The sequence below is a fragment of the Tiliqua scincoides genome, chromosome 15 (assembly GCF_035046505.1).
Source record: "Tiliqua scincoides isolate rTilSci1 chromosome 15, rTilSci1.hap2, whole genome shotgun sequence".
NCBI classification, from domain to species: Eukaryota; Metazoa; Chordata; class Lepidosauria; order Squamata; family Scincidae; genus Tiliqua; species Tiliqua scincoides.
In genome coordinates, this window is record NC_089835.1 from 100,082 (window position 1) to 165,000 (window position 64,919).

Sequence of the window (64,919 nt, forward strand, 5' to 3'; positions counted from 1 at the left end):
TTTGGAAAAAATAATTAAACAAACTAAGAGCCAAATTGAACTTTTAGAAAAAAGAATGAATGCTGTGGTGGCTGATCTTGATAGAACAATGGTAGACGAAGAAGAGAAAAAACTTAACTCTGCTAGGTCTACAGTTTTGCATTATCTTGAACCTCCGGATAAGGACATTGAACTTTTTAGTATTGCTACGCCTTCGATCTCATCGAAGGAGGTAAAGAAAGAGGACAATTATTCGAGATAGACTTTTGAGAAGAAAGACATTTTTGAATTTGAAGATGCTGCTTTGGCTACAAGTATGGAAACCTAAAAAGATTAATGTAATATTAGAAACATGTGAAACAGACATTAGGCTATTATCAATATATTATTGATATTTTACATTAAGTAAAATGAATGTTGTTTCTATCATTATCTATATTAGTGACTAATAGAGAGTATGGTATAAGGTAAAATATAGATATGATTTTATATTTCATAACAGAGCAGTGATTTAGTAAATAATTTAGTAATTAAAGTGAATAACGTAAATTGGTATTATAATGTGGTATAATTTGGTAATATAACTTGGTGTCTTGAGTTGAATATTTAATAATATTCAAAAGAGTTTATTAATGATTATTAATGTTTTAAAATGAATAAGACTTAAGTAGAAAAAGTAATTAAGTATCTAAGTATCTGAGTATAATTAACATATTTAGTATATATTTAATATATTCAGTATATCCTGAATATATTTAGTATATTTTGAATATTTATAATATTTAGAATATTAGTAATTGAACAATTTAGTAATTGACTAGTTTAGGAAATTAGCAAAATGATAAATTGATAAATTGGTAAATTAGTAATAAATAAAAGATTATAATAATAGAAATAAAGATGAAGATGAAGGAAAATATGAAGACGATACAGATACAGATATGAAGATGATAATGAAGATGACAAGGAACAAGAATTAGTGGTAGTGAAAAATATGTATTAGAATTAGGTGAGTTGAGAAGATTAATGTATTAGATACAAGTTTTGCAAAATCCGATAGTGTTACGGTTTTTCGCGTTCGGGATGTAGAAAACCAAGAGTAGTATGTTTTATTAATAAATAAAAATATATATTCCTATATATATATATATTCCTAACCCTAACCCAACCCTAACCCTAACCCTAAGGTTCACGAACCTGTACGTGCTGCTTGCCCAGGGGCTGCACAGGGAGCAGGAGGAGCAGGACGGCCGCCGGCGAGCGCCCACCGCCCCGTGGGGGGAATTTGTCCTGAAGCGGCTCCGGAACTGTGCAATGTGGGAGGACAATCGAAGGGACGCAGAGCGGTGGCAGCAGCACTGGCAGTGGCTGAGTCGCTTCCCAAACCCCATCACATAAGAGACTTTGTTGCTGGGCCGCGAACTGTGCCAACTGCCCAGCAACAGCAGCAGAGACTGAATCGAGCATGCATCGAGACTGAACACCGGAGGAAGCTGAAGAAGTGAAGCAGGGGTTCTTAAATGTTTTGTAGGGGGGAGGGCAAAAAGGACTGGAGACAGTTGAGTTTCAAGTTTTAAAGTGTAAAAAGTGTATAAAGTAAAGTGTAAAAAGTTAAAAAGTTTTAAAAGTTTTAAAGTTGAAAGTTTTAAGTTTTAAGTTTCAGGTTTAAAGTTTGATTTGTGGGGGGCCTGTGTATGTTCTGTGGGGGGGATGGGTTTTGTGGCTTCTGTATTTAAGTTTCTGAATTTCAGTTTCTGCATTGGATGTGTTTATTTGGCCATGCAGTGCCTGTACTTTGATTTGTGGAAGGGTTTTTCAATAAACTGCCTAAACTGCCTAACCCTAACACTAAACCCTAACCCTAAGGCGTCACCTGCCTAAATATTTTTTTATGGGTGCGGAGCAGGGGGTGACCCGGTATAGTGGGCAGCCTTCTGCCTGCTTTCTCTGTGGTGGGTTTGACCACATCCGGAGGAATTGTACCTCAGAGCTCTGCTCAAAGTGCGGGGTGTGTGGTCACCGCACCGCGCTCTGTGACCATCCAGTTATGTGTAGTCTTTGTGGTACTCGGGGGCACACTTACCACTTGTGCCCCCGATCTATTATCAACATCCAGAACCCAGATTTATTTGCAAATGAACAGCAGAAGGCTGATGAGGCGGCTCAGAGAGGGGAAGCGGAGGCTTGGGCGCACAGACAGCACAGGTGGATGGAGAGAGAGGGGGATCGGGGGCCTCCCTCCTCAAGTGCATACCGGTCGGGTGGAGGGGAAGGGACCCAAAGTCGGGAAACAACTGAAGGAGATGTGTCTTTGAAATCAGGGTTCAGTGGAGAAGGGAGTAGACAAGAGGAGGAGGAGGAGCATGAAGAGGAGGCATGGACCCTTGTGCAAAAGAGTAGCAGTGAGGGGAAAAAAGGTACAAAGAAAGCAGAAACATGTGGAAAAAGGCGGAAGTGAAAGAAGAGGAGGTTCTTCTAGAGAGACACGAGGCTTAAATGTGAGTGCGGACATGCAAAGGGATGAGGAAGCGGGTGTTATTGTCAGGGATTCTCGGTATGCGGCATTGGGTGTGGTGATGGCGGAGGAGGTATTGGGAAGTATAGAGGACTCTTCCTCAGATGAGGAGGAGTGTGGAAAGAAAAGTGACGGAGGAGGAGATATACCGGCAGAGGAGCAGAGAGAGGTGCCATCGTTGTCAGTGTCCTTGCATCCGCTGCCACAGCGGAAGCAGGTGCGAAAACAGAGAAAGGTGGGGAAAAAGAGAGTGGGTCCGGAATCTCCAGACTCTCCAAAGGGTGTTGAGAGGATGGGTGGATCAAAAGACCCATGGGAGAGTTCGCTTCGGGAGAGTCCGCATAGGGAGAAACGGAAAAAGCGATGGAAAGGCCCTTTGGAAGTGCAGAGCGAACAGCTGCATACTATTGAACCGCGATTGGATCTTGAGACAGTGGTTGTGCAGGAGGAGGGTAAGAGTGGAGGTGGAGGAGGAGGTGCTGGAGGTGGAAAAGGAAATACCAATAGCAGAGAAAATAGAAAGAGAACTAGAAAGGGAAAGAGAAAAGGAAATAGAAATGGGATTGATGGGATTGAAGGGACAGGAGCACGTTGAGGATTTGGACTTTCGGGAGGGAGAGGAGGACAGCGGTTTACAAGGGATGGGTGGTCAAGAGACCATTCAATTATGGATGGCCTTATCGCCGGAAGGTGGTTTGGCGGAGGGAGGTTCGGGTGATGTGGCTGTGGACATTCTGGACCCAACCCCCCTCCCTCTGGCACAAAGGGAAGGTACAACCAGTAGGGCTACACCTCTGCATTCAGAGGGGGTAGAATGTATGGAGGAGGGTGGGGCAAAGGCTATGGAGGAGGAAGAGAAAGAGACACGGGTCTCGGTTGGCACCTCTGGAGGAAAGATGCAGGAGGAGGAGGTGCTTGTGATGTCATTGTGAGGAAAGTGGCATTTGTGGTGAAATCTTAAATACTCACGACTCATGGCTCATCATAATGCTAACAGGAGGGAGGAAGAGGAGGAGGAGAATTTAGCCTGGCGATTGGACATTACCACCTGGAATACACGAGGTTTAAGGCAAAAAGAGCGGAGGGGGGATATTTTGGCAAAAATTGCACGCCTGGGGCACGACTTGATCATCCTGCAGGAATTGCGATTCCGTGGGGAAGAAGACCGTAGCAGTGCTCAGCTCCAGTGGAGGGCAGGACCATCTTTTTGGAGTTATACGCCAGATGGCACTGGAGGGGTGGCGGTATTAGTGCAGGCGCAGAAGGGTCTCACGGTGAAGCTGTGGGTGGAGGTGACCCCGGGTCATTTGGGATTACTTAATTTCAATCTGACGGGTCTTAATGATTCCAGGGAGCCTGCAGAGCGACATTTCAGGCTCTGTGCAGTGTACGGGCCACTGTCAACAGGATTGCGTAGGGGCTTGTAGACAAAGATTAGGGATCATGCCACGACGACCTGGCGGTCGTTGGTAATCACGGGTGATTTGAATAATCGTGCCTGTGAGCAGGACCAGCAGTCCTTACAACAGTGTTCTGCGCAGCACGACAACTCACAGCGGCCACCACCACCTCTGCTTTTGACGCCGGAGGAGCGTCAGCTCCAGCGTCTGCTGGAGGATGATCTCGGGTTGGAGGACAAGGCACTTCTGGTGGAGAACGGTCTAACCTTCTTCCCGGTCCATTGTGCTCCTACCTTTCGGGTATTCCATCAAGAGCAGACGGGTGTCAGGTATACGTACTACCATTCGTGTGTGGTGAGTAGGTTGGACAGGGTGTGGGCGTCACGTTTTTGGCGGGTGAAGCAGTGTACAGTCGGTCTGACGCCCTGGTCAGACCATGGGTTTTTGGCCTGTAAGCTCTATGCAGGACGCTTGCCGTCCCAGGGACGTCCATGGTGGAGGCTCTCCCCTCAGCTCCTGCAGAAGGAGCAGGAAGTGAGGGAGTTGATAGAGGCGATTGTGGTGGCGGCAGTGAATCGGGTTCAGTCGCATCCGGAGGAGGGTATGGCACGTTGGTGGGAATCTCTGAAGGAGGAGGTGCCAGGCCCTGGTGTAAGGACTTACATGAGGGACCTTGCCATTTACCATCAGGCCCTTAATGGGTTTCTTCGGGCTCACCAGCACATTAATGAGGGCCGTCCTTGGGATCAGCGGCGGTTGATGAGGGATGGGGCCACAATACAGCTTTTCCATCAGAAGAGAAGGGATGTGCGTCGGCAACAGCAGCATTACCATTCCAAAGGATCTGTAGTGCAGGAGGGCGAGTGGGAGAGGAACAGGCGGGTCCAAATGCTGTGTAAGCAACTCGGAGGCCTCCGGGAAAGTGGAGATGGTGGGGAACAGGGACAGCTGCACTCCACGCGTAAAGGCATGTTGGAAGTGCTGCATGGTTACTATCAAAATATGTATGGCGGGAGACATCTTGATATGGCAATTGTGTCTGTGTATTTGCAGGGGGCAGTGAGTGAACATCAGTTGACAGAGGAGGAGGCCGAGAGCCTGATCTGCCCAGTAGAGGTGGAGGAGGTGCAGAAGGCTATTCAGCAAGGGAGGGACCACTCAGCCCCAGGGCCGGATGATCTGGGGTATGCTTTTTATAAGACCTATGAGCGGTACTTGGCTGTTCTGTTAACTGATTTGTTTAATCGGGTGCTCTCTGGTGTGGAGTGTTTGAGCAGAGATTTCTATGGGGCTTTGCTTACTTTTATTTATAAAGGAGGTGATCCAACGCATGTGACCAATTGGAGACCGATTGCGGTCACAGGTGCAGATTATCGCATCTTGGCTAAGGTGCTGAATGGTTGCCTGGCGAAGGTGGCAGCAAAGTTTGTCTGGGATACTCAGACCAGTGCAGTCCCAGGGAGGCGGATGGCCGATTCCTTGATCCTCCTTCGAGAGGTTTTCAAGGAGGTTCGTGTGGGGAGGTGGCGTGGAGCACTCATCCAGTTGGACCAGTCAATGGCTTTTGACCGCATCAGTTGGGACTTCTTGGCGTGTGTTTTGAGAGCCAAAGGGGTGCCCGAGGGTTTTGTGGGCTATTTAAGAACTTTGTACGAGCAAGCACACGTGACCCCGTGGGTGGACGGATGCCCAGGGAGAGAGGTCCGTTTGCAGTCAGGACTTCGCCAAGGCTGTCCGCTGAGCGCCCTCCTATATGTTTTGGCACTGGACCCCCTCTTGGTTCGTATACAGAGGGACACACGACTGCAGGGTGTACGGCTGTCTGCAGGGGGATTGATGGAGGTGGCCGCGGCAGAAGCAGCAATGCCGGTGAAGATCGTCGCCCATGCCGATGATGTGAATTTGTTGGTGCGGTTGTCAGAAGAGTGGAGGGTGGTGCAGGAGGAGTTGGTTGCATACGCAGAGGCATCGGGTGCAGTCATTAATGAAGCCAAGTTCCAAGCCTTTGTCCTCCGGCCTCGGGCGGAAAAGATCTGCCAGCGATCATTGGCGTCTCTTCGGACAGGAGGGTGGGAGGTGGCATGGAGAGGGAGCTCCTGAGGATAAGGTGCAGCATGTGGCCATTTTGGGGGTTGGCTTTTGTTTGCGGGGTTGTGGAGGGGAATTTGATTGGCTCGAGTGGGAAAGGAGGGTGGAGGACAAGTGTCAGCTGTGGCGGCCCTGGTCTTTGACCATTTACCAACGGGTTCGTTACCTGACTACGTACTGTGTTCCTATGGTTACATGTTTGGCGGCAGTCTACCCCCCACCCAAGGTCTTGGTGGATCACGTGGCTGGAGGCTTCTTCTGCTTTACGTGGGGAACAAAATTCTTTCCCCTGTCAGGTGCCACTGCATACAAGAGAGTGGAAGAGGGTGGTCTTGGGGCACGGGCTTTGGGCCCACTGTTTCTGGCCATCTTTTTGGCGGCCAATTGTGGAGGAGTTGTGCATTGGCAAGAGCAGCAAGAGCACCAGGGGAACATCAGTGGCATCAGTGGCAGTAGCAGTGCAGTATGGGCATGCTTATATGGTGTATTGAATGGCACACTGTGGGGCCATCGTTGGTGGAGAGATGAAGATACTGGCTTTCACCTCATGCCGGCCCTCAAGCAGGGATTGCCAGACTTCTGGCAGGAGGTGGCGGTTGGAGTGCAGGAGTATGGAGTGGCAGCAATCCAGTGTAAGGTCCGGGGTGCAGACACTGTGTCTTTGAAACGGACCATTTATACGTTGGCTGTGCAAGGGCTGTACGAGAAGGCTGAACTGCAGCAGCACCTTAGATGGACTTATACCTCCGAGTATCTTTTCCGGGAGGAAGCAGCCAAGGGGAATTTTGCAGATTGTTCTGTCCCTTTTAGCCTCTGGGAATTGTGCTGGCGCGCCTTTCATCAAGTGCTCCAGGTGGGAGCGACCATGCCTTGATTGGCGTCAGCACGCCAGATATGCCAGAGACCAGCTTGTACGGCCCCTCAGCCGGTTGCAGAGACCATCGAGCAATTTGTAACAGTGTGCCCCAGCAAGAGCACTGTGGAGAGCGGTGGCGGACGCATTTATCTGGCCAAGTCTGGCCACTCAACATTGGGAAACGGTGGTGTCGGGGCAGGAACCTGCAGAAGGAGCATGGAGGGGACCTCAGGCTTCGGTCGATGACAGCACGGGCAGGGTGCAGTGGGCGACAGTCCTGTGGCCAGTGGTTCGCCTTCTGAACCTTTTTGTATTGCTTGCATTGTCTATTCAGCGAGGCAAAGAGCTGGAGAGCAAGCAGCCCACTGATACTGCTGCCTGGATACGCTTTGTGGTCTCCCGAGTACATGGGGCAGCGCTTTATGAAAAGGGGAACGGAATGCCACCGATAAGTGGCGGAAACGGTGGGCTTGGTTAGACGGTGTCCCGCCGACTATAACGTAAGGGATGTACGAGAACAAAAACACATCGTAAATACACGGTACTCACCTTAGTTGAATTTAGTACTTACCTGCAGTGATGTAATGACTTTCTGTAATGTTTTCTGAAGGAATTTCTGTTGAGAGCTGGTTTTGTTCTATTTCCATGTTGAGTGATTTTAGTTTCTTTGCAAACTCTGTTGCAAATTAAAATGTAAATAGTTATGTAAATGGTTTATGGAAATATGCATGTATGTACATATTCTGGAGGAAAAATCCATTATGGGGTACAAGTCATGATGTGTATGCGCAACCTCCTGATTTTAGAAATGGGTTAAGTCAGAATGCCAGATGTAGGGGAGGGCACCAGGATGAGGTCTCTTGTTATCTGGTGTGCTCCCTGGGGCATTTGGTGGGCCGCTGTGAGACACAGGAAGCTGGACTAGATGGGCCTATGGCCTGATCCAGTGGGGCTGTTCTTATGTTCTTATGTATGTAACCTGCTATGTAACCTGCTATGTCTTTGGTAAGGTAATGTTTTTGTCTATGGTACTGTATATTATGTTTAGTATTTGTATGTTTAATGTATGATTGTGGTACTTAAGTTCTGTTACCTTTGTTAATCTTGTATCTTGTTGCTTGTTTCTTGATTGATGTTTTTCAGTTTTGTAGAATGGTGCTTCATTGCAATAAAAATCATTATTTCCTATAAAAAAAAATCATTATTTCCTAACCCTAACCCCTTTTATTGTATGCGGATGATGCAGTTCTCCTTTCACTAACTAAATCTGGTCTTCTTCAGTCCCTTACTATTTTCCAGGACTATTGTACTTCCAACGATCTGACCATTAACGCTAATAAAACCAAAATCTTAGTATTCTCTAAATCTTGGTCCCCGTCGACCTGGAGGGTCAGTCACTCTATCTATGAGCAGGTTCCCACCTTTAAATATCTTGGCCTACTCTTTCATTATCGATTAACCTGGACAGCCCATAGGAATTCAGCAATTGCTGCCTTGCATCATCACCTCAAGGCGATTACTCATTTCCACTATAGCACCAGTAATCAGTTTGTGCCTGCTGCTCTCCAGATCTTTAGAGCTAAGATCGTGGCCCAACTATTGTATGGCGTACCCATATGGGTTATGGCAGCCAACAGCTCTCTGGATCGAGTTGCAGCTGTCTTTTTTAGGAGGATTCTTGGAATCCCAAACTCCATCCAGTTAGCAACGCTGGCTCTTGAACTGGGAGTTCATCTCCCTTCAACCATAGCTTGGGCTATTACATTCAAACTCTGGCTCCGACTCCATCTGTCCCTTCCATCTGACTCCCTCCTTAATGATCTGTTAAGAGACCCTTTTTTGTCTAGCTGGTTTTTAAAAAGCGATTCCAAATTGAATTCTCTAGATCTTTCTTTGGAATCTTTAGTGGGCCTTGATGTCAACAGTGCCTATAAGTTAATTCAAACTAGGCTCTGGGAAGCTGAATTTTCCTCTCTTTTTGCTGATCTTAACCAAGTTTGTTCCCCTCTTTCTTTTGGTTTTTGCCCTTTACCAGGTTAGCCCTCCAAATATTTTGTGACCCTAATTAATCCCTTTCTTAGAAGGGCTTTTATGCTCGCACATTTCAATATTTTCCCTTCTTCGTATCATCTTGGCAGATTTTCCCGCATCCCTCGGAACTGCAGGTTATGCTCTTTCTGTCATCTCAAATCTGACACACTAGAGCATATCTTGATTCATTGCCCAGCACACTGTTCACTTCAGAAGTTGTATTTAGACCCTTTTCTACAGCGTCCTACTAGGACATTTATTGATCCCCTTTTCGTTTTGTTAGGTGACAACCAGGCTAATATTACTATAGCAGTTGCTAGTTTTTTATCTCAAATTATTAAAATATCTCCTGCCTGATTGTTGTATTTTCGTTTATATGCCAATAAAGGTATTATTGATTGATTGATTGATTGATTGATTGATTGATTGATTGATTGATTGATTGATATAAAGTCTTTAGTGATTTGTTAGTGAAACCTCTTACAGAGGTTCTTAATTTTTCTTTAACTCAACATAAGCTGAAAAAGTCCTTTTATGAAGGAGTTTTGATTTTTTTCCCCAAACAGGGTGACTTTAACGTTTCCACAAAATTGGAGACCGATAGCACTAACAAACGTTAATTTTAGAATTTTGACTAAAATTCTTAATGAATGTTTGGCAAAAGTTGCAAGTAAAATTGTAATTGGTTGTCAAACAAATGGAATTCCCGGCAGATTTATGGCAGCTTCACTGTGCTTATTCAGAGAAATATTTCAATTAGTAAATAAGGGAAAATGGAGTGGAAATTTGGCACAGTTAGACCAAGTCAAAGCTTTTGATAATGTACACCATGAATACTTATGGGAAGTCCTCTTGTGGAAAGGAATGTCTTATGAGTTTGTTAATAAGATCAAACTGTTATATGAGGGAGCAACTGTGACACCCCAACTAAATGGTTGGAGAGGAGGTCAGATCCCTCTGTTATCTGGAGTTAGGCAAGGATGCCCTTTAAGTCCTTTGTTGTATGTTTTAGCTCTAGATCCTATTTTAGCAAAGGTTCATTTACTGGGATCCAGTTACCAAAATGCCATAAATTAGGTCTGATTTCCAAAGAGTGTTCAAATCTAGAAAAATGGTACAGAATTAACAGATAGAAAACAGGATCAAGGTTATGTGGTGGTCAAACTTGTAGCTCCTGCTGACGATGTTTCTGTTCTAGTTAAAATGGGGATGAAATTAAAAGACTTATCTTGTTTAAGAGCTATGAAAAATGTTCAGGAGCAAATCTGAATATTCAAAAAAGTTTTTTAATTTCTCTTACTGCAAAAAGTGAAAACATTACAGTTATTCAAATGCAAGATGTGATTAGTTTGAATTCAGGAATCCAAGAGCCACAAAAAGTAGATTTTGTTAAACTTTTGGGGATTTATTTTTCAGTAGAGTAATGGATGGCATATTAATTGGAAAAATTGGATTGAAAAAGTAAGGGAGAAATTTAAATTATGGAAAACCAGGCTGGCTATGAGAAGGGCGGGATGGCCTGGGTGGCAGCAGAGGTGGGGCTGGTTGCAAGGGAGGTGGCTGCAGAGGGTGTACCGACCCATCACCTGAAGAGTCCTACCTGTAACCATCTGCTCCTGTACCCGTGTAAATACCTGTAAACTTGTGTAAATAGTTGTAACTCTGTATTAAACCTTGGATGGGCATTTGTGTGTTTTGTACCTGTAGGGACTTTGTTGGGGGAAGGGCAAATCGCTTGGGGGCATGCACACTTGTAACTTGGTCCTGTTTTCACTGGACCTGCAAGCCTGTACCCGTAGGAAGCCGAGTTCTCCGCATGGCGGAGCTCTGCTCGTGAGTGTGTAACGGGCACCTCCAAATAACGTGTGGTAGGAAGGCGGTTTTCACCAAACAAAAAAGGTATTTTCCTAACCCTGAACCCAAACCCAACCAGGTTAGGCTGGCCTAAGAGAACCCGAAGGGCTCCTCCCAGTAAGGGCTCTGCTCCCAGTCTGGGCTGCGCTCCCAGCAAGGGCTGCCGCCGAGCAGCGTCGTCCCCGGCGCGCCGGGGCTGCCACTGCAGCGGGGCTGGAACGACGGGCGGAGGTTCGCCGGGCTCCGGCTGAGCCCCGTGGCCGCTGCGCTCCTCCGGCGCTTCCGTGCGCTGCGCCGCGCCCGCGTCGAGTGCGAGTGCGGGCCGGGCGGGGCGGGGCGGGGCTTCCTGGGGGCGGGCTCGCCTCCCCCGCGCGCGCGCGCGCCCTCCCGCCCGCCCGCCCGCCCTCTCCGCGCATTGGCGGCGCCGGAGCTGCCGTCCTGCTGGTCGCCCTCCCGCCGCGTCGAGCAGCCAGTCCGCGGTCCGTCATGGCTCAGCCGCGCCGCCCGCCCGCCCCGGCCCTGCTGCTGCTGCTGCTGCTCCTGCCGCTCCCGCAGGCGCAGCCGATGCCCGGCGGGCGGATGCCGGTGCCCGTGTCCGACCCGGGCGTGCAGGGCGCGGCGCGCTTCGCCGTGGACGCCTTCAACCGCGCCAGCAACAGCCTCTACTACTGCCGCGCGCTGCGCGTGCTCAGCGCCCAGAGCCAGGTCAGCCCCGCAGGGACCCCGGCAGGGCGCCCTGCCCGCGGGGGCTCCTGCCTGCCACCGGGGGGGGGAGACGGCGCCGCTCACGGGCCGTGCTGCCGGGCGGCGGGCGAGGGGTCTTGGGGCTCGCGGAGGCCGGGCTCGGCGGGCCGCGCCCTGAGCCAGCAGGCGCAACCGGGAGGGGCGGGGGTCGCCCTGGGCGGCGGAAGCGTCTGCTTCGCGGCCCCTCCGCCGGCCCTGACGCGCTGCTGCCGCCGCCTTCCGAGGCTCGGTCTTGAGAAGGGGTCCGGAGCCCGCGGAGCCCAGAGGCAGGCCGGGCCCCTGGAGCCGAAGTGCCGGGACCAGAAGCCTTCTGGAGAGCGGACTCTTCTGCCGCTCCTTCGGGAGAGATCTTGGAGGGAGATCTAAAGGGAGAAGATTGGGGGGGGGGGGACACTTGAAGTTCTGGCAGGGGGTGAGGGGGCTGTTGGGGGCAGCAGGAGCCGTCGGGATGGATGGATGAAGGGGAGTTCCATCGGGGCAGGGATCTGCCCTCATCCTTTGCAGCATTCTAGGAACCCATGGCAAAGGCAGAAGGGACTGGTTGGCTGAAACGGATTAGACTTCGGGACTGGTCCCGTGGGGGTGATAGGACAGGGTCTGAATGAAATTTGGGGAGCATTTGGCCCGGGTAACATTTTAGGGCAGCACAAGGAGCATGATATCAACACATGGAATGATTTCTCTCCCCCCCCCCCCCCCCCCGCAGGTGGTGGAAGGAGTAAAGTACTACGTGACGATGGAGCTGGTGAACACACAGTGTGAAAAGAAGGGTGGGGCAGAACTGAACCAGGTGGACCTGGAGCACTGCGCTTTGCCCCCTGTGGCAGAACAGCAGGTGAGGCTAGAAGGCTTTCCACTGCCTGGGGGGCTGGTTCTTGGCAGGGATCAAGGCTGGGCTTTGTGATCCACACAGGCCCCCCTGGAGTGGATCTGGTCGTGTGAGGTGCGCCAACACGGAGCCTGCTGCCTGCCACTGGTGCACAGAGCCAACAAAACGTCGTTGGTGCGCAGCTCTGCAGTGTTTTCCTGCCCCGATTCTTGCAGCCAAATGCAGCACAAACCTGTTTCTGCTCCCTGATGGGTGTCGGCGCAGACGGAGCATTGTGCAAGCCTGGCTTCCTGTGTTTACCTGAGCAGTTGGTTTCAGGACTGCGCATGAATCATTGCAAAGAAATTAAAGTGGCAGTTGTCCTGTCAGGGTGACTGGCCGGGTGGCTGTGATCCATCCTGTTGACATCACCACACGGGACACTGAGCCATCAAGCAACTTTGCTTGTTGTGATGGTTCAGGGTGTGGAGAAATACCAGCCTGTCCTTCCTTCTGCCCCATGGATAAGGGAACAGCCTCTGTATGTACATCTGTTCATCACATATAGAGTTGGGAACAGGGAGATCATCTAGTCCAACCCCCTCCTGCTCAGCGCACACTGTCAGGACAAATGAAATGGAAGGAAGTCTGGCTTCCTGCTGTGTCCTTTGTTCTGGATTAATTTGAATGAAATTGGAAACATCATGACTGGTAGCTGTTGAGAGACCTGCTCTCTATGGATTTGCCCATCAGTTTTCCTAGAATGTGGTAAAGAATCATGCAAGAATCTGCCTTTGCCTCATCACTGCATGATCGTAATCAGCTGTCGCCTCACTTCCAGGGTTGAGTCACCTTTAGATTTTGGAGCGCCATTCTTCCTGCCAGTCCCTGTGCCCAGGCTTGCCTCCGCACTCTGCCCTCCCATTATAAATGCTGGGGAGGAAAGCGCAACGTGTCCTAAGATGGTTGGGTTCTGAGGCTTGTATGCCCCCAAACAGGTTCTGCTTGTCTTGGAAACATGGCCTGCCAAGGTTTCTGGGAGGGGACCCCATTACATGTCGCTCCTCTTGCCTTTTGAGTAGTTTTCCCCACAAGGGTCTAAAGAGGAGGGTGATGGCAACCATGGACATCTTGGCAGAACTTCCTTTTTCCTGGGCCTAGGTCTGCGGTTTTCAGACTCTCTGAGAAAGAGTAGTAAGTCCTTGCGGGGGCAGGGGGAGGCAGCGGGCGGGGAGGATCGCGATCCTGAATGCAGCTGGCTGTTCTTGCCTTCCACCTTGAAAACGCACTTAAGTCCATATTCTTTCATTTTAGCCTAGTTTGCACCCCGGTTGCATCCAACTCAGTGTTGGCATCTCTTAGTTTCAATGACTGCCATGCCCTGCTTTTGTCTACCCTTACTCCAGAAACTTATATGACTTATAGTATCCAGGCACTGGCTGCAAGTGTGGTGGCTGCTGGAACCCCACAGGTTAAAGGCAGTGGGAGGTCTTGGGCCTGCCCTTGGCTGCACCAGCCATCTGCTCAGCCTACCTGCTATGAATGGGTGGGGATCTGTGTCCTGTTCTTGCAACGCTTGGTTAGATAACAGCAACTAAGACTCACCCAAGTTCTGAAGAAGGTGATAAAGGAAGTGAAACCGGCTGACCTCTTTTCCACCCTGCTGCAAGTGGAGATGGCATAAATGCTGAAAAGATGTTTCCTAAGCTAAGCTGTCGCCTTACAGCACAGGTGGAAGAGAGAGAAGTGGGGGTGGGGGGTGTGAAACTTCAGGGTGGAACATCTCCCATCCAGCTGTAAGTCCACCAGAGTACCCAGCCCATTGTGGTGTAAACCGAAGCTGACCCCTTCCTTGAGCTTTTCCTTGGCCCTTGCTATGCCTATGGGTTGGGCACCCTGTGTCCTGCCAACTTCTTGCCAGTTGCCCCTTCCAGGCTTGTTGCTTCCTCTTAGTTATTCAAACATGTCAAAAGTCAGGGCAATGATTCAGACAGGAATGCAGCTGAATGAACTTCTGTTGTCCCTGCCTGGCTCACACATTCTTATCTCCCATGTGCTTTATAATCTTGTTTGTCAGTGCCTGGGGCACGATGACCTGCATTAGGGAATGACAGCCCTCACCTCTCAACTGGTGAGCTGCCAGTGTGAACTAGAGAAGCATCTGGACTGCAGGACTTGGAGAACCACTGCTGATCAGTGCTCAACGGCGCTGACCACAGCGGACCGAGGACCTGACTTACAGCCCAGTCGTATCCAACTTTCCAGCACTGGTGCAACCGCAATGCAGCCCCGGGATAAGGGAACAAATGTCCTCAAACCTTAAGAAGGCCTCTGTGACTGCACCCCCAACACAGGAAGCAGAGTTTCCCCCATCGGCACAGCAGCACCAGCACTGGAATATTGGATAGGATTGGGCTGTCAGTTGGCAGCAGCAGTTCGCACACAGGACCTAGAAGGGTTTTACTGAAAGGAAACTGAGCTCTTCGGAGCAGCCAGGTGTGCAGCAAAAAGGCCAGAGGAATATTGGGCCCCATCTTGAAATATCTAGCTCTGTCAGAAGGTCATGAATAAACTGTCCTCAGCGTACACACCAGTCTTCCCAGCTAGTGGAAGGAGAATGAACGTTTTTTCCAAGGTTCTTACAGAATCCTTTTTTCCTCCCTCTCTTTCCTTTGTTTCCAGAAACAAATCTGTGAGTTTCAGGTCTGGAGCCGCCCTTGGCTCAATGATATGAGACTGACGAAAATGGACTGCAAGCCTGCAAGCTGATGCTCAGATGTCACCGAGAGGCTTTCACAGGCCTGCTGGCTGACGCCGCCAAACGGACTTTGGCCACTGCAGTCCCCCGTGTCGCCCAGCTCGCCCTCTCCGCCAGGCCATCAGTTCTCTGCTCAGCCATGAGAAAGGGGCTGTCTTAGGTGGATCCAGTAGTAGGGTGTCCTCTTCCTCAGTAGTGACTTGATTGTCTTCCATTCTCTCAAAAGATCCAGTCCTGCCTTTTGCTTAGCTCATCCCTGCTAGAAATGTCAACGGGGATTAAACGTTAAACCATCTTGTCTTACTGCTTAATTAAAAGTCTTGCTACTCACCACTGAATGGCTTGTTTTTATGCTGCCTGGAGGCTTCAGTTTGAGATGTTGCTAATTCTTGGGATGTGCGAAGTGGGGATCCCTGTGGACATAAGAGAGGAAATCTTTCCAGGTGCTGGTTTATCTCTGGCCTGTGCAATGCCTGCTGAGTTATAGATTTCCATGAGTTAAACACCTGTTAGGTCTGAAAGTACCTTAAAGAACCCCGCTCTGTACATGCTCAGTGGTGTTCTCTGTTGCTTTGCATGTGCAAAGTGTATGTGTCTTTTATTCTTTGTTGTTGGCAACCTTCAGTCTCGAGAGACTCTGGTATCGCGCTCTGAAAGGTGGTTCTGGAACAGCGTCTAGTGTGGCTGAAAAGGCCGATTCGGGAGTGACAATCCCTTCCACGCTGGGAGCAAGTGCAGTCTGTCCCTGGGCTGTCTCCCTGGCTATGGGCCTTCCTTCTTTGCCTCTTTGCCTCAGACTGTTGGCCAAGTGTCTCTTCAAACTGGGAAAGGCCATGCTGCACAGCCTGCCTCCAAGCTGAGAGGCCAGAGTTTCCCACCTGTTGAGGACCACTCTCGAGTGTGCAAAAATTGAGGAGCATGATTTGCTTTAGTGATGCTTGAAGGGTCAACTGGCAGTTTGAGGAGAGTGCAAGTTGCAAGAGGAGAATGGCAGAGCTGTAGTTGGGTTGGAGCCAATGGGCTCATCACCTTAACAAGAGCATTGCGGTGGTGCACATAGGATTTTTTTTGGGGGGGGGGGGGGATTGTTGGCAGGACCAACACCCTTTCAGGGAAGAGAGCTTGTTTCTCCAAAAGGAATACTGATTGCTAAAAAGAAAACTTGAAGATAGTCAGTCTTGATGACATCACTAAGCCCGGGTTACTTTAAGCACAAGGGTTTTCTGCTGGCTGGCTGTGGACCTGAGGGCTGGTTCATGGAAGGTCGGTGCAGATGCTTTGAAGGTCGCCTCAGGTGTTCTTTGACTCTTGCCATGTTTGCAGACTTGGAACCTGCAGTCCCCTTGCAGGGCCAGCACAAACCCTCTCAGATCAGTAGCGTTGCATTAATTCTGCAGCCCTTAAACAGTGGCCGTTCTGCTGAAGTCCTTGCACTTGCCTGTGCCCTGTTTGATCTCTGTCAACCTTGATCCGTTTGCTGACACTGTTATTTCCAGGTCCTCATTATCTGCACTGTTTGTGCAGGACCTGCACACCTGAGAGGGCAAGAAGGGTCATGTGTTCTTGACAGGACTGGCAATCCTCTCCCCGGTAGAAGTGTTGCTCAGTGGGCCAAGGAACTGACGTGGAAGAGGCTCCCAGAGGTGGGAGGTTGGAGTGAGGGTTAGGAGTCTGGGACCCTATTCCTCGACCCCTTGCTGAGGGGAGGATCAGACGCAGTTGCAGAAGCATTAAGCTCAGGATTGAACCAGGTGTGAGGTCAATTGCACCTCTGCTTACAGAGTCTTGTGTGAACTTGCACCTCTTGTCACGGCTTCCTTGACTTCCCTGTCTGCTGTGTCTTTCTGTATCCTCTGCCATTGGTCCAGCCATTGTGACTTGGCTGCTTTGCTCCCACCATCCCTAAGCCATCCCCCTGTACCTCGGTGGGCCCAGACAGTTGCTTTGCCCCCACTTTATGCCCCCACTTCTTGGGGCTCAGCTCTGGACAGTTCCAAGGGCCTTGGCCTCTGCGCATTGATACCAACCCTTCATGCCTGCCTCCTTCCCCAAGAGGCAGGGCTGATGGGTAGGGTAGGAAGATGGTTTGCAAGAAGGCTGCTGGCTAGGGTGGGCAGGGGGTGGAGCAGGCCCCATTTTCTCTTGGGGACGGGAGGATGTGCTCACAGGTGCTGGAGCTAAGAAAAATGGCAGCAGCAGCACAGTGTCGGGGATGAAGGGATTTGGGCGGGTGCAGAACTCGGGCTGTAGGATGAAATGTGGAGCACTCCAGGGGCCCAAGAAGGCTCAGGGTTGATGTTCAGTTCAGTTGCCCACACGAACCGATCCTCTCCTGCTGCTGCTCCCACGGGACTGGTGCTCGGAGCACACCCTTCTAGAAAAACCTCTTGTCCCCACAAGGCCTGCCTGGCAGGAGCTGGTTCCTCCAGCCTCTTCCTGCCCCAGTGCTTTCCAAAATAACCCTAAGCAGGGGAAAGCCCTGTGCATTTCCAACCTCTTCCCTGAACTGTCACTAGCTTGGCTCCTACATTCCAGCAGACTGTGTGGCTGCCGTCAGCCTGGCTGTTGAAACGGGAACGTGTCAGTCAAACCACCTGATGACGCAGGGAGCAAATTATTTTATTTTATTGGAATGCAAAGAGTGGCTGAGAGGGGAGCAGGAAGAAGACTGGAGAAGAGGTGGAGGAGAGACTCGGGGGGGGGCTGAGCAGAGTGGAGTCAGACCATCTGGTTTGAGTGAGAGGTGTCCTGGACGGGGGTTTAGGCAACGGGAAAGTCAGCATCACCATCACCAGAGGCAGGCATGCTGGCAGTGTCATCGTCTGAGTCGGGAGTGTCATCCTCGGAGGCAGACATGGTGGGAACGTCGTCAGTGGAGTTAGAAGAGTCAGGCAAGTCAGGAGTGTCATCATCCAGCGGTGTGTCAAAGCCTTCATATCCATGGCCCCATTCCATGTCCTCAAGCAGCATCAAGGGCTGGCAGTTGCTGTTTATCACGGCATCGTGGTAGGTTCTCACATCCTGGAACACTGTGAATACGCAGTCCAGTTTCTGCACAGGTTGGGTAAGCAAATAAACCAGCAAGTTAGAACGTCTGAGATGCTGGGGACCCTCTAGCCCAGCGATGAAGCTTCCTGGGAGACTTTGGGCCAGTTACTCTCAGCCTCGCCTACCTCACAGGGTAGGGGGGAGGAACCCTATATACTGCCCCTGAGCTCCTTAGAAGGAGGGCAGGATAAAAAGGTGAAAAAGAATATTGGGCAAGGCCTGGGGCACCCAGGGGGCACCAGTGTTCATTTTCAGACCGTGTTCTCTGTCTATCCTTGTAAGTTGCAAACTCCCCTCATCTTCCATTTCGGCACAGCTTTGTGTGTCTGGCCATTGGTTGGGGGAACTCCCTGGGGCTAGAGGGAGGGGGCTGAGTAGCGCTACAGAAGGGATGATGGTCAATCTGTTAGGCCAGCAGTTCCCAAACTGCGCCATGGTGCTCAAGAGCACTGTGGCACACTCGCAGGGCTGCCACACAGCCTCTTCTTCCCGGCTTGCCAAAGCAGAGCACACCATCTATTCAGTGCAATGGCACTGCCGCCACAGAGCACCGCAGCAGCAGCAGCCGGTTTGCCTAACGCGGGTGTCCAAGCACAAGACGTTGCTATTTCTCGGGGCAGGAGCAGCATCAACTGAGAGTGCATTTTGTAGCCCGAACATTTTCTGGGTAGCAACTTCTCATCTTACCGTCTCTTGTCAAGTGTTCTGCTGCTATCTGTGGTCAGATTTGGTAGTTTTGGAATGACCCAGTTGTGGACTTGACCGTAGTTTTTCAGATATTATAGATATACAATGTATTTTTATATATATGTTAATTTTTAACTGTTTTGTAAACCACTTTGAGTTATGCATTAAGAACCTAAAAGGGATCTTAAAACTCCAAAGAAATTAGTAACTTCAGGGGACGCTCATGCTCCTAAAACAAGATTTCTTATTGCATCTGGAATGCAACAACTAAACTAACTAAAAGGACAAGACAGATCTGCCTGTGGGTCCTAGATATGTGCCCCTGCTGTGCCCGCTGCTTCTTGGCTAAAGACCTTTTGAAACAAGTTCCAAAGGCAACCCGGAGCACTTCTGCTGGTGACGTCTCTGCATCTGCTAGAGGATAAGTTCTGGAGCTCTGTGCACACCCGCCCCACCCCGGACCATCTCAGCTACATCCCTGTCAGTATCTGCAGTTAAGAGCACCTCACAAGTTCTTGGGTCGTGGTGTGGAGATGTTCTTTGGCGTAGGTGACGAAGTAACATGAAATCATCGAGGTAATTGTCGTGGGCCGTCCGTTCGTCCGCTGCGCAGTCACCTTTCTTCACGAACATCCTGAACTTGACTATGTTCCCAAAAGCTTTCTGGAAGAAAAGAACAAGAGACGTTTCCAGCACAGGCTGCGCCCGTCCTGCTCTTGTGGGGCAGCAGATTTGAAGGCCTGCTCACCAGCAGCCACGCAGAGTGGCCAGTGACGCCACTCTAGTCAGCCCACCTCTATGGCTGCACGTTCCACTTCTTCTCCCTCCCCTGTTCAAGTGAACAGCAGGTATTGCCTTGCTGGCCCTCCGGGCAACTCTCGAAGGCAACCCTTTCCCACCAATCCCTGTGATGGTCTGCAGCAGTCAAGGCAACAAGAGCCTCTTGGGCCCTGAAAGACTCACAGCTGTTTTGGAGCAACATGGGCATTCCTCCTGAGCAGGCGGATTCTCAAGAGTGAAGGATGGGGGAGGGGGGGCTGGAATGGGACCGAGGCAGAGAAGGGCCCTGAACGTGAGACGTGTTACACCCGTGTTTTCCACAAATCCCTTTCACTGACCTGGATTGTGATGCTGGAATCTTCCAGATGCCTGTAAGTGGTGCTGGCGCTGGGATCTTCATCGTCATAGTCCCTTAGCTGCATGAAGCGGAGTGCCATGTGTTTGTAGTGTCTGAAGTGAAAAGACCCCCAGCGCGCTTCCTCCTCCATGTGCCTTCTATATGAACTCGCTCTATCCTCCAGTAGTTCCTCTGAGGTCAGCTCTGGTTCCACGTCCTCGGACTCCTCGGCCTCATCCTGCCCCACCACTGCCTCTGGCTGTCCTGCTTCCACCAGACTGTCTGACTCTTCCGAAGGGGCCACTTGGTACCCCTCCTCTTCCCCGGACACCGGCTGTCCCAGAAGCAGTGCCCACGCAAGGAGCAGCCACCAGCACACCCAGGAGCTTCTCATTGTGCCCAGGAAACACAGAAGACTCAGGGACTGCCTGCCTGGAGGGGAAACACCTGCTGATAAAGGTGTGGGGATGCCACGCCCCCTGGAGACTCCACCCATATGCTGGAAGAAGCCCGCCTTCTTTCAGAAACGTACACGTGGCAGAAAGGGGAAGCAAAGACAAATCTGTCCTCTCTTCAGGGAAACATCCTTTCTGCCTCTCATGCAACCCCCTCCTCCACTATTTTTTCAATTTAAAAATACTAAACTCTTATCCAGTTTTGGTCTTCCATGCTTTCCCTGCATGGTTTTGCTCTTGCACACTGGACACCAAACACACCCAGCGCTCGCGTCTCAAGCCTGAATTGTTCCATTGTCCCTCTTGGGAATATAAGAACCTGCCCTTCTTGTCTGAATGTGCCCATTCTGTGGGATCTGTGCCCCCTTGTGGGGGGAATTAAAGGGTTGTGGGTGAGGAGAGGAGGATGCTCCTTCTGTGGCCCAAGCCCTTTTCAAAGTCATCAAGGCCAGATCAGGAGATGGTAGGCTGTGTTGCCCTGCCTGCAGCACGCCCTCCCCATTACTGACCTGGGTTAATTAACCCAGTGGACTTCAGATCTGTAACCCTGAGCCAAGTCTCTGCTTAGAAACCAGGTTTCATTCCCAGAACACCTTTTGTGCCTGTACAGTGTTGTTGTTTTTAAACTCTCTGGAGAGGCAGGCATTTTAAAAGACATACCTGGAAGCCCCAGATGTCGCCTCCATGGAAATCGCCACTGAAAGGGAAATTAGGTCGTTGTTCTGAAACTGGCACGCAGAAAAACCCACTCTTCAAGCAAAGAGTGATCCTTAGTGGCACTCAGTGTGTGGCCCTGCGTAGAATTGGCCTCTGGGTATTTAGAAACACAGCTTTGAGGCACCCAAGTGAACTCAGTGGGTTAAGTTGCATGCAGGCATTGCCGTTCAATACACTGTCAGTGGACTGCTGATTTCTGGCCTTTTTATCTTACTGTAATCAAACACAATATTCTGCCCTTTGAATTTGCTATTGTGCCTTCTGTAAAAATGGCAGTAAATACTGTAAGCTTCATGGAGCAGCAGTGCTGACCTTTTTGAATTCCTAAGAGAAGGGGGGGAACCACTTGGGTTCCTGGTGGGAAAGTGGCAAGCAGTTAGTCAGAGGGGTGGGTATCTCCTGCCAATCTGCTGGCTGAGGCAGTTGTCTCAGTCTGTCCCGTGGATGGGCCAGCCCTACCCTGAAAGATGGGAGCACAGAATGGTGCGCGAGGTTGCAGGGAGGGTCATGCGTGTACGTGTTCCTCCTCACGGGACAGAGGTAGCTGGTCAGGTTATGAGAGGTGAGGCCAAGGCAGAATTTCACCATTAACAGACGGCTTTATTGTCGTCTTCCCAATACAAATAAGGAAGCCAGATGAACTTGGCAACGCCAAACCCCAAAGGGACAGGTGTGCTTGGCCCATCGGAGCATGCAACAAAGCTGGCCTGGCTTTGGCCATTACCTGTCACTTTCTTTGGCCCTCGGGATGCTGCGTCGTGTCCCTTTTGTCTCCTGGAATCAGCCCCCTAACTTGATGTCCTCCCTCAGTGCCACCCAAGTTGCCCTTTCTGGAATGGAAGCACCACTTTATCCAGTGTGCAGAAGGAACTTAACCCATTCCTGCCCAGCCCACAGGTCTTCATTTGGTCCCTGTTGCGTATATGCAGCGTTGGGCAGAAATGGCTTAAAGCCATACAATGTGGTTGCACATGGAAGAGTGAGCCATGTGGTCCTTGCTCATGCCAAATTAGCTTTATCTCCCCCATGCTTGATCACCTCTCTCCCTGCCCCGAGCTTTGCCTGACCTTTCCCCTTGCCAAGACAAACAAGATAAGGGAAGATCAAGCACTGGGGAAACAAAACTCCATTGGGCCTGAGCAGTTGTGAGATCCTGATGAATGAGCCGTGAGCAGGCAGGCAGGATGTCAAAACAGAGTCAATTTATTTAACGAAAAAGGAATGGAACAAAAATGGGAAGGGGGCAGTGAAGACGACAACAGGCAGGTGGATGGAAAGTGCCTGGAGGCTGGATGGACACACAGAAATGGCTTGACTGAATTGGATGCAGTAACTAGTCGGGGCCAGCAGGAGGAGACAGCACAAAGCACACAAAATCCCCATAGTTGTCACACTGCTGAAGTTTGTAGGTTGGCTGGCAGCAGAAGAACCAGTGAAACAAAATGAATCCCCTGAAAGCACCTGACTGGAAAGACAGGGCTGACTGCTGGCAATTTACACTGGCCCAGGAATTCTGACCTTCCCTCCAGAGCAAGTGGGTGCGCCTTCTGGGAAAGAGCAGCTGGTTCCAACAACAGGCCTGGTGCAACCCTGCGCCGGACCGGAGGACAAGCAGTGGGGATGTGCCACCCGTCATCTGGTGCCTGAGCCATCTCAGCCAGCACAGAGTTGGAAGATACCCCCAAGAGCATCTGGTCCAACACCAAATTAGCCCTGATAGAACCAGCTTCCCGCCTCTAATCTGGTGTTGGGCAGTAGAGGCTGGTGGCCGCCTTCTCCTTTCAGAGTGAGGTAGAGTCTTGTGCAGTGTCACTCCCTTCCAGCCTCACCGCTGCCCCCTTGGAGCCTCTTGGGAGTGACCCTATGCTGTGTGGGGAGTATAGGTAGCTCTTGGCCTCGGCTGATTCCTCCCCAGGACTTGGGAAATCCTGGTAGTAGCGGATCCCACGTTGGTGGCCCACAAATCGGCCCAGGCCACTCCCCTCTTGGCACACAGCCAATTGGTAGCCCCCTGGCCGGCCAGCCTTGCGCAACTCTTTCTCCCTGTTCTTCTCTTGTGCTGAGCTCTTGTGGAGGAGACTGTCAAGCATCTTTTGGGCCGACTGGTAATCCAGGGGGGACCCTGTTGTCTTCTCCACCAAGCCGGGGCTCCAGGAGACCTCACCGTCCTCTGAGCTCTCCGAGCTGCTCATCTCCGGCACCAGTTCGAGTCGCCTACTGGCTGGTAGGTTGGAAGGGGCAGTGGGGTGCACAGCTTCAAAGGCCACAGGCTCCAGCGCAGGCAGCGGGGGGAAGGCACTGGGCCCTGATGGGGTCACCAGGGCCTCTTGCCTCAAGCAGAAGAATCGTGGGGTCGGGAGAGGGCAAACAGGCACTGCCTCTTCCCCGCTGCACTCGCTCTCTGTTGAGTTCACGTCCACGGAGAATCTTGTGGACTTCTGCTTCCAGGGCGTGAAGGCCGTGGCCCGGGGGTGGCTTTTCTCATGCCTTTTTGGCCCTTCTGGAAGGGGCACATACTCCAGCAGGGGGCTCTGCTCCCCATTGGGCACAGCTGTGTCCGACTCGGAGCTGCAGCCCAGCTTGCTGGCTTCAGTGGCCGAGTCGGACTGGCTGGGCGTGGTTTGCACATCGGAGTTGCCGTCCATGAAAGCAGGAGGGGGCGCGACATCCAGGATCTGCAGGGCGGAGAGGCTGTCGGGGGACTCGGCCTTCTTGACATGGCGCTGGGGTTTCCTGCTGGACTCGGACAGCAGCCCCGAGATCTGCAGAGGTTCAGGAAATGGAGGAAGACAATGCAACTGCCCAGGTTTACTGTGCTAGATACACAGTGTGCATCCATGGTGCAGATGTATGTTTAGCTGCCGTGGCATTTCTCAAAGAATAGGGTTGGCCTGTCCTCAATGTCAACTGAGGTGAGTGTATCAAAGACACTCCAGCCCACCAGTTTCCTGTCCCCCACACTTCCTCTTCCACTATATGTCCTTTTTTCTTTTTCTCCTCTTCCAGTTCTCTGAATTAAGAGGAGGAGCAGTGGTGGTGGGTGGCGGCCAGGACCCCAAAGCCTGGGGTGATGTGCCGGATTGAGTGGCATTTTGGCAAATCACCTCGGTCCCCGGGGGCCTTGGGCTGGCCCTTGACTGTTGGGTGACAGGCAAACCCCAAATATCCTCCAAATTGAGCAACTGGCTCAGACCTCCTCTGCCCTCTGCCCGAATACCAGTTCCTCCTCTGGAATCCTAGACTGCCCCACACCTTGGACTCCACCCCACGACCTGAAACACTCACATTCATGTTCTCCAAGGTACAAATGGTGTTTTGGGCACCAATGAGTCTCCCCAGCAGCTCCCTGATTTGCTGGTTCAAAGCTTGCCTCTCTTCAGTCATGCTCTGAGCCTGGAAACACAGAAACAGGCAGGGAAGAGGCAGAAGTGGACTGGAAAGAGAGTGCACCCCAGATGTGTCTCTCTGCAACTTATGTGATCTGCAAATGCCAGATTCAAGGGAGTGGTAACAGGATGCAGGGATCTGGTTCTCTTGGGTGCTCCCCGAGGCATCTGGTGAGCCACTGAGATGCAGGAAGCTGGACTAGATGGGCCTCTGGCCTGCTGCGGCAGGGCTCTTACGTTCTTATGTCTTTTGTGCCCCCCGAGGCATCTGGGGGGCCGCTGTGAGATGCAGGAAGCTGGACTGGATGGGCTCTGGGCTTGGTCCAGCAGGGCTCTTCTTATGCCAAACTGCCACAGATTCTAGAGGCTGACATCTAATGGGACTGGGAGGCTGGAATGTTTTGTTGGAGATCCCTAACGATCCCCTTCAGAGACGTGTGCTATTAACCCTGGGAAGACAGAACTACTCTTAAAATCGTATTTATATGTATCATAAATACAGCATCTCAATGTACGCTAAAACGCAGAGTTCCTCCCTCCCTCCCTCCCCCCTAAAAAAACCAGGCATCTCATACGATGGTCTGCAGTTTCTCTTCCAGCAGCTGGTTGGCCTGCCGTGTCCTTGAGCAGTCTTCCTGAAGCCTGGAATGCAGAGATGACAGCAAAAGTTCCCAGCCACAGTTCCATAGACCAGAGAAGTGGACTTCAACATTTTTTGTGCCGTAACACCAATAAATAAATTACTACACAAAGTGTAAGACTGGGGAGCCCACCGTTGATCCTGCCCCTCCAGGGCTCTATCTGCCCACCCCACCCCCCATCGCTGCCCATTCCTTGCCCCTGTTAGGCAGTTAGCCTGGTATTGTTGGGCACCTGCCTGGATGGATAGTGAGTCCTCCGGCCCTCCTTTGTTCCAGAAACATGCCTGAAGCAGCACGTTCTCTCTCCAGCCTCCCTTGCTTCAGCCTGCCTGTGCTGTGTCCAATGGGGTCGCCCACCTGGCCTCCCCCAGCTTACCTGTGGGCTTTCCCCATCCCATCCTGTGCCCGCCTGCCTTGCCAAGCTGGGATGTGTCCTCCCTCCCTCCCTGTTAGGTCCCCCCATGCCCGTGACGGGTGGGATAGTGCGGGGGAAGGGAATGGATCGGCACGTTCTGCTCTGCTGTCTGACAAGTGGGGTGAGCGGGCACAGCAGGGGAGTGTTTAAAGGGACCTCCAAAACACACCCACGGCCCAGCAGCAGCCCCATTTTCTTCGGCAGAGAGCAGCAAACTTTTTAAAGGGAACAACTTGAGACTGATCAAGTCACAAAAACGTTCTGGGCGACTTGGAAAGTCCAGTCCTTACGACTCGTTTTCAAGTTGAGTCAAGGGGGGCCGAGACTTGTGGCTCGAGTCAAGCCATCCCTGCCCACAGCTAAGGCCTCGCGAGCACATTGGATCCTGAGCAGGACTAGAGCAAGCTTGGGAGAAGCAGAGTCTGACGCTGTCCCCAGATGAGTACGTGGGTGGCCAGCCAGGATCTCCCGGTCCCCAAGGTGGTGTGTCAACGGTTGTCCCTTCCCTGGCTTGGTGACGTGCCAGCCTCTGCTCCTCCCAAGTTGCTGAGGTTGCTCAGTTGGGAAAGGATGAAGGGGACCAAGTGGAAGAAGGAGAGGAGAGTGCTGGGCCAGAATCTCTCCCATTTTGGTCCTGGCTTCCTTCACTAATCCAGGAAGTGAGAAGAGGAGTTGGAGGGATGGGGCTGAGTGACTGGGGATCGGTGGCCCTCCTCAACAGTCTGCTGCCAGCCTCAGCCGGCTGCATGTTTGGGTCAGCCTAGGCTCCCCTCTTTCCTTTTTTCAGAGGCCATCAGGCACAGGTGGGGCTCCACAGGTGGGGCCTGCTGGGACATGCACCGGGGCCCATTCCAATTTGTGAGGCATTTAAATTCTAGACCGGACCACCAAAGAGACTAAACCTGTGGAATTAACTCCTCCCATAAGTGGGCGGGTCTTAGGAAAGCTCCACCCTAAAGCAGAAAATAGGCTCTACACTGACAACACCTCGCACCTGCTGAATTTTTCCTTCAACGCGTTCAACTCCTCCCAGGTTTGCTGTAGGTTCCGCTGGCCTGTTTCAGATGCGGACTCCACTTCTGCCTTCTGAGCTGGGGACGTTTGCTCCGGTTCCTGAGGGGACCTGTAAGGAACAGGAGTAGGAACAAAAGTCTTACAGGAGGCAGATGTGGGAAAACGCCGGCGAAGAACCGAGGCAGCCTCTTGGAGTGAGGAGTGTGAAAGACCCACAGCATTAAGGAAGCCATACTGTCTTCACAGGTGCAAGAAAACAGCAGATACCAACACCCCTAAATATTAGGATTTCCTGATGGTACAAACGGCTCAGCAGTGGAATGGGCTGCCTCAGAACATGGTAGACTCTCCGTCACTGGGGATCTCGAGGCCGGGTGGCGTATCTAGGATGTAGCAGGTGGGGACATCTGCCCTGGGCACCGCTTGAAGGTGGGCACTGGGCACAGACTTACCCATATTCTACCGATGGTGCATTTCCACACCACTGCCAATGGTGTGTTTTTGCACCAGTTTGAGGGACCTCCAAAATGCCTGCAAAAAAATTCAAGGTGTGTCCATATACTTTGGTATTGGAAACAGAGGTGTTGCAAATATGCCGTGCTAGTAGGAAAGGGCATTTTCTGCAGTATTGTCCAGGATGCTGACATATAGATCCTTCTCTAAATCGTAGTCAGATGATGACCTCACCCAAGAAAATCTTTTTTTAAAAGCCCATAATTTTACTGAGCACGCACATTCACTTGGTGGGATGAACCTGGCTGGCTTCCCACCCCCTGACCTCCCCCTCATTGTTAGGACAGAGTCGCAATTTTGGTGCAATGGGTGCCATTTTCCCTAGATACAGCACTGCCAGGTGGCCAGCTGTTGGGGATATTGTAGCTGTGGACAGCCTGTCTTGGCAAAAGTTTGGACTCAATGCGCCCGTCCAGCTCTGTGATTCTTAGAAAAAGTGTACGGACTGAAATTTCTCCACTAGGAGGCGTTCAGAACCCAAGATAAGCTCCAACTGCCATTCATTTCAGTGGGAAACCTGTCCCGATTGGGGGGGGGGGGAATCAAGAGGTGGAAGTCACGAGGGAGCAGGTGGGACTGCAGGTGGGGTGGTGGTGGAATGGAATAGGTGGAGAGCAGAGCTGGCCCTGCTCCGACATGTTTATCCACAGCTGCAATGCTAGCCTGGCACCCGAGTGCTGCAGACTGACTGGCTACTCACGCAAGTTGCTCTGTGCTCGGCTCTGACAGCAGCTCCTGGAGAGAAGAGAGAGAAATGCACCTCAGTGCTTTTAAGGCATCTCACACTTTGTTTTTAACCAAACAGCCAGCAAGTTACTAGTCTTCCCGACTGTGATGGGAATGGAGCCGGAGAAGTGGCAGGGAGGGGAGGGGAGGGGAGGGGAGTGGCAGGCCAGCGCACGGGTTAAGGCAGTGGCGGTGAGGTTGATGACCTCTGTAGGCCAGGCTGACCCCTGAATCAGTCCTGATGGCAGAGGCAGCTTTGCACACACCAGTGCTGGCAAGTCCCGCAGCCTGCAGGGATGGCTGTGGTGTCCCCACACTGGCCTTCTTGCGACCCGGGAGAGGCATCGCCAACACCATGGGCCTTTCTAGCAGCATGATGCAAACTGCAGTCAGAAAGACTCTGTGTAACCCAGAGGTGTCCTACCCTGCGGGGCACCCTGGCCTCTCCCGCCCACCCCACACACTCACCGGCCGTTCCTGGGTGCCTGACTGCTCAGCAGCCTCGACTGTGGCCTGCTCAGCCTTCTTGGGGTGCTGTTCTTGACCCTCAGCCTCTCTTCCGGGCCCTGCCATGCTCTCGCCAGGCTTCCGTTGCCCCTTGGCGGCCTTTGCCAGCTGCTTGTGCAGACTCCCTAAGCTGGCTGACAGAGGAGGAGGAATGGGGCTGAGTTCTGGGCTGGTGCTGGCCTCGTCCGGGGTCCTGGCGGGGGCTGGGCTGGCCTGGTGCTGGTTGTGGTGGCTGTGCGGGGCATCCCCTCTCGCTTCAGACTGCCCCGGTCTCCTCCGGCTGTGCGAGGCCTTTTCCTCGCCCTTCCCATCAGCCGTCTCCAGGAAAGACCCGGGTGAGCTGGCCTTGCTGCCAAGGCCTTTGGGCTCAGACCCGTCGCTGCTGCCGGGAGTTCTGCCGGCGGAGGCAGCCTCTGGGGGCTTCCAGCCCAATGAACTGAGGCTGGAGGGGCTCAGGACCTGCCGGGTGATCTCGTTGAGGAACTCTGAGAAGCGCAGCTTCTCCTCCACCAGCTTCATCCGCTCTGCGACAGGCAACGTCTTGGGGGCACTCAAATCCAAGCTGTTTGGGGGCTGCTTCTCCCGCTGCAGAGGTCTGGGGGGCCCAGGGGCTGGCAAGGCCTCCCTCCCCACCGGCCGGACAGTGATGGTCTCGATGGACTTGGCCTTCCGCAGCCGGTCAGCCGTGGCCACCTCCCCGTTTTTGAGGATGCCTTTGCTAGGGGCTGGGACTCCGGTCTGGTGGGGCTGCCGTGGGGCCAGGATCTCAGCCTGTTCGTTGAAGACCAGGCTGCGCTCCAGGCTGGTGGCTTTGTACAGGTGCCGGTCAACCCCCTCGGCGTGGCCTGACAACGGCAGGCCCTCGTGGAGGTTTTGGCGAGGGGGCAGCCGGTCGGCACTCTTGCTCTGACCTTTCCTCAGCCTGGTGAAGGAGCCAGCTGGCTCTTCCCCCTCGTAGGTCGCTTTCTCCTCCCGGCCACGTCGGAAGGCCCTGCCTTCTCCAGAAACGTCCACGCAGGACTGAGAGTGGTACCGGGGGCCAGTCGGCAGAAAGGCCTCCTTGTCAAGGCTGGTTGCCGAGGACCACGATGCCGAGGACCTGGAGGCTGAGGAGGCCAAGGTGGAGGACGACGACGAAAGGGGGGAGAAGCGGTCGCTCCGGCTCTCAGGCCACTGCTGGCGGCAGTGGCCGTCCCACAGGGCCACCTCGGAGCCCTCCTTTCCCTCTCGGGCCTGCTGGACCGGCGTGAAGAATTTCTCCATCACCTGGAGTTTCCCAGCAGGCACCTCACCGCCTCCACCTCCAGCACCTTCTCCTTCCCAGTGGACTGGGGAGAATGGACCAGCCTCTTCTTGGGCCTTCTTGTAAGATTTGCGCCGGATGGCCGAGGCACTCATCCTGCATGAAGCAGCCAAGCCAGTCTGCTGCCCAGCCTCTCCCGCTTTCGCCGTTTATTTGACCAGGCAGGCCGGCCCACTGGAGCAGAAGTGGGGAATGCCAATATGATGAGCACTGGAGCATCCGACGGAGCTGCAAGAAGCAGACCGAGTGGTTGGGACAGCTTTTTCCACCCCACTGCTGCCACTTCACATACAGCGGGCAAGAGGCACAACTTTCAGAGACCGCTTCCGTGCCAGTGCTACAGCTGGCAAAGTCGGGCTTCCCAGAGTGAGGCAAAGCACTTTGCCAGATAGTGAGCCAATTGAAAGAGCCTTTGCAGGAACCAAGATCTGAGTAGGTTAAGGCAGATGCAGCTGAGCCTCAGCTGTGAGACACCTTGGACTTCGTGTCTTGCCAGCAGATGTTGCAAGGCCCCACTTGCGCCAACAGTGAGCAGAGCACAAGAAGTCTGATTGCTTTTACTGAAAAAAATGAAAGAAGTTTTATGGTTTGTCAGCATCATATATTCACAAAGATGATCAGAATTAGTGTAAATATTAATTCATCGGTTTGCCTGGCTTTGGCACAAGAGATCCAGAGAACAGGGAAAGGCTGGAGCAGAGGTGCTCAAACTTTTAGCAATGGGACCCACTTTTGAGAATGAGAATCTGTCAGAACCCACCGGAAGTGATGTCATGACCGGAAGTGAGGCAGGAAATTTTTTAACAACCCTAGGCTGCAATCTTACCCGGGAGTCAGTCCCATTCACTGTCATCGTTAAAAGCACATACATAGTAGCCTGCTAAAAGTACAGATTTGTGACATTACCCTAAATGCAGTTACATAGCATAGTAGCATCAAGTTTATTAAAAAATAAAATACACACTGAAATGAATGGGGGACCCGCCTGAAAATGGCTCGCGACCCACAGTTTGAGAAACACTGGCTTAGAGCTAAGATTCCAGTCCAATATACGTTTCCATGGAAGTAAGTCTCCATTGAACTCGGTGAAACATTTATGCAACACAAATATAAATGAGAACTCAATTGGCTTTTTGTGAGTAGCATAACAAAATATTCAGCAATTATGTCTACCTGACTAACATGGAACTGGTGTGATCAGTCTGTTTGTAAAAACACAAGTACATTGTCTATGAAGAAATTAAACTTGTTGTTAATGTTCGGATGATGTTGCTCCTTGAACTTTTTGGCCTTTGTTTCTTTGTTCTTTCTCTGCGCGCAGCACAAGCCTAACAGGCAGGCCGGCGGGCCTGCGCTGGATCCAGCTCTAGTTTGGGGTTGACTGTGACTCAGCCAGGGGCAAGGGGAAACGTTTCCCCTTACCCTGGGAAGAGCCACAGCAGCCCCAATGGGTCTACTTGGACCTGCACCACCTCAGGAGGCTGGCACAGATCCGAGCAGAACAGAGCAGCCAGACACCGCTCCATGCTGCCCAGGAACATGGGTCAGGATTCGGCATAACTTCCATAACTGGGATCTGGCCCCACCTCCCGCTCCCTGGGAACGCCTGCTGCCCACTCTCAACCCCGCCCCCTGGAATGCCTTCCTGCTCCCTCCCCACACACCCCCGACCCCTTCGTCAGTCAAGCTTGGCCAATGCAACCTTACCTCTTGCTGCCACTGCAGAGGCCAGGTCTGGCCTCCAGGGGCCAGCGCATCTCTGTGCGCTGGCACAACTTACACATGAGGAGACACCAATGTGCTTTAAGGCACATTTGCAACCCTCCCAGGGCGCAGTTTGGATTGTGACTTTAAAATGCAATCCTGCATCTGTTACAAGGCCAAACAGCCACTCAAATAAGCAACTCAGAATGACTCGGTACACAAGGATGAAAGTTCACAGGCTTTTATTGAATTGTATACAGTTGGTCCACGGGACTCATGTCCAGAGCATGGACATCGTCTGACAGGTGGGTTTTAACCTTTATACTACACAATCCTTTTGTCTGAAAATCCAGACGTCGCATTTGCTGAAGGTTTGACATCATGAATGGGGCTCAATTTTAATAGGACATAGATATCATACCATTTACATACAAGATGGAAAATAGGTGGGCAACAAGTGAGCAAAACCATTGATTGGCTCTTATTTACATACAGGTGGGGTCTCATCTTAAAACTTTGCCAAAATTACACAATTTCTAAAAGTTTCCAAAATCAGTAGGGTTCACTGTAACATCATTTTATCCAGCACTGACCCTCACTCACATTTATTAGTTTAATCAGGAACCTCTTTGAGAAAATAAGTTTTCATACTATTCCTATTAAGGAGAACACACAAATACTTAAACATGGGTGTGAAGACCTTAATTTGGCAGAACTTCTAACCTTTATTGACTTTTATTCCTTTAAACCCTTCCTAATTACTTATGCTACTCATCTGCATCTTCTCCTGGTTTTAGTATATTTCTTGTGGGCCCTCTTGCTAACCTGTGTAAACCAGAATCTTTTAAACTCCTTTTTAAGAATTTTACCATATAACTATTTACTTTAAGTATACTGGTATTGAGGGCTTTATGACCTTCCTTTTGTGACTGGCTAGCACTTATTAAATTGTCATAAGGCTTCAGCTAGTTTTCTTGTGACCTTTCTACACTCCAGCACAAAACAACCCATATAGTACTCTGCATATGTGATTTCTCTCAACAACTCCTTGCTCTATTTACTTTCAAACACATTATATGTATTAATATTATATAACAATAACTATGACAAAAACAAAAGCACTGCTAATGTTTTATGCAGAGTACAAAGACAGAGCTCTGCCCTAAAGGGCTTACAATCCAGGCAAGCTGTTTTGAGGCAGCTCTCCACCTGCTCCCCGTTCCATCTATTCAAACAAAGACGCTTTCTTTAAGGATGGTCCGCCTATCTTAACTAAATGTTCCAAACTTGTTTCTGCAGGTGTCTGCCAAGAACAGGCCAACTGATAAGAATGTTTGCTAAACTAAAAGTTTCCTAAAATCAAGCAATTTGATTCTTTAAGACTTAATTTTAATTACTATCCTATGTATATATATATTCCATATATGTTGGTTACACTTTAAAAGCAAAGAACAAATATTTATATTTGTTTTTCCTTCTTTTGAAAGCTTAGAAGAATAAACAAGTGACTTTTGGCACCTGGCATGGAGACCTGTGCACCTGCCAGAAGCAGCCCTGCTATCTTTTGTGGCCTTGGTCTCTTTTCTAATCTCTGTGTAGCTTCTATGAAACTAAAAATACTGGTTTTTTCCATCCTGTTCTCTGTGAGACCAACTTACGATGTTTAAAATGACTTTTCTGTGCCTTAATAAAAAATCAGGCAGTTAGCAATGTGGTTTTTCAAGCTGTTTAAGCATTTGTTTCTAAAAATCAAGCAGCTCTCTGCTTATGTATTGTGCATATGCTATAATATTAAACTAATTCTTAATACTCTATTGGCTATCCAGGTCTAGGGTCAAAAGTCACCTTGCCTTACATCCAGGTGCGATTTATTTCACTCTCGTTTGTAAGCTATTTTGAAATGTTCCATTTTGTTCTTAGAACAATGTTTGTTTATTAGTAAACTCACTCATAATAACCAAGGTGTGTGAAAGGAAGTCTTCCTCATCATTAGCCCACTCATAGTTTGCCCTAACCCGGCCTGCAGAACAGCTGCTCCTAAACATGGAGGCTCAATTTTTTTGCACTAAAAATGCAAAACAAGGCCAAAAGGAAAGGCCTTGCCCATCACTCGCGAGCTGACATTTAAGTGCCTTCTAAGAGCAGGGCAGCATTTGATGCAGTTTTGATGAGAGAGTAGAAAAGAAAAAGCTGGGCTCAGTTTCTACCAACTGTTACATAAGTGTGTGCCCAGAAGCACTTTGCTGGTTTCTAGTTCCAAGATGACATTAAAAAAAAATTGAATATTGACCCATTGTGGCATCTGAAAACGAATGCAATGCAGGCATATAATTAGCCGGTAAAGGTATTTTTAGCCATCGCTTGGGCAAAAGCGGGCCGAGCAAAATTCCCCTGGGCTGTTTGTAGGGCATGATGACTTCCATTGCTTCAAGGAAGCACTTCCACTGCCTAGTCCTTCCTAACCCCAAAACACCGCTAGAGCTGGCACAGAAGCCTGTCGCCCAAGTAGGAGCTCCCCCATCTCTGGGTGCCAGAGATGAGGGTGTCCAGCTCAGACTTCAATCACCCTGCAAGCAAGAACACTTCCAAGGTCACGCGTGGCTAAGCCATGCAGCTACTCCTCTGTGACAGAAAGGAAATCAATTGGACCAAAGCCCTGGGCTGATTGAAAGGAGAAATGACTCTCATCGGCTCACTCAGTCCCATTCCCTGCACCCTCTACTGCATAACGCAGGCGCAGCCCTGCCCATGGAATCCACCTGGGATTTTTCTTAAAGGATATTATCCATGTGAAATTCTAGCCTGACTACTTGTAATAGAATTTACCTACAGCCACCCCTTTCTCTAGTTGACTCTTAAAAATGGTGATTGTAAGCTACTTGGGGCAGATTCTGAATTGCATTTTTGAGTTTTCTATAAGTACTGTGGGGGAAAAAATTAAGACTGAATCTTAACTTGAGAATACGAATGTCCAGAAACCAGAAGGGCAGCATTTCAAGATGCCTGGACGTTCTCCAGCAGATCTCACGGGTGACAAATTCTGTAACAGAGATCCTCAACAGGGAAACCGGAGAACCAGTTGACTTAAGGGTTTATAATGTGAAGTGGGGCTGGGGATAAGAATAGGCCCTCAGTCTGGCTGTACTTGTCGTAAGAGGCGACTAAACAGCCACCGGGTAGATGGGACTCCTTAGCCTGGAAAGGCAGCTCATCTGAGAGAAGGAAAACTCTGATCCCAAACCTCCACTGCCTTGTGGCTACATCCAGTTATGGAAAAGGCTTCAACCTCAAGGCAAAATCCGGAGCCGGAGTCCCTGAGGCAGTTCGCGGCTGTACACAGTCACGCTCTGGCAACTCCTGTGATGCCGCTGGAACCAACCGTATTGGCCTCTGCCTTTCCATTGGACCATTTTAGTGATGTGGAGAGGGGGGGTTTGCTGCATGGGTTAGGGTTAGGGTCTATCCTCCATATCTACTTTACCCAGGCTTCGTGGAGAGGACACTCTGTTCCAGAACCACTATTCAGAGCACAATACCAGAGTCTTCCAAGACTGAAGGATGCCAACACACCAACGCGAAGTGGCCAGATCTCCACAGGTTTGAGGGAACAAGGTTTAGTATCCCTCATCTGTTAACAGCTGTTGTGAGAAAGGCACTGCAGACAGCAAGAGGCGGAGAGGGAATGACTTGTTAGGTTTGCAAAGGTGCAAGACGCTCTTGGCAAGATCGCGCAGAAGCCTCACATCATTTCTAAAGGAAAAAAAGCCACCTGCCAAGCTGGGACTGGAGCAAGTCCCCGCTTAAAATTGTCCAAAGGTTCTTAGAAACTGCAGCTTGAAGCAAAACAATTTATAATGAAACCAACATAAACGTCGGCTAATTGAGATACATCAACAGGAGTCCTGTTTCTACCAAATATTTCCAGTCACAAACACCAGCAAACATAAAACCCCAAACATTATGAGCTTTCCAGGCTTGACAAAACCCACGCAGACCTTTGGCGAACGTGCAGACTTCACCCAGGCAGTGGTCCCAGCCAGGAATGGTTTTTTCCTCATCAACGTGAGGCTTTGTCTTCAGGGGCAGTTCAAGAGTTTCCGGTGTCCGAGATGGGCGGCCACCTGCTGTCACCCCTTGTGAAGTGAGCAGGAAGCAGGTAGGTGGAGTGAATGCCTCTATTCCCGCCACGCGCTTGACTTTGAAAAGGAAGAGGCGACTTGCAGGAGAAAAGGGTGACGGGGCAAGCAGTGGGTCCCAAACCTTTTAGCACCAGGACCCACTTTTTAAAATGACACTCTCAGGCCCATCCAACTTTATGATACTTTCTAGACCATCTTTTATTTTATTATTTATTCACTTACGAGCAATATTTGCAAAAAACTCAACCCATTTCTCCCAATGAGGCAGCCCTAATGAGAAGCCTCAAGGCCTGAGGGGCTGTGATGTGGCCCAGCCGGCCCGTCTCCACTACCTGTCAGGGACAGACTTGGGGAAAAAAACACAGCAGAAAGAGATGCTCAAACATTGATCTCCCTGTTGCCACAGGCTTCTAAACTGCAGCTCAGCTCTTTGCAGGGCTCACTGATTTCTGAACGGCTTCAGGTTTAAGGCAATTAGTTATCTGATCTGCCCTCAAGTGGGTTCAAGAAATGCCAGGTTGCATCATAGCCAAGATAAGAAAGAATTCAGGCCCTGGCCCTGCAGCTGAGACTGAACCAGCACACTCTGAACGCAGTCACTGTCTGCTGCCAGTCCATTTGGTGCATGAACGAGTGGCACCGTTTCTTGGATCCTGGCACAAGTGCTGCAGTAATGGTGAGGCACACACTTGACACAGATTTAAAAGTTGTTTATTACTAACACTATGAACAAAAACCACACTGGATGTTTGAAGCACCGTTGCTGGAGTAGCCCAGGAGAGAGAGTCCTCTGCCTAATACAGAATGATCGTGTCAAGTTTTTTACATATTATTCTGGAAAAATGCTGCTGATTCAAACATGCAAGTCCTCCACCAACCTGCCTTCATCACAACCCTCCTCAAATAACATGGGCCAACCAGCTCAAGATGCCCCTCACCCACCTCCAAACACCGTTTCACTGCTATCCAACACCACTAGCCTGGTTACAGGGTAACATGAGTGCACAAAAAATGCCCGTCCCATACAGATTTGCCTATGAGTGTTAGACAGGGGAAAGAGCCTCCTTGTGATGTGGAATTCCAGGGTTCCGGCATTCCAAACCAGACAGAGATTCTTTCCTCAAGTTCAGCATTTGCCTCTTCTGGGCAGAGCAGGGTCATGACAAGCTTAGGTTAATCCTGTACACACAGAAGCTGTCTGTCGTTGGAGAACATCTGAACAGGGCTGAAGATGCATACACCTTAGGAGGAAACTGCTCAAAACCTGCTTATGGAGCAAATAATCAACATGTTCCTTCCAGAGGAGCTATGAAGGAAAGTGACTGACTGGCAGGGAGGCACCCACCTTAATCTGCTGCCTGAGGCCATCACCTCAGTCGGCCTCATGGATGGGCCAGTCCCAATGGCTGCTTCGTTTAAAGAGCAATATGTAGAGAGAGCAAACTGCTACAGCCCTTCTATAGCAGTGGTTCCCAAACTTTACTCAAAGGGAAGGGAACAACTGTATGCGGGAGCCAGCAAGGGCACTTCTGGGTTCACGCAGCTGCCAACTAGGTAAAAAATGAGGGTTTTGGGACTTGCCTGTGGCAGATGAGAACCCTGATGGCAGTGAGAACCCCGGTTTTGGGGCCTTTCCAGCTGCCACCACAGACGGGCACATCCCCAAACCCCTTATTTTACTTAGTCGGTGGTGGTGCAAACATAGAAGTGCTGCCACCAACATCATGTCACTCCCCTTAAGAGGGAAAATCATGTTTCCTGCTTCCCTGGGACTCCCAGGTTGGGAACCACAGCTCTGCAGTTCCTTGTGAAGGTGCACCGCAAAACAGAGATACATGGAAAAGTTAAGGCTGCCACCCTGTACACACTTGCTGAGGAGTTAATCCCATTGAACTAAAAGGGACTTACTGCTCATGTAGAGAATCCAAGGATTATATGGGAAACAGCTTCATGCAAGTTCTCTCATCCAAATGATTCTTACATCACCACTGCCTACTTAATAACTTGCACCCATTTTTTTCCCACCTACCATAAACCCAAAGCAGCTTCACAATTAAAACAGAACCAGTATAAAGAAGCTACAGGGATCTCTCAGTTTCTGGTAACATTTCATAGCATGAAAAAAAAGTTGACACCAGCTCCCTTCAAGAAAGTTCACGTCAAAGGAAAAAAGCAAGCATCGATATTGAATGCCTAGAAGTCTGAGTGTTGGCCAACACTGAACAGTGAAACTGGACATTCTTTACCTGCCAGCCACGAAAAAAGGTAAGGTCCAAGTCACTTTTTATTAGAAAATTAAAACACGCACAGCATAAGCAAAATGCCCTACAGGGTTGCAGGCAGTTAATGCAGATTTAACTTTCGAATTCTCCATCTGCTATTTAGCAAACTCAGGCCTCTAGCCAGACATTCACGATGTCTCTCTCACCCTGCACAATGGCTTTCACGTGACACACACCAAGAGACTCGTGGAACTAGGAAGCTGGATCTGCACAACGTCTGGGTTGGCTTCTGAACCATACACAAAGTTTGTCAGCAAAGCCACCCGAAAGGAAAGGGGTTTACTCTTTTCAGGTTCTGGGATCTGGCCAAGGCCCTCGTGGCCAGACTGGATGTACGAAGAGCACTCAAGCGACAGGCTCCCATCACTCCACCAGGAGGTTGAATCTCTCGGCTTCTGCAAACTCGGCATTCATCTGAGCCGCCCACTGATCCAGCTCGGATTTCTGGAAAGGCAAGAAGAGACTCATCAGCGAGAAGGGCAGCCCCTTCTTGGTGGGTGCCAGAACACAATGGTCCAAAGTGGCAGACAAGGGTGGGAGGAGGGCAAGAACCAGGGAAGGCAAGAGCACGGCAAGGGCTGTGGCGGCACTAGGGAGACTCAATTCTGCATCCTTTTTGTGAATTGGTGCCTACAAGTAACAACCCCTGCTAATCAATGCCTACAGTCACCTGCTTATCCAATGCCCTGGTGGCCACACACTCTGGGTGTTTACAACAATGGCTACAGCAGCCAAGCACCAGAACATCAGGACTGGAGCCAGGCCTGCAGCCTTCAATATCAGCAACATCTTGCCTCCCCCCCACAATCCTTTCTTGTCACGTAGAGCCACTTCCCAGGAGAGCAGCTGCGAGGGGCCGTAACAACTGCAGCTCAGTGGCCCTGAAATCCCCCCCCCCCCCCGCTGCAGTCACCAGTTTTTCCTTCTGGCCAATTTCAAGGGGGTTAGATCAAGCCCGGCGCAGTCTTAAGAACGAACAGCAGTAGCTCCTGTGGCGCACGGCCCCCCTGAAATCTTTTCAGCTTCTGCACTCCCCCACCACTGCCTCCACAGCACATGCTCTCCCTCTTCCTCTCTATGAACAGAGGCACCTGTTTGTTCTTCCAGCTCAATCTTCTTGTGCTTGTAGCCTGGACGACACCCAGAGCAGCAGCTCAAATAATGCGGGGGAAGCGGTGGCCGGCAACCCCACAACTTAACAACCAACAGCAAGAAGCAGCAGGCAGATGAGACCAGGGCAAAAAGACACACAAAATGGCTTTATGCACATGTCAAGCCTTCTGTTCCAACTGGCACTGGGCTTCTTTCTACAGCAGTGATTGAGGTGCTGTCTGGTGGCACACATGGCACCCCCAGACTCCCGCCACCTGGTAGCAAGACCAGCAATGCAATGCAACAGGCAGCTGTAGGAGGCTTGGCCCATGGGGCAGCGCTCCAGAGCATGCTTTTGGCATGCTCGAAAAGCCATCCTGTCTGCCCTAAGCCTCTTAGTGGTGCTTGTCGCGTTGCCTCTGGTCTCCCAATCCAGGACTAACTGATGATGACATTGAGAGCGCTGCTCTAGAGAACACCAAAGGAGGAGCAGGGACGGGACGGGACGGGTGGACTGCGCCTGGAACTCTCCGAGACAGCGGTTCTCAAACGTTCTCGCACCGGGACCCACTTTTAGAAGGGGAATCTGTCAGGGCCCACTGAAAGCGATGTCGTTAACCTGGAAGCAATGCCATGGATGCAGGCTTCAAACCTAAGCCACAATCAGCCAAAGGTCCCATTACACAACATGCTTGCGCTGTTATTTTGTTTTGCTCGGAATTCAAACGTTCCTGCTCGGAAGTCGAAGGAGAAGGCAGACTTAGATCCTCCTCCAAACACACAGCTTCCCCCCTTTCCAGCATTCCCCCTTCCCACCTATTCAGGGCAAAGCAGCAGGCCTCTCTCCCACCGGGAGTCCACTCTGCCCAGCAGCTCCGTACCCTGTACTTTCAACTCTGTATTTTCGGTCACCGTTAAAATTGGCTCATGACCTACCTAGTGAGTCCCAACCCACAGTTTGAGAAACACTGCTCTGAAATGTTCCATATTCGTTTGCGCAGCAATCCCGAGCGCCACCTTGTAAGGAAGATAAGCACTGCCCCTAGGTATCTGGACAGGGGAGTGGGCTGGGGCCAAGAGAGCCCCTTCCTGAGAAGGTGAGGCAGAAGCGAAAGGTGAACCCAGACCTTCTCCATCTGGAGCTTATAAGAGGCACTACCCTCCCCGGGTCCAGCGGTCCCCAGCATTCCAGCCAACTTTTCCGTTCCCTCAGCTGAGCTGCCTGCAGCACTTACGTCGAACTGCGGCACTTTCTTCTTCCGCCGCTTCTCTCTGCAGAAGGCGATGCCTGGGATGTTGGTGTCTGGCTCCTGGAGAGCGTCAGGCTCCCCGGCCGTCTCCGCTACCTTCAGGGGGGCATTTGCATTCACGGGAGACACCCCAGCCACCTCATCGGAAAGCAGGAGCTTCTCAAAGCCAAAGAGGGTATGCCTCTTGCCCGGGCCGCGATCAGGTGTCGAGGTGTCTGCCAGGCTGTAGCCGGGAGACCGGGAGCTCTCCAGGAAGCTGTGGGCCAAGGAGATCTCCAGGCGGCTGTAGGACCGGCGCACTCTCTTCGCCATGGCCAGGTCCCGCTGATCGTCTGGTGCGGGTTCGCACCTGTTGACACTGACTGGAGACAGAACGGTGGTCCCTCCCCGGAAGTCCCCTGCTGCAGGCTCCAAGGAAGGGCAGTGCAGAGGGACAGGCTCCAGTTTTGTTCCGGCATCACCTGCACTGGGACTTTTGGACTCTGTGGCTCTTGCAGGGATGTTCTCCTTATCTTCTTTCGAGATCTGCAAGAGTGGAAATGCCAGCCTGTGAATCAACAGCAGCAGCATTCGAGGAGTCTGCAAGGCCCCGTCCACAGCAATAACATTGTTCTCCTTTTCATCCTACCCTTCATTCAGGGATCTCAGAATGGTGTACATGGCTCCTCCCCTCCTGTTGTTCTTAAGAACAGCCCCGCTGGATCAGGCCATAGGCCCATCCAGTCCAGCTTCCTGTATCTCACAGCAGCCCACCAAATGCCCCAGGGAGCACACCAAATAACGAGAGACCTGCATCCTGGTGCCCTCCCTTGCATTCTTACAACAACCCTGTGAGGTAGGCAAAGCTGAGAGAGAGTGACTGGCCCAAGATCACCCAAGGAGCTTCATGTCTTGGTGGGGGTTTGAATCTGGATCTTCAAGTCTGTCTAACTCCTGAACCACGACTTTGTCCTGGCTCTCAATTAATCACAGCTTTATTCGTTAATAACAGACCTTTGTGTTCATGCTTATGTTATGCAACTGTGCAAAGGGCTTCGCATTCATTGCCTGGATGGGCAAGCCATCTTCCGTGCTGCCAGGAATAACAGCACACATGACATGGCCTTGGCTACACCAACTCCAAGATTTTGCATGGGAGGGTGTATTTCCTGGTTTTGCCTGGAGAGGCTGCCAGGGATAGAATCTGGGCCTTTCTGTGTGCAAAACGGGGTCTCTTTCACTGAGTCGCTGCTCCCTCCCCCGTGTTCTTCACTGACAGCTGCACAATTCAAACCCAGAGCCTGATTAACAGATACAACCTGCTTATTGCTACAAAATAAGGCAAGGACCTCAGGGGTGTGTCCTCTGATCCTTCTGAAAAGTGTTCCAAGATGGCCAAACATCTGTGTCTGCAAGAATGACTAGCAGTAACCTACCATAACAAGCAATCCTGAAGGGGACAACGTTCAGCGGTCAACAGCCCCAGTCAATAGCCCTTGTGTTTCCAGTTGCAAGCAAATGGGAGGCAGTTGGGCTGGGAAAGACCTGCCTGCCTAGTTTTGAAACCGGAGCAGCTTTTAGGCTTTTGTGGGCTTCCCAAAGCATGCCTGCCACCTTGCTGAGTGCACAGGCTACTGCAGCAAGATCCTAACAGCCAGGCCATGGTCAGAGCGGCTTCCTTCTGCAGCTAAGCAGCTCCCAGTCTTATCGAACGAGACACCACTTGGGAATCCCATAAAAAATCACCTTGAATTCCATCACTGTCATTTAATATTTGTGTTTCACATGCATTAACTTGTGGAAATTTTTTACACCACTATTTATACGAATTTTTACCACAACTGTTAAGCATAAATGCTCATGCCCCTATTCCAGCAAGCGAAGACTAAAGCAAGAGAAAGTGGCATCACTAAAAGAGGGCCGGGGGAGTCAACTTCCCCAGGCTCCATGAGTCAACAACCGGTGGCAGCAAGACGGTGCCAGCCAGCATGCAATCCTGCCCAACAGCCACCACAAAAAAAAATTTTCTTTGTAAAGGCAGCAGCAGCGAATACAGCCACTTGTTGCTCCTTGCTCTGAGGGGCTTGTGGGGGAAATGCAGATGTGACGTCACACCTGAAAATGATATCACTTCAGGGGCATTGCTTTGAGCTTGGCCCTGGGCTCCAAGATAGATAACTACACCACTAAGCAGCGCACCTGAGGCACCAAGTTTGCTCACGGCAAAGGCGGAGTTTTGGATCAGGGAAGTCAGGAGTTTTAGCGTAGCTTTTTAGTTACTGAAGACTGACAGGAAAGTAACACTGGAAAAAATTCAGGTCTGAAACCCACCTCCTCCCAAAGGCTCCAGGCAGAACACAAAACAAGATGTCTTCAAATTCAAGATGCACACGAATTTTCTCCACACTTTTTCTCCAGAAACCAGGGGGCAGGCACAATGCTCTGGAAAACCACTCAGGCCACAGTGACCTCTGGCTCTGGGAAGCGAATGGTGGTGGCAACAGACAGACAAAGGGTGCCCCTGTTCCCCACTGCTGCTTCCAACTACAGGTTGGAAGGTTTAACAACAGCCTTTTGAGGCTTGTCTGCAAAGCTTCACAGAGAAGCTGTTGCTGGAGCCATTTACTAGGAGGTGGAGAGCCCAGGCTCTTCTTGTGGCTGCCACATTGAAAAGACAACCTTTTCTGGATGGTGAAGCTGTTTGGGACGATCCAGGTTCAAATTCCCACTCAGCCATGAAGCTTTCAGGGTGACCTTGGGCCAGTCACCATCTCGCAGCCTCACCTACCTTGCAGGATTGTTGTGAGAAGAAAAGGAGCAGAGAAACCCTGAGCTCCTTAGAGGAAGGACAGAATAAAAGAACGTGAAAAATAACTTTTGAACACATCCTTGAAGGATACCGAGGGAGGTGGTGGCCTCTCTCTCACTGGAGATCTTCAAGCAGAAACTGGACAGGCACCTGCTGGAGTTGCCCAAGGAGAATTTCCTGCTACTGGCAGGGGATTGTACTAGATGACCTTGTGGTCCCTTCCAACTGTAGGACTCTATGAAGTGACTGCTGGGATGCTCAAAGCAGAAGCCTGCTGGGGCTGCTGCCGCCACTTACCCGGGGACTCCGGCGGGGGGTGACGGTGGTCTCCTTTGCCTGATTTGGAAAGAAGAAGGAAAAAGGTTCAGACAAAACCCACAAATGAATCTCAGCAACCAAAGAGACCACAGAGCTGATGGGGGAGGAGCCCTCCAGGTGCTCTGGCCGCAGGCCTTCTCTCAGGGGCCGGCACAGCAGACTTCACGGAACTCGCTTGGCTTGAGGGCAGATGGCCAGTTTGCACAGCCGCGCCGCAGCACCCAGACAGGCCTGCAGCGTCCACAGAGAGCTCACTGCCCTGCGGAGGAGGCCGGGAAGCCCGGACAGCCTCGCCTACCTGCCGACCGCGGGGCACGATCTTCTTCAGGGTTATCGGCCGCATCGCAAACGGAGCCGGACGCTGCAGGAAGAAACGGGAAGCGCCGCAAGTGAGCCGGGAAAGGAACCCCGGCAGGGCTCTGCTCCTCGGGCCGTCCCAGCCCCGGCGGGCGCGAGCCGCGTGTTGCAGGCGAGGCGCCACAGAGAAGCGGCAGGCAGCCCTCCCGGCCCGCGGCAAGGACCCCGCCCTGCACCCAGCCGGCTGCCGTGCCCGCCGCGCAGGAGGGTCGGCGGAGGAAACGCACCGGACTGCCCCGCGCCCTGCTGGCTCCCGAGCGCGGCTTCCCCGGGGACACGGGCTGCGCGGCAGGAGACGCCGCCTTCCGCTCGGACCTGCGCCTCGGAGGGGCGGCGGCTGCACCTGCGGGAGAAGGAGGGCTTCAGGGAGCGGCAGCGCCTGGCCCGGCCCGGCCGCAGGAGCGGCCCCGGCGCGGGCGGGAGGCCGGCCTCTCTCTGGCCTCGGGCGGCGCAGCCCCGAGCTCGGCCCAGCGCGCCTTCCGCCCCCGCGCCTGGACGCGGCCAGGCCTCCGTGCGGGGAGCGGCCGGGGAGGCCGCAGGCCCTCTGCACGCGCTCAGGGGAGCGCCGCGGCTGGCGCAGAGGGCACTCTGCACGCGCTCGGAGGACCCACCCGCGCGCGCCTCCCCGGCCGAGCGCGCCCTCCGAGGGCGGCCGCCGCCTCCCGCCATGGCGCGCCTCCTCCGCGGCTCCGTTGAAATCGCCCGCCGGCGCCGCCCGGAAGTGACGCGGCCGTTTCCGGGCGCCATCTTGGGAGGGGCGGAGGGCGCAGCGACGTCATCGGGGCGCGCCGCTCGCGGAAGGGACGTGGCGGCGGAGGGAAGGGGTCGGGCGCCTGGGCGAGGGGCGTCCCGGGGCGGGCCAGGGCAGGGGCGCGGAGGCCTCGGGAGCAGCTGTCGCCGGGAGCGCGGCTCGGAGGCCTGCGCGGGAGCCGGGGAAGCTCCGCGGCCGCTGGAGGGACCGGGAGGCCGCGGCCCCGCGCTCGCCGGCCGGCCATGGGGCTGTGCAAGTGCCCCAAGAGGAGGGTGACGAACCTCTTCTGCTTCGAGCACCGCGTCAACGTCTGCGAGAACTGCCTCGTCGCCGCGCACGCCAAGGTGGGGCCGGCCGGGGCTGGGCTGGGCGGGGGGCGCTCCCTGGCCCGGGGGGGCGAGGAGGGGGCTCGGGACTGCCGCCTCCTTCCCGCCCCCACTGACCCTGCCCGCCTGCCTCCGCAGTGCGTCGTCCAGTCCTACCTGCAGTGGCTCCAGGACAGCGACTACAGCCCCCACTGCCGCCTCTGCCAGACGCTGCTCTCCGCCGGGGAGACCGTGCGGCTCGTCTGCTACGGTCAGTGGCGCTCTTTCGTCTGGGGCGGGGGGCAGTCCCGGCGGTGTGCGACGGTCCCTCTGGCGCTGGGCCCGCTGCGTCTGGAGCTGGGGCCTTCTGCAAGCGCTGCGCGGCCTGCACAGTCGCCAGCCAGCTCCCTGCACAGATTGTGGCAGCCCTGCTGGACGTGCTGACCTGCAGCGTCGGGGACGATGAGCTCAGGCACGGCTGTTCCGCCTTGAGAAGAACAGCGAGGGGAGGGCCAGAAGCTTGCTCTGTTCGAACGCAGAATCCGACGGGTGGGTGTCAGCCCTCCGGGCTGCTGCTTGCAGGTGAAGCTTGTGTGCTGCGCACATCACCTGGGAGGGGCCGCCCTAAAGAGGGACTTCTGAGCAGACACGCATCCGACTGTGCTGTTGGCGTGTCTTCTAAAAACTGTACTTGAGGAATTAGAGAAACACAGAGAGCTGTGACAATAATAAAAAGTGCATTTTTAAAAACAGCATTGAGCGCGTGTCTCAGTGTGATGTGCTTTCAGTTAAAAGTCTGCTGAAGCGAGTGGGCTTCCCCCACCTTGGAAATCTCAAAAGATTAAGAGCCACAGTGGGGGGATCAGTCCCATCTTGGCACCTTCAGGGGCACTTTTTCCCCAGACACTACCCCAGTGACCCCTTTCGCCTCTCCAACAGATCTCTTTCATTGGTCCTGCCTCAACGAGATGGCCAGCCAGCTGCCAAAGAACACCGCCCCTGCAGGCTACCAGTGCCCCAGCTGCCTGGGCCCCGTCTTCCCCCCAGCCAATCTGGTCAGTCCAGTGGCTTCTGTGCTGCGAGAGAAGCTGTCGACGGTCAACTGGGCTCGGGCCGGGCTCGGGCTTCCACTGGTAAGCCACTGAGTTTCTTAGCTCTGTACAGGGGAGCCCTAATGGCAAAAATTAAATTGTGCAGTGCAAGCTGTCTTTCGTAAGGCAAATAAATCCCACTAGTTCATGGGGGGCCTTTTGTCAAACTAACATGTCTTAGATCAGACTATCCGCTGCAGGGACTGGGTGAGTCTCCAATATGGAGCAGCCTGTCCTGCTTCTCTCTTCTCAGTCTTCCAATTAATTTAATTTTGTCCCTCTCTCTTTTGTCTGCTGTTGGGTGCTTTCTTTTTAGCTCTCTCATTTTCTCTCTCCCTTGTCACAAATGCAGCCTTAAGCTGTAATCCCAGTAGTTTCTTGTGTGCATATTGCAATTGCTTGTCCTTTCCTCCTCCTCCAGGTTTCAGGGCAGGAAGTGTGCATTCCAGTGTGTAGTGACACCTCTCTAGGAATCCTGCTTCTCGTAGCCCTTAGGCTCTCCAGGAACCACAGCATTTGGGGGGCTTCCTGAGAAGCATGCACAGGCAGTGTTTTGGTTCAAGGATGTTTGTGCTGTTCTAAAGGAAGGCAAAAAGAAATCCCCACAAGGATAAAGGTCTTCTTTTTCCTTATCCAGCACCATTAACTGTTCCTCCTTCATCCCATTCAGGTTGATGAAACAGAGACGGTCCAGGACATGGATTCTCATGATGCCACAGACTATACTGATTGGTCCAGCTTCACCCGTGAGTGTTACCCTGAGTGGGAAGGGCTAATAAGTATGCAGAAGGCAAAAGCTTCACTCCCTGGCTATTGGAAGTGCAAACTTGGGGGAGCGGCTGCCCTTCCACAGCAGCTTCTTGTGCTTTGTTACATGGACCCCCATGTCTTTCAGAGCTACAGACTTGATCTAAGAGAAACCTGTGAGCTGCAGTCTGGGCTCTGTACCTTGCACACAATTTCACTTGCCATGGTGATGAACAACCCATATTCTCTTACAAGCATTGCAGCCTCTGCTCTCTCTCTGAGCTCGGCGCTAGGAAGGATGGCTAGCCATTCTCCTCGCAAGAACACTTTGCATCTCAGGCCCTCTGAGAAGCACTTTGAAGGCACAGCCCACTGGAGAGGATCCTGGTGATGAGAAATGTTTTGGGTGACTCCTGAGGACCAAGAGGTTGACTTCTGCTGGAGAACGTTTGAGTGAAAGAGCACACTCCCCAACCTGAAACTTTTTTCCTCCCTCTCACTTCCAAATCCAGACCTTGATTCAGAGGAGGCTGCCCAGCAGAGCTCCCTGTCCACCTTCACCTACAGCCCAAGCTCCAGCCTCCCCTCCTCCCAGCAGCAGCAAAGCCTGAACAACGTTGAGGTCCCAGAGCAGCACACGGTGATCAGCATGAACACCTTGGGAGGGGACCCCGTCACCATCAATGCAGGTATTTTTCAGTGGGAGAAGGGAATGGCCAAGTTGTCCTTGGACAGGGTTGGAGCTGAGAAGCAGCACAAGGCACCCAGTGTCCTTTTTTCTCCTTCTGCATGTGGCTCCTTCAGGGGTAAGGAGCAGATCCACTGCAGCTTCAGAAGAATGAGGAAGTGAGCACTAAGCAACTGGGCTTCAGAAGTGATCGGTGGGAGAAGGTGCTTGGTTGGAGAGAACCACCTGGGCATTGAAAAGAGAGAGGCTGGCCTGCCTCGCCTGCAGCTTGCCTTTTCTGAGGCAGGCAGGATCTGTGCCTCTTCTGCGCCAGCCCTGGGAAGGAGGGCAGGTAGCAGCTGCATCCCCTGTGATGCTGCAGTCTCTGACTCCACACTCACAGGGATAAGGATGAGGTGTGCCTGGCGCCCTCTTGAGGCCTGGCATTGGCATGAATTTTGGCCAGTCTGGCGCACCTGTCTCCAAGCAGAGCACATGCATTTTGGGGTGGGGGGCTGCGCTTCAGTTCCTCCCCTCCTAAGGTTCATTCATCCACTCCTTGCGCCACAGCCTCCTCACCACGGAAAGTTTACGACACCCGAGAAGGTGGAGGTGGCCGAGCTCCTGATACGCACGTGGACTTTGATGACGACAAATACCGCCGCCGACCCGCGCTTGGCTGGCTCGCCCAGTTGCTGAAGTGAGTGGTAGAACGGATTGTCAAGCATGTTGCCGTGGGGGCCTCCCACACTGGGGCGCATGTGCACATCTCCCACTCTTGCCTAGCTGGCTGCTTCACCTCGGTCTGCCGCGCTCTTGTGTCCTCTGTGCAAAATGTTTCTCTATTGGCTTTCTGTGTTCTTTATCAAGTATCTCTACATATGTGATAAGTCATGCACAATATTGCTGCGTGGCTTTTATCTGGCCATTGCAGAGGCTGCAGTGCTTTGGGGGCAGTTGACATGAGAGCGGGGTGAGGGAGAGCAGGGGTGTGCGGGGTGTAAGCAGATGGTGGGGGAGGAAGCTGTGCCAGAGGAATGCACAGTGAAGGCCTCCCACCCCCTCCTTTTGCTGCTTGAGGTTTTGGTCAACGCTGTCTTCTCGTTTTCAAACTTTATAGTGGGATCCTGAGACTTAGAAATCTGCTGCTTTCAAATGAAGCAGAAATAGATTGTAGAGTTGGAACAGACCTCCACCCCTCCCCCGTTAGATGCAGGACGTCCAAGTCTGGAGCATCCCCACCAGCTGGCTCTGCTCTCTGCTTGAAGGACCTGCAGTGAGGGAGGCCCCCCCCCCGCTCAGTGGAATGTTGACTGTTCCGTGACTTTACAGCAGCTCAGCCAGTGACCAGAAATAGTTCACAAGCAAGCGGCCTGTGCCGAGTCTCTGCTCAGGGGCGAATTCGTGCTCCTGTTGACCCCATTCCTCCCTGCCTGCCTGCAGGAACCGCTTCAGCGCCAGGAAGCAGCCGCGCTCCTTGATGCAGAGATTCCTCATCCTCCTCCTGATTGGTGGGATCGGCTTCCTCACCCTCATCATCATCATGATGAAGCTGGGCCGGGCCTCGGCCGACAACGACCCCAACCTGGACCCCATGTTCAACCCGCACATCCGGGTTGGGCAGGAATGAATGGGGCGGGCCGTCCCCGCTCCTGCCGCCAGGCGCCCGACTCTCCTTCTGGCTTGGGGAAGAGCCTTGCTGGGAAAGCGAGGGTTGCAAAGCCTCGAGGATGGAACTCTGGGGGAAGGGACAGCCTCCTTCCTTCTCCCCTCCCACGGCTGGAAACTGCACTGAGATGCACAAACAGGCAGTGGGGCCCAGCAGGCACCCAGACAGCAGCAGAGGATGGCTGCTGGTGGGACTCGGCAGGGGAGGCATCTGCTTGAAGTGTGACTTTGACATCACTACAGAGAACTGCTCGGGGGTCCGGATCTGGTGTTCTGTTTGCTTCTCAGCGGAGCCCTCGGCTGTTTTGTTCACCGGGGTCTCCATCTCCTGGAGGGAAATGACTGTTGCTGGGTCAGGCACTCCCCCCTTATGTTGGTCTTCTGCAGGAGAGACTGAACGGTTTTGCAGATGTAACTCGTGTGTGGTGCTGCTTGCTCTCCACCCTTCTGCTTCACATTAAAAGATGGGACCAGCACAGGGAGTCTTCTTTTCTGCTCCCCTCATGTGGGAGGCGTTCGAAGGGGGGCTGCCCTCCTGGAAGGTGAGCAGGACGGTGCCCCTGCCTGCCTGGCTTGTGCTCTCCCCCCTGGAGGCAGCGCCCTCGGCCTCCCCTGGCCTCCTGTCTACTGGGTGAGCACCTGTTTTGTGCCTGGGGGGGGGGGGGAGGACTGCTGCCTGCAAGGCCCTCCTGAGGGTTCCTGGGGCTGCAGCCTGGAGGCAGCGCAGGACAGGCTGGTTCCACCTGGTGCGGCTGTCTGGGCCTGGAGTGCTGGGCAGTCCAGCTGCTGGTGCGAGGGAGGCGGTGGGACCGTGTGGCAGTGGTGCGCTGGGAGGGCTGGGCTGGGTGGGGTGGACCTGCCTTAGGTTGGGTTGGGTTGGGGCAGGTGGAGAGGAGTCCGAGGACACCGCAGTGTCCCTCCCAGCAGCTGCATGTGGAGCCCCAGAAAGCAAAGGGTGGCCACGTGATGAGTCGCTGCCCCTGAACCTGGAGTATTGTGTCCAGTTCTGGTCGCCGCATCACAAAAAAGACACAGTGGAAATGGAAAAGGTGCAAAAGAGAGCGACTAAGATTATTACTGGGCTGGGGCACCTTCCTTACAAGGAAAGGCTACGGTGTTTGGGCCTCTTCAGCCTAGAAAAGAGACGCCTGAGGGGGGACATGTTTGAGACATACAAAATTACGCAGGAAATGGACAGGGAGATGCTCTTTACACTCGTGAGAGTGTAACACCAGAACCAGGGGACATCCACTAAAATTGAGTGTTGGGAGGGTTAGGACAGACGAAAGAAAAGATGTCTTTCCTCAGTGTGTGGTCGGTCTGTGGAACTCCTTGCCACAGGATGTGGGGATGGCGTCTGGCCTGGCCGCCTTTAAGAGGGGATTGGACAACTTTCTGGAGGAGAAATCCATTACTGGTTACGAGTCACAGTAGGCATGTGCAGGCTCTTGGTTTTAGAGGCAGGCTGCCCCAGTGCCAGATGCAGGGGACGCAGGTTGTGTCTGTTGTCTTGTGAGTTCCCCCAGACATTTGGGCCGCTGCGGGGTGCAGGAAGCTGGCCTAGGTGGGCCTTTGCCTGACCCAGCCGGGCTCTTCTTGTGTTCCCAGAACCGGCTGAAGGCCGCACTGGGTGTTGCTGCTGCTTCGATTCACTTCAAAGTGCCTGCTGACGTCACTCCTGCCGTGACGTCACTCCTGCTGGTCCTGGACACTCAGAAGATCAGTGGGCGGGGCGATTGCAGGTGGCCCCGCCCACCGACGGGCGACGCGGCCCTGCGAGGCGGTGGGCGGGGCGTCCGCGGAGGCTCGGAGTTTCCGGGGAGAGCGGCCGGCGCCCGCGGGTGACGTCGCTTCCGGCCGTGGGCGGCCGCTCTGGGCTCCGCGGGGGACTCTCTGGTGCGCCGCCCGCCCGCCCGCCCGCCGCTCCGAGGCCGGAGCCCCGCCGCCCCCATGGCGTCCCCGCAGGCCGAGCGCGGCGCGGAGCCCCCGGGCGGGAAGCGCAGGCCGCGCGGTGCGCTGCAGCTCTACTACGGCCTGCCGGGCCCGGGGGAGGCGCGCGGGGAGCCCGGCGGCCCCACCGACGTCAACGGCCCGCACTTCGACCCCGAGGTCTTCCTCGCCAAGGTCCGCCCCCCCGTTGCCGTCCTTCTGCCGCGGGCCAGACCGCCTCTGAGCGCGTGCAGAGCGCTCCGCCGCATGGGGAGGGCCTGTGAGCGCCTCGCCTGGGCAAGAGCGCCTCTGAGCATGAGCAAAGCTCTCTTCTTCCGAAGAGGGCCGAACTGCTGAGTGCCCTTCCTGGGCAAGAGTGTCCCTGAGCACGAGCAGAGTGCTCTCCCAAAGGGGGCAGGCTTGTGGGTGCTGTTTCCTGGCTGCGTAACTCTGGCGCCAGCTAAGTGTCCCCTGCATGTGGTTGGCCAGCTGAGCGTCTCTGGGCGTGAGGCTTTCTCCCTTCCCTTCTCCCTGAAATCTCCTGACCGGAGCCGCTGGGGGGCCGGCACTCCCTGCTGTGCAGTCCAGACACTCTGCTCCCGAGCAAGGGGCTTCCAGGCCAGGCCCGGCCCGGAGAAGGAGCTGAGCCGGCTCACCCTGTGGCAGCACCGCCTCACCCCCCTCCCTGTGTCTCCCCTGCCCAGCTGCGGAAGGAGTGTCCCCTGGCCCAGCTGATGGACTGCGAAACGGACATGGTGAAGCAGATCCGGGCTCTGGACAGCGACATGCAGACGCTGGTCTACGAGAACTACAACAAGTTCATCTCCGCCACCGGTACTGCCGGGCACAGGGAGGGCTTTGGTGGTCCTGCCCTCCCACAGCCTGCATGTGGGCTGCTGCCAGCAGGGTTCAGCACTGAAAGGTCCTCTTGTTCTTTAAATGTGTCCTGTGTATACTGTGCAGGTCTCTGCGGGGGCCACCTTTTGATCAGACCAAGCGGCAACAACCCGCCTCGTCCAGCATCTTGTTTTCAGCAGCAGCCCCAGCAGCCCCTTTGGGGAAGCCCCCAACAGGACAGGGAGGCAACTTCTCCCCTTTGTCCTTCAGCAGAGTTCTTCAGGGGTAGATTGCTTCTTAACTGGGAGGCTCAATGGGACTGCTGTAGCTGATCGCTGTTAGTGATTCAGCACCTTCATAGGGGTGCAGAATCTGCCTCACGCTGGCACTGGGCTCAGGACTGTCGACATGGACTGGTAGTGGCTCTCCCAGGAGGGAGTCTCTCTGGCTTACTTGGAGGTGCTATCAGGGATTGAACCTGAGGCTGTCTGCATAGCACTGAGTCCGTGGCCCCTTCCCATTTTCCCCACAAGTGCGACTAATCTCCTTTGCAAGCATCACTGTGTTTGGCCTCATAAAGCCTCATAAAGGAGGGTTTACGGCTGTTCCCATAGAGAGTGAGAACAGAGGCAGTGGGAGGCTGCTTGGCCAAGGCCATGTGCAGGAGCCCAGGTGAATGCCCCCCCAGGTTATGCCCGGAGCCTCTGCTCCTCATGGTTGTGCTCCTGTAATGCCGTCTCAGTTCCTTCTCTCTCTCTCCCTTCAGACACAATACGCAAGATGAAAAACGACTTCAAGAAGATGGAGGACGAGATGGACTGCCTGGCGGCAAACATGGCTGTGATCACCGAGTTCAGCGCCAGCATCAGCAGCACCCTGCAGGGTCAGCACGAGCAGATCACGAAGCTGTCAGGTGGGTCTGCTCAGTAGTCGTCATTAGGGAATGACGTCATTAGCAGTAGCAAAGATTAGGGAAGGCACTCAGCATTGTTGCTTTGTGAGTGTGCCGAGCGTTTTGAGTGTCTTATCAGGTTGCTTGGTGCTGTAGCAAACTCCCACCTCTGCACACGCCTGATGTCCACTCTACCATGAGGCCGTCTTGGATTTTGCATGCCATCCAAAGCCATAGGGTGGGATCCAACCACACAGTCTGCTGGGAGGGGTTCCTGCACGAACCCTGTTGAAGTCCATGTGCACCTTACTGTCAGTCAGGCTTGTGTAACAAGCAGCAGAACCGCACATGCCTGACCTGCTGTCCTCTCCGCATCACCAGGAGTCCACTCTCTCCTTCGCAAGCTGCAGTTCCTCTTTGAGCTGCCTGCCCGGCTGACCAAGTGCGTGGAGCTGGAGGCATATGGGCAGGCGGTTCGCTACTACAGCAAGGCCCGCTCCATCCTCCACCAGTACCAGCACATGCCCTCCTTCCGGGGCATTCAGGATGACTGCCAGAAGATCATGGCTGACCTGGCTCAGAAGCTGCGCGAGAAATTCAGGTGGGCCACAGGCACAGAAGTGGCGGTAGGGAGACCCCTTTTGCATAGAATCGCAGAATGTGAGAGTTGGAAGGGGTTAGCGGTTGCCTGCCTGCTCAGTGCCAGCAACAGTTCAGTTGACGGGTGACTGTCCAGCCTCTCCTCGAAAGCCTCTAAGGAGGCAGGCGGTTTCAGTGCTCGAGAGCTCTTGCAGTTGGGAATCCTTCCTGGAGAATGGATGCCTCAGACAGGTTGTGTTTGGGGGCTGGAGTGAGCCAGAGGACTTGGCACCAAAGTGCACCAGTTTTGGTGCTCTGAGCAATTTCTTGTGGTCGTCCTTGACCATTTAGATATATTTTACTGAACTTCATTGAACACGTTCTCTTTTTCCAAAACCACAAATTAAAGACAATAGTTAAAGAGGAAATAGGCCATTATACGCACACAGGTAGGAGAGTAACAAATGCAGAAAAGACTATATAACAGCAGAAGGGGGTTGCATTAACGTAGAGTCACTCAAATTACAGCTGTTGTTATTATTCTTAAAAATACTTACGTAGTGCTTTTCAGGGACACTAGTTTGCAAAGCAGTTGGCATAGTAAAATAAAGAGTTCCCCTTTCATAAAGGGCTCACAATCTTAAAAAAAAAAAAGACGCAGAAGAGACCAGCAACATGTGCTGTGCTGGGTGAAGAGAGACAGCTGCTCTCTCCCTGCTAAATATAAGAGGAATCCACTCTGAAAGGTGTTCCTTTGCCCAGTTAGCAAGGTTGAGAAATGAAACGAAGGGCAGGAAGGACAAGGAGTTGTGTCTCGGTGAGGGCCTCTTGCAGGACTGTGGCTCCTTCCTTAGAAGAGAGAGCAACTGTGAGCCCTGCTGGTGGTGGAGATCTGCATCAAGAGCCCCTTTTCTTCCTTCCACAGGGACGGAGGCTCCAGCGCCAAAGACCTGGCTGAGTGTGTGGAACTGCTCTTGCAGCTGGGCGAGCCGGCCGAGGAGCTGTGTGACGAATTCCTCTCCCACGCCTGCTGCCGCCTGGAGGCTGAACTCCGGGCCCTGGAGGCTGAGCTGGGGGAGGACCCGCCGCTGAGTGTGGCTGGCCCCCCCACCGACATCCTGGAGTTCACTGACCGGGGCTGCAACAGCTTTGTCAGCAACATGTGCTTGGTGATTGCCTCGTACCAGGAGCTTTTCATCAGCCGGGAGGGGGCCCAGGGGATCGCCCGCATGGCCCAGGACAAGCTGGTGACCTTTGTGGATGGCTTGATGGACCGCTACTTTGCCCTGGTAGAGCGGCGCATCCAGCTGGAGAGAGGGGTCGGGGACAACTCGCTGCTGGTGCGGGCGCTGGACCGTTTCCACCGCCGCCTGCAGGCACTGGTCAAGCTCCTGCCCGCCTCCAAAGTGGCAGCTGAAGGCACCGAGATCGTGGTGCGGGCGGCCAAGGAGCGCATCCGCCAGTACCTCCAGGCCCTGCAGAGTTTCTACGTGGACTGCCTGACAGATGTGCGCCAGTCGCTGGCCGCCCCCCGCCTGATGGGCAAGGACAGCCCCAACCTGGCAGAGCTCCTGGGCACCATCTCTGCCTCCATCCTTAACCAGATCAAGTCGGTGCTCACCTATGTCCACCTGTTCACTGCCAAGGACATCACGTTCTCCAACAAGCCCTATTTCAAGGTAGGGAGAGGCGGTCCTCTTTCTTGGTGTGCCCACACATGCGTCATCTGCAGAGACCCAGCGCACAAAATTCGAATCACAGTCACTTTTCCCCTAAAAAATGTGTCATGGCCCCCTCCCCCCCCCCACACACACACTCACTTGAAACAGGCTCTGGTGAGTCTCCAGCAGGACAGAGTTTCATTGTGAGGCACCACTTCCAGACACCCGTCCAGCCCACCAGAAAGAGGCATTCCTCGTGTCCTTCCATTTTCAGTGTACGGTCGAGACAGGCAGCTGGCGCCCAGGGCCTCAGTCTGCCCATATTGTGCCAGGTCCCAAGGAGTCTTTTCTTCTTGATGACCGTGAGCCACTTTTTCCTCCAGTACAAGCTAAGACAAAGCGTTCTTTGATCCCTGTTAAAGGGGGTGAGGCCAGGCCCCATCAGCTCTCTGCTCCTGAGTCTCCCAGCTGTTCACTCCCTTGTCCCTGTCTCTGACTTGGCTTGTACATGGGGGCGAGCATTGATTGGCAGAAGAGATGGACTCTGGGATCGAAGAGCCCTTTGTCTGTGCCTTGGTCCAGCAGCATCCGTGTTCTGTGGCCCTTCCGTTCAGAAGGTGTCCCTGACCGGCTTGCCAGCAACTGTCCTGCCCCCAGCTCAGCCTCTCCACCCTGCTTCTTCCCCCAGGGTGAATTCTGCAGCCAGGGTGTCCGCGAAGGCCTCATCGTCAGCTTCATCAAGTCGATCTGCCAGGTGGCGCAGCAGTTCTGCGAGAGTGCAGGTGACAAGGGGGGGTCCACACCCCCCGCACTCCTGCTGCTCCTCTCCCGCCTCTGCCTGGACTATGAGACCTCCACCATCAGCTACATCCTCACGCTGACCGACGAGCAGTTTCTGGTGCAGGTAGACCCTGTGCAGGAGGGGGGGAAGCACCAGGGCTCTGGCCTGGGGAGGGCAGGTGTGTCACCTGAGCGTGCCTTTGGGGGGAGAGCACACAGAGTCCAGGTGTGTACCTTAGAACAGCTGGAAATTGGCAAGGGGCAGCCAAATGGGATTTGTTTCAGGCTGGTGCAGGTGGAAGGCACTAGCCGTGAGCCAGAGGAAGCCGGAGTTTTGAAAGTGCCTCCCCCAACCTGTCCCCTTTCCATGTTCCAGAGCGACAAGAGCTGGGAGGGGCGCATTCATTTCTTGTGCTGGAGTTCTTGAGCTTGCCCTGTCTCCAAATCTCCAGGCCTGTTGCCATCAGAAACACACAAGTAAAAAAAATATTTTCGGTTCCTCTGTGACTGGTTTGGGATTTCCCCTGAGGTTTCCCACTGATGGACAAACAGACCCTGCTGTGATGACGGGAACCCTGAGTCCACCCTGCTTGTGCGCTTCTGTCGTAATCGTTGCCCTTTATAAGTTTCTTGGTTTGTTTGTTCTCCACCCTGAGGAAAGGCAGCTTTTTAAAGCACAGATCAGTCTATAAAATAATGCAGTTGTTGTTCCTTGTTTCTGCAAGAAGCCACAGCAAGGCAGTGACGTTGCAGTCGCAGGACTTGTGCACAGTGTGCGCTTTGCGCAATTGGTGCGCCTGGCAATTCCTCTGCTTCCTTATTGCCATATTTCAGAGGTGCAGAACGTGACTCACTGGCCGTTACGTTCGTTATCGAGGAACACTCATTTCCTCATCCTCAGCAAGGGGGAGCCCCACAGAAAAGTCCTGGTCAGTCTGAACTACCGTTCTTAGTGAACTAGGATCCTTAGTGAAGAGAATGAGGTGTGAGCCACAAAGCAGTCTGAATCCTCCCTTAGCCATTCAGTGATGTAGGTGCACTGTTTTCCCCCAGCCTCAACCCTTCCTTCCCTGAAATCTGTCATATGGAGCAAAAATGACCAGCCCACCTTGCAGGACTGTTGTAAAGGTTAGGAATAGCCACAGAGCTTGTGGGGTACACAGAAGCACCACCTAAATGCTCTCCCAGTCCCACTCTTCTTTGTGACAGGCTTGTTGCTTCTGCTCTGCCGCAGGACCACTCCCCCGTGACCCCCGTAACTGGGCTGTGTGCCGAAGCCCGTCAGGCCGCCCAGAAGCTGCTGAACCACTACGTGAAAGTGCAGGGCCTGGTCATTTCACAGATGCTGCGCAAGAGTGTGGAGACACGAGACTGGATCACCACCATCGAGCCACGCAACGTCCGTGCCGTCATGAAGCGCGTGGTGGAGGACGCCACCTCCATCGACGTGCAGGTATGGCGGGATGTGGTGCAGTGTGAGAAGGAAAGCCAGTGCTGCAGTGGAACTAGGAAAGCAGGGGTGGAGGGCTGTGGGGAGGGGGGACTGGATACGTCACTGTCATCCTGCCCCCCATCTCTTCAGTGACCCCGAGCAATAGTGTGGCAGCGAGATCAGGAACAGCCAAGGGAGAGAACTCTTGAGAGCATCAGCTCCCCCCACCCCAAGCTGGGCTTGCCTCTGGCTCCAGACATCCACCCTCCAATCTCAGAGTTCGGGCAGGCGCTGGTTTTTCTCTTCACAGGCTTCCTCTGGAAAAAAGAAGAACCATGAGGCTGATTTTCTTCCCCCTCTGAGAAAAGCTGTTCCTGAACTCAGTCCACTTTATGCATCATACAATGTTTCTCCTTTTAAGGATCACTCCAGGCACTGAGCGTGCTACCTTTCAGCTTTCCCTGTGCCTTTCCTGCCTGTTTGTTGCCTTGGCCCCAGGGCTTAGCATGCGAGCAGCAGTCTTGAGCTTGTGCAGAGTGCTTACCCCTAAGTAGCAAAACCCCCAATTCCAGAACCAGGGAGCTGTGCTTCCAGGCAGTGGTGAGTGAAGAACAGGGCTTGAGATTCGGCTCCTCCCCACCTGTTCCTGCTCCCTCACATGCTATCAGTGCCTGACTTCCCCTGTGTCACCTCTCACCTCCGTAGGTGGGGCTGCTGTACGAGGAAGGGGTACGGAAAGCCCAGAGCAGCGACTCCAGCAAGAGGACCTTTTCGGTGTACAGCAGCTCCCGGCAGCAGAGCCGATATGCCCCCAGCTACACACCCAGGTGAACAGGGGTGCCTCCCTCCAGCCTGAGGGGGGGGAGGGAGGGGTTTCGACCAGCCTCACCTCTCAGCTTCTCTCCCCCCAGCGCCCCCATGGACACCAACCTCCTGAGCAACATCCAGAAGCTCTTCTCGGAGCGCATTGACATCTTCAGCCCTGTGGAGTTCAACAAGGTGAGGGGTCTGGAAAGAGAGCCAAACCCATGTTTTAGTGGCTGCCTCAGGAGGCCGTTTGGGGGTCAGCAATTCGGGGGGCTAACATTTAATGCCCCATGGCAAGATATTGATCAGAGTTGCAACATGTAGTCAATTTACTTAGGCAGGTTATGATCATTTACGCAGCTACTTGCTTGAACTCCAGGGGGCCTACATTCGAGCAGACACGGATCTGACTGAGCTGTAGAAGTAATCTTGATCAGCTGTGAGAAGCCCTTGATTTATCGGGCAGCGGATCTTAAAAACTGTGTCATCGTTTTTGATGCAAGGGCTTCCCTCCTGCAGGTGCGAGGACGGGGGGGGGGGGGCTTTCTTGCTGCCACAACAGCTGCAGCTCTTTCCTTGCTTGAGAACAGTGGCCTTAATTTGCATACGGGGAAGTCACTGGTTGGTGTGCTGGAACTCACATGAGAATGAACTGAGATGTCTGCTCGGGGTAGAGAACCCTGTCCTTGATAGCTGGGGGGGGGGATGCTTTTTGGACAGCCCTGCTCAGTGCCAACAAACAGGGCCAAGTCTGGGGAAAAGCTCCATCTCCGCAAGATGCAGGTTCATAATCTGAACGTGGAAGAGTTGCTGCCCGGCTCTTTTAGAACTGCAGCCACCTGCACATCAGGACTTCCCTGGTTCAGATCTCATCTCTGCCCTGAGCTTCTGAGATGGCCTTGGGCAAGCCTCAGCCTTGCCTATCTGCGAAATGGGCATAGGAGCATTTGCTTAACTGCAGGTGGCAGTTACTGGGTTCTGGTTGGGTTGTTTTACGGACAATGTTCAGAGAAGTTGGGAAGGCATTTTGCCCCTTTGGAGAGAGTGGTACCTACACGTGCTCCTCCGCAGGTCTCTGTGCTGACGGGCATCATCAAGATCAGCCTGAAGACCTTCCTGGAGTGTGTCCGCCTGCGCACCTTTGGGCGTTTCGGCCTGCAGCAGATTCAGGTGGACTGCTACTACCTGCAGCTCTACCTGTGGCGCTTCGTCTCCGATGAGAACCTGGTGCACTTCTTGCTGGACGAGATCGTAGGCAGCACTGCCCACCGGTGCCTGGACCCTGTTCCCATGGAGCAGAGCGTCATTGAGGTCATCTGTGAGCGCGGGTAGCAGCAGGAGTTGGCGGTGCAGGTCTCTACACTCCTGCCCAGGTGTTGCCCCTGCTGGACCCAGAGAGCAGAGACCGATGGCAGCAGCCACAGCCGAGAACCCCCTTTCCAGACACATCCGATGAGGATAAATAAACGTAACTCTCTCCTTGGGTGCCGCCAGGATTCAGGACAGTCTGCCCCAGTTCTCATTTCTGGGGCTGCTGTGAAACTCCAACTCGTGTGCAATAAAATGTCACTCAAGTACATTTGGTATCTTGGGTTCTGCCGCTGTCCTGCTCGCTTCCTTCCCTGCGTTCTCTTGCAGAGCTGACTAATTTCCCATCGTCGTTCATTTTCAGTCCCCCTTTACACTGCTGTCGCAATGTCCTGCCGTTGCACCAGCTGGCAGGAGAGCAGTGGTTGAATAATGTCGTGGCTCCCCCTGTGTCCCTCCTGCCAGAGACAGTCTGTCCTTCCTGGAGTGAGCCTCCCTGTGTACCCTGGTCACCAGCCCAGCCGGTGGGGGAAGGGGGGGTAGAGGCCTCTGAGATTTCACCACAAAGCAAGATAACCTGCTTGGCCTCTGCAGGAAAGTCCCTGGAAAGGGCTAGAAATGAACCATAAGCATCAGGCTGCCCTATTCTAGTGCTCAAAAAATGCTGCATGATCTGGAGGACAAGCTCCGTGTCCTGTAATTTTGGAGTAGATTTACGCAGCAAACACCCACCCGCCCACGTACGTCATTGGTCTTCTACCTTTTTCATACCACAACTCCAATAAATAAATAATGAAATTGAGGGGGGGGGCATTGCTGATCTCACCACCCTTCCAAAGGCTTGATCCCCTGCCCGCCCATTCTGTTTCCATCTACTTATTGTGTCTTCACAACAACCCTGCGAGGTAGCAGCCTGAGCAGGGCCAGCCATAGGAGCTGTGGGGCAAGACAGCCAGAAGCTGTGCAGGACTACATCAAGAACTCAGTTTTGATCAGTCAGTACCGTTATTGGACTGGATCCAAGCCCCCTCCTGCACAGGCTTTGAAAGGCTGCCACGACCCCTCCCCAGGAGGCTTCGCAACTCCATTGGGGTCATAACCCATAGGCCGAAGAACACTGAAGAGGGAGACCGCTGGAGTGGAGTGGGGCCAGAGCCTGATGCCCCACAGCTTTCTGCTCTCTTCAGGGAGTGGGGGTGGGTGGTACTGGGAGGTTCTGGGATGCCCACCTGCAGCCACCACTTGAGGCCTTCCAGGGATGAACGGGCAGGTGCCAAAGACAGAACACCCACATTTCAAATGCCATCCTTCTCTGTGGAGGCCCTCCTGCCCTGCTGCCATTTCCCCCCATTGCTCTTCCTCCCTGAATTGAGGGGTCAGGAGAGGCAGCAATGGGGCTGGCAGAGAGAGTGGCAACAGTGAAGCCTGCCCTCTAGTGGCTGGAAGTGCCACTTCTGCTTCCAGAGAGTAGAAGGCGCGATGGCTGGCGCAGCAGCAGGTCAAGGAAGGGAGCAGCACTTGGCCCACTGCTGTAGGCTCAGGGAGGGGGGAGGGTCTCAGACCCACCCTGTTTGCACTCCGTCCATGAGCTGGCAGTGAAACCCGGCAGTGGCCGATGGGCCTTTGGGGGAATTCCCAGCATTTCCCCATTCTTCACGTTTCCAAACGCATTGAGTCAAGCTTGCTTGTTCCCACGGGCACCGAGGGCAGCTGCTCTTGCTCTAGTGGGGTTTATATGGGACGACGACACAGCTGTGCCTGGCACAGAGACAGGAAGGTGCTCGCTTTGCACTGGCTGCCGCTATGCTGGGGGCTCACCACACACGCCCACACTGGGGGGCTCAGAGGGGTGAGTAGCAGCAGTGGTTGGGTCTCTTGCTGTGGGCTAACCTTGCACTAGAGAGCTTGTTGTCCTTTTGTGGTTCCTGTAGGGAAAAATCCCCTCTCTCTGTTTGGGCAGGGGAATCCCTCAGGATCCGACCTTCAGGGGCCAACAAGTGCGCTGCTCTTTAGGGAGTAAGTTCATTCTTGAACCCAGGAGGCACCTGAAGTGACCCCTACAGCAGCTCGGGCAGTGGTCTTCAACCCTTTTTGTGTCGCAACCGCAATCAGTCAAAAGTATGAGACTGGGGATCCACTGCCACTCCCGCCCCTGATCTGTCCACCCTGTTTCCCCCTACCTTTGGAGTCTTCACAACAACCCTGTGAGGTAGCAGTCTGAGTAGGACTGGCCTTAGGAACTGCGGAGCAAGACAGCGAGAAGCAGCTGTGCCAGATTACAGCAAGAACACCATTTTGAAAAGACAGCACCATTTTTGCATTGGCTCCAAGCCCTTCCTGCACAGGCTTTGCAAGGTTAGCACAACCCCCCAGTGAGGCTTTGTGATCCCTTTGGGGTCCTGACCCACAGGCTGAAGAGTACTGATTTAGATGTGTCCAGATTGGTCACTCCTCCCCAAGCTCAGAAAGCAGGTGAGGAAGTCCAGGTCACTGGTTTTCACCTGGTGGGTGGCAGCAATTGCTACCAGTTTAATCTGGCATAAGTGTGAGTTGGGGGATGCAGGGTTCACACCCCCTTGACTCCCACAGTTACATGTACTTAAGCTTAGCTGGAGTAGAGAAAGAACCCACAGATATGGGGTGACTTCTGGGGAAAGGGTCCCAGGCTTTTGAAAGGGCAGTGCCAACTTTTTTCTGACTCTTGCTCCTGTGTTTTCAACCCCAGTGAGATCTGCAGGCATCAGAAAGTGACTGCTTCAATCCGCTCCATGCAAGCTTGATTTCTACACAAGGTGGTAGTGACAGGCACAAGGGCAGGGCAGTGGCATGTCTTGGCATATTCCTCACGGTGCAGTCCACATCTTGGCATATGCCAGGTTTCTGCTGTGACATCTCTAGTTGACAAGATCTCTGGCAGAGCTGAGAAGGAGCCTCTCCCTCTTCCTGGAAAAGCTTGTCAGTCAAGAGTTGGCACTGCTGGTGCCTGGACTCATTTTATAAAGCAGTTTTACATGCGCTGGCAGGGCTTCTGTGCCTTGAGCAGCCCACAGAAATCCAACAGGTGAAGCTGTTTCCCCTGGGAGGAAACAGGGAGATGTGGGTGCAAAAACCACGGGCGATTGCTGAAGGGTGGGAGGAGGGAGCCTGCAGGGCATATGTGTGCATCTGAACTGTCAAGGGCAGGGGGATTATCCACAATGTGAACCTCCATTCTTAAGCAGTCCCTGCCTTTGCCAGATTGCAGCCGGATGAGTGGCCACTGAGCGGGGATGTGGAGGGGCTCCCGCTGATAAATCCTGGCAGCTGGGATGCTGTGAAATGCCCTCATCCCCCTCTGGTCCTTCTTCCCCTGGTCGGGCAGCTGGTGGGAAGCACAGAGCTGGCCGTCTTGTGTCGGATCAGCCTTGCTAATTAGGCTCATCCAGCTGGTCCTTCTGTTCCATCAAAAGCCCTGCAGAACTCAAAATGTTCCACACTTCTGTTGCCTGCCACCATAAGGGGAGACCTAGTCAGGCCAGATGGTGGCTCGATTGTCCAGTGTGATATGGAACTGACAACAACCAGGTGGAAAGCAAAGCACAAGTTTTATTTGAGGCTCCAACGGCTCCTCGGAGACAAAGCCTCCGATTGGACAGAACCCGTCACCCCGGGCAGGAGACATTTGATACTGCTTGCACAAAGCAGTGCTGCATCATACTCAGAATCACAAAGTAAGGCCCCTTTACCTGAAAGCAAAACTCTTCACTTCGTCAGCATGAGCTGGTCACGAAGGAGGTGCCTGAACCTTCCTCCCAGCCATCGTATCTGCCAGTTTTGAAACTCCTGTTCGGGATGTGCACACGTTGCGAGACGCGCCCTGTTGTTTCACCCTCCCTCTCGCTTCTCTCAGCCATGTGGCACCTGCAGTCACTGACCCACAAGAGGAATTTCATTTTGTGCCTCTGTTGAGGCTGCCAACTCTTTGGGTCTGTTGAGGTCTAGCAACTCTCTGGAGCTAACAGGCCAAACTTCTGTCACTTCCAATCCAGTGAAGCATCACTGGATTGTCCTCCTGTTCCGGGGCCTCCTGCTCATGGAACGCACGTCCTGATTTTCATCCCTGTTGAAACTCTGCTGTTCTGGCCTGGCCTGCAGTAATGCCTAGAGCAGCAATTTCCAGCATTTTTCTTCTCCCAGCACACGGACCTCTCTGGTCTTCTCTGTGGTCTTTGCCTCTGGTCATGTCACTTCCGGGAGACTCTTCCAGGTTCTGTGGCTGTTTCTAGGGCATGGTCATTCAAAGCCACCTGCCCAATGAGCGATTCTTACTGTTCCACTGGGTTGCTGCGTTTCCAACCAGATCGGGGGGGGGGGCAGCATCTCAGCCGTCCTGTTTCGCAGCCTTCTGGAATGCTGGGCAACAGAGGCAACTGCCCAGAGCATCCCTCCCCCCCCCCCCGATCAGCATCCCCTGATCTGGCTGGAGTACACACAAGCGACCACACAAGGTGGAACAGTAAGATGCAGTCCGAACTGGGCCAGCATTTTCATTACGCAGAAGTTGCGAGTTTGGCAAGCGCTGTTCTAGGGCAACTGCCTATAGTCACAAATGGTCTTCCTCCACCAGCAGAGGAAGAGGGACAGGCAATTTGTGACTACAGGCAGTTGCCCTAGAAACAGAGCCACATAACCAGGAAAGGTTTTTCAGTCATTTTTTAACCATTGAGCTCCAAACACCTGTGGACACCTGCAGACCTTTTGTGGCACATCAATGTGCCTTGGCACACTAATTGATCATCACTGGCTTAGGGACTGTTGCAAGGCCTGAAAGACTAACGGCAGTGAGCCAAATGTGGGTCTTCTTCTGAGCACGGCTGACCCACCTACAGCAGGCAAGTCCTGTGAACAGTAATGACCAATCTCTTCCTCTCTCTTGCAGTCACACTCTTTGTTTGTATCGCTGTGCTTTCATGCGCAGGCGTGGGTGAAACAACAGATGCCCCATCCCGCTGCCATCACACCAAGGTGAATTCTTGGCTGGTGGCCAATTGCCAGGCGCAAGACCACCAGATGGTCCCCGCGATCCATCATTCGGCTCAGATTCTCCTTCTGAACTTCAACCAGCTCTCTGCCATCTTGAACTCCTCCTTTCCCCAGATGAAATCTCTACAGAAGTTGTTCCTTGGGAAGCAACAGGGAGGCCCCCTCTTTGTCGGGGAGAGGGCCTTCGAGAACGTGGCAGACATCACATTCCTGGACCTGGGAGGCAACCAGAACATGTTCCTCCATCCTGCTGCTCTTGCTGGCCTGGCCAAACTCGAGGTGCTCCTCCTCGATGCGAATGGGTTTGACGAAGGCATCTTGGAAAATGGCTACTTCCGGGACTTGGTGTCACTCCGGAGGCTGGATCTCAGTGGGAACCGCATCCAGAGGCTGAGACCTGATCCCACCTTCCAAGGGCTTGGGCGGCTGAGCTTCCTCCAGCTGAAGCTCAACAGGATCAAGGTCATCTGTGGGGACGACCTACAACACCTCCAGGGCCACCACTTGTCCTTGCTTGACCTGTCCTCCAACTACCTGTCCTATCGCCAGGCTTGCGCCAACCCTTTCCACAACATCACGCTGGGGACGCTGGACATCTCCTCCAACCTGTGGGGTGTGACAGAAGCCGAGCGGTTCTTTGTGAGCCTGCACAGCACGCAGATCTGGAGCCTCAAGATGCAACACTCAGGGGCCATCGGAAGTGGGTTTGGTTTCCACAACCTGAAGGACCTCTCAGTGAGCACCTTTTCTGGGCTGCAGCACAGTGGTGTCCGCTCCCTCGACATGTCCCATGGCTTTCTCAACGTGTTAGTCTCCTCAGCCTTCTCGGGCCTCCCAGATCTCCAGGTTCTGCTCCTGAGATCTAATCAGATCACCAAGATCCAAGGTGGAGCCTTTGCCGGGTTGGACCAACTGCGTGTTCTTGATTTGTCCGGCAACCTCCTTGGGGAA

General features: G+C 53.1%; 4 protein-coding genes across 4 annotated transcripts in view; 3 read left to right on the forward strand and 1 right to left on the reverse strand.

Annotated features, from left to right (window-relative positions):
* Window positions 1-36,055: 36,055 nt before the first annotated feature.
* On the reverse strand, window positions 36,056-44,161 carry CDCA5 (cell division cycle associated 5). Its single transcript, XM_066610410.1, has 6 exons — window positions 44,104-44,161; window positions 43,720-43,835; window positions 43,434-43,496; window positions 43,115-43,153; window positions 40,015-40,554; window positions 36,056-38,131 (listed from the first exon to the last, which is right to left on the reverse strand). The coding sequence occupies exons 1-6, from the start codon at window positions 44,159-44,161 to the stop codon at window positions 38,051-38,053; spliced, it is 897 nt and encodes a 298-aa protein (XP_066466507.1). The 3' UTR covers window positions 36,056-38,050.
* A 162-nt stretch (window positions 44,162-44,323) lies between these two features.
* ZFPL1 (zinc finger protein like 1) lies at window positions 44,324-49,197 on the forward strand. Its single transcript, XM_066610288.1, has 7 exons — window positions 44,324-44,587; window positions 44,708-44,819; window positions 45,488-45,681; window positions 46,310-46,385; window positions 46,899-47,075; window positions 47,624-47,753; window positions 48,497-49,197. The coding sequence occupies exons 1-7, from the start codon at window positions 44,486-44,488 to the stop codon at window positions 48,681-48,683; spliced, it is 978 nt and encodes a 325-aa protein (XP_066466385.1). The 5' UTR covers window positions 44,324-44,485; the 3' UTR covers window positions 48,684-49,197.
* Window positions 49,198-50,647: 1,450 nt separating this feature from the next.
* VPS51 (VPS51 subunit of GARP complex) lies at window positions 50,648-59,222 on the forward strand. The gene is made up of 10 exons (XM_066610427.1): window positions 50,648-50,845; window positions 51,355-51,484; window positions 52,254-52,400; window positions 52,761-52,980; window positions 53,884-54,637; window positions 55,308-55,523; window positions 56,634-56,852; window positions 57,537-57,658; window positions 57,743-57,830; window positions 58,710-59,222. Exons 1-10 carry the CDS (start codon window positions 50,672-50,674, stop codon window positions 58,968-58,970), a joined length of 2,331 nt encoding a protein of 776 aa, XP_066466524.1. The 5' UTR covers window positions 50,648-50,671; the 3' UTR covers window positions 58,971-59,222.
* Window positions 59,223-63,836: 4,614 nt separating this feature from the next.
* Window positions 63,837-64,919, forward strand: part of LOC136635218 (toll-like receptor 5) — a 1,974-nt gene continuing 891 nt past the window's right edge. The window contains exon 1 of the mRNA XM_066610369.1: window positions 63,837-64,919. This exon is cut by the window's right edge and continues 891 nt beyond it. Within this exon, the coding sequence (XP_066466466.1) occupies window positions 63,837-64,919 (1,083 nt within the window).

What these genes read in the sequence shown, in the direction of transcription:
- CDCA5 (XM_066610410.1), bottom strand. Translation starts at nt 44,161, where the DNA reads ATGGCGGGAGGCGGCGGCCGCCCTCGGAGGGCGCGCTCGGCCGGGGAG. An exon ending in GCAGGGCGCGGGGCAGTCCG is followed by an intron (nt 43,497 to 43,719) that starts GTGCGTTTCCTC and finishes TTCTTCCTGCAG; the next exon opens with CGTCCGGCTCCGTTTGCGAT. An exon ending in AGAAAGTGCCGCAGTTCGAC is followed by an intron (nt 38,132 to 40,014) that starts GTAAGTGCTGCA and finishes TTGCCTTTCCAG; the next exon opens with AAATCCGAGCTGGATCAGTG.
- ZFPL1 (XM_066610288.1), top strand. Translation starts at nt 44,486, where the DNA reads ATGGGGCTGTGCAAGTGCCCCAAGAGGAGGGTGACGAACCTCTTCTGC. An exon ending in CGTGCGGCTCGTCTGCTACG is followed by an intron (nt 44,820 to 45,487) that starts GTCAGTGGCGCT and finishes CCTCTCCAACAG; the next exon opens with ATCTCTTTCATTGGTCCTGC. An exon ending in TGGCTCGCCCAGTTGCTGAA is followed by an intron (nt 47,754 to 48,496) that starts GTGAGTGGTAGA and finishes GCCTGCCTGCAG; the next exon opens with GAACCGCTTCAGCGCCAGGA.
- VPS51 (XM_066610427.1), top strand. Translation starts at nt 50,672, where the DNA reads ATGGCGTCCCCGCAGGCCGAGCGCGGCGCGGAGCCCCCGGGCGGGAAG. An exon ending in GCAGATCACGAAGCTGTCAG is followed by an intron (nt 52,401 to 52,760) that starts GTGGGTCTGCTC and finishes CCGCATCACCAG; the next exon opens with GAGTCCACTCTCTCCTTCGC. An exon ending in GCCCCCAGCTACACACCCAG is followed by an intron (nt 57,659 to 57,742) that starts GTGAACAGGGGT and finishes CTCTCCCCCCAG; the next exon opens with CGCCCCCATGGACACCAACC.